This window comes from Tursiops truncatus, chromosome 5, assembly GCF_011762595.2.
Source record: "Tursiops truncatus isolate mTurTru1 chromosome 5, mTurTru1.mat.Y, whole genome shotgun sequence".
Lineage (NCBI taxonomy): Eukaryota > Metazoa > Chordata > Mammalia > Artiodactyla > Delphinidae > Tursiops > Tursiops truncatus.
In genome coordinates this window covers 34,552,452-34,624,540 of record NC_047038.1, presented here as the reverse complement: position 1 = coordinate 34,624,540, position 72,089 = coordinate 34,552,452, and the positions used below count along the sequence as shown (strand labels likewise).

At 37.7% G+C, this 72,089-nt stretch overlaps 1 long non-coding RNA gene across 2 annotated transcripts; it reads right to left on the bottom strand.

Annotated features, from left to right (window-relative positions):
- Nucleotides 1–29,125: 29,125 nt before the first annotated feature.
- On the bottom strand, nt 29,126–63,013 carry LOC141278679 (uncharacterized). 2 transcript variants are annotated; one of them, XR_012331718.1, is made up of 4 exons: nt 62,914–63,013; nt 50,715–50,752; nt 49,621–49,673; nt 29,126–29,188 (listed from the first exon to the last, which is right to left on the bottom strand). It is a non-coding gene; the product is annotated as an uncharacterized lncRNA (long non-coding RNA). The 2 variants fall into 2 exon arrangements; XR_012331717.1 differs by lacking the exon at nt 62,914–63,013 and having other exon boundaries at nt 49,621–49,717; nt 50,715–50,730.
- Nucleotides 63,014–72,089: the final 9,076 nt, after the last annotated feature.

The following is a 72,089-nucleotide window of genomic DNA, read 5'->3' as shown; positions in this document are numbered from 1 at the left end:
AGAACAATTTCTTTGAAGGAGAGGTTATTTGGACACACATAGAAATACCAAGGGCTCATGTTCACAAAGGGACATTTAGGTGAGGACACAGCAATAAGGTGGCCATTAGCAAGACAAAGAAAGAGGACTCAGAAGAAGAAAACCTGCTGGCATCTTGATCTTGGATTTCCAGCTTCCAGAACTGACCTCTCAATTCCCTCTCTTGAGTCTGCATGGATTTCTTCCCAGGGGATGTTCCCTTGAAAGCAGACCTCACCTACAGATACACCAGAAATACATCTACACGTGGAACAACCCCTAGAGAACACCTACTGAACGCTGGCAGAAGACCTCAGACCTCCCAAAAGGCAAGAAACTCCCCCACGTACCTGGGTAGGGCAAAAGAAAAAAGAATAAACAGAGACAAAAGAATAGGGACGGGACCTGCACCAGTGGGAGGGAGCTGTGAAGGAGGAAAGGTTTCCACACACTAGGAAGCCCCTTCAGGGGCGGAGACTGCAGGTGGCGGAGTGGGGAAGCTTCAGAGCCACGGAGGAGAGCACAGCAACAGGGGTGCAGAGGGCAAAGCAGGGAGATTCCTGCACAGAGGATCGGTGCCAACCGGCACTCACCAGCCCAGGAGGGTTGTTGGCTCTGCTGCCGGGGTGGGCGGGGCTGGGAGCTGAGGCTCGGGCTTCAGTCGGAGCGCCGGGAGAGGACTGGGGTTGGCGGCGTGAACACAGCCTGCAGGGGGTTAGTGCACCACGGCTAGCTGGGAGGGAGTCCGGGGAAAAGTCTGGACCTGCCTAAGAGGCAAGAGACATTTTCTTCCCTCTTTGTTTCCTGCTGCGCTAAGAGAGGGGATTAAGAGCGCTGCTTAAAGGAGCTCCAGAGATGGGCGCGAGCCACAGCTAACAGCGCGGATCCCAGAGACGGGCATGAGACGCTAAAACTGCTGCCGCTGCCACCAAGAAGCCTGTGTGCGAGCACAGGTCACTATCCACACCCCCCTTCCGGGGAGCCTGTGCAGCCCACCACTGCCAGGGTCCCGGTATACAGGGACAACTTCCCCGGGAGAATGCACGGCGGGCCTCAGGCAGGTGCAACGTCCTGCCGGCCTCTGCCGCCGCAGCCTCGCTGCGTATCCACACCCCTCCCTCCCCCCCGGCCTGAGTGAGCCAGAGCCCCTGAATCAGCTGCTCCTTTTTTTTTTTTTTTTTTGGTGGTATGCGGGCCTCTCACTGTTGGGCCTCTCCCGTTGCAGAGCACAGGCTCCGGACGAGCAGGCTCAGCGGCCATGGCTCACGGGCCCAGCCGCTCCACGGCATGTGGGATCCTCCCAGACCGGCGCACGAACCCGTGTCCACTGCATCGGCAGGCGGACTCTCAACCACTGCGCCACCAGGGAAGCCCTCAGCTGCTCCTTTAACCCCGTCCTGTCTGAGAGAAGAACAGACGCACTCCGGTGACCTACATGCAGAGGCGGGGCCAAATCCAAAGCTGAGCCCCGAGAGCTGTGCGAACAAAGAAGAGAAAGGGAAATCTCTCCCAGCAGCCTAGGAAGCAGTGGATTAAAGCTCCACAATCAACTTGATGTACCCTGCATCTGTGGAATACATGAATAGATAACGAATCATCCCAAATTGAGGAGGTGGGCTTCGAGAGCAAGATCTATGATTTTTTCCCCTTTTCCTCTTTTTGTGAATGTGTATGTGTATGCTTCTGTGTGAGATTTTTGTCTGCATAGCTTTGCTTCCACCATTTGTCCTAGGGTACTATTTGTCCATTTTTTTTTTGTTTGTTTGTTTTTTTTAATTTTTTAATAGTTATTTTTTATTTTAATAACTTTATTTTATCTTACTTTATGTTATGTTATTTTATTTTATCCACTTTATTTCTTTTTCTTTCTTTCTAATTTTTCTCCCTTTTATTCTGAGCCATGTGGATAAAAGCTTCTTGGTGATGCAGCCAGGAGTCAGTGCTGTGCCTCTGAGGTGGGAGAGCCAACTTCAGGACATTGGTCCACAGAGACCTCCCAGCTCCACATAATATCAAATGGCGAAAATCTCCCAGAGATCTCCATCTCAACACCAGCACCCAGCTTCACTCAACGACCAGCAAGCTACAGTGCTGGACACCCTATGCCAAACAACGAGCAAGACAGGAACACAACCCCACCCATTAGCAGAGAGGCTGCCTAAAATCATAATAAGTCCACAGACACCCCAAAACACATCACCAGACGTGGACCTGCCCACCAGAAAGACAAGATCCAGGCTCATCCACCAGAACACAGGCACTAGTTCCCTCCACCAGGAAGCCTACACAATCCACTGAACCAACTTTAGCCACTGGGGACAGACACCAAAAACATTGGAAACTATGAACCTGCAGCCTGCAGAAAGGAGACCCCAAACACAGCAAGATAAGCAAAATGAGAAGACAGAAAAACACACAGCAGATGAAGGAGCAAGATAAAAACCCACCTGACCTAACAAATGAAGAGGAAATAGGCAGTCTACCTGAAAAAGATTTCAGAATAATGATAGTAAAGATGATCCAAAACCTTAGAAATAGAATAGAGAAAATGCAAGGAACATTTAACAAGTACCTAGAAGAACTAAAGATGAAACAAGCAACGATGAACAACACAATAAATGAAACTAATAATACTCGAGATGGGACCAATAGCAGAATAACTGAGGCAGAAGAACGGATAAGTGACCTGGAAGATAAATTAGTGGAAATAACTACTGCAGAACAGAATAAAGAAAAAGAGTGAAAAGAACTGAGGACAGTCTCAGAGACCTCTGGGACAACATTAAACACACCAACACTCGAATTATAGGGGTCCCAGAAGAAGAAGAGTAAAAGAAAGGGACTGAGAAAATATTTGAAGAGATTATAGTTGAAAATTTCCCTAATATGGGAAAGGAAATAGTTAATCAAGTCCAGGAAGCACAGAGAGTCCCATACAGGATAAATCCAAGGAGAAACATGCCAAGACACATATTAATCAAACTGTCAAAAATTAAATACAAAGATAACATATTAAAAGCAGCAAGAGAAAAACAACAAATAACACACAAGGGAATCCCCAGAAGGTTAACAGCTGATCTTTCAGCAGAAACTCTGCAAGCCAGAAGGCAGTGGCAGGACATATTTAAAGTGATGAAGGAGAAAAACCTACAACCAAGATTACTCTACCCAGCAAGGATCTCACTCAGATTTGATGGAGAAATTAAAACATTAACAGACAAACAAAAGCTGAGAGAGTTCACCACCAAAGCAGCATTACAGCAAATGCTAAAGGAACTTATCTAGGCAGGAAACACAACAGAAGGAAAAGACCTACAATAACAAACCCAAAACAATTAAGAAAATGGGAAGAGGAACATACATATCGATAATTATCTTAAATGTAAATGGATTAAATGCTCCCACCAAAAGACACAGACAGGCTGAATGGATACAAAAACAAGACCCATATATACACTGTCTACAAGAGACCCACTTCAGACTTAGGGACACATACAGACAAAGTGAGGGGATGGAAAAAGATATTCCATGCAACTGGAAATCAAAAGAAACCTGGAGTAGCAATTCTCATATCAGACAAATAGACTTTAAAATAAAGATTATTGCAAGAGACAAAGAAGGACACTACATAATGATCAAGGGATCGATCCAAGAAGAAGATATAACAATTGTAAATATTTATGCACCCAACATAGGAGCACCTCAATACATAAGGCAAATACTAACAGCCATAAAAGGGGGAATCGACAGTAACACATTCAGAGTAGGGGATTTTAACACCCCACTTTCACCAACGGACAGATCATCCAAAATAAAAATAAATAAGGAAACACAAGCTTTAAAATTATACATTAAACAACATGGACTTAACTGATATTTATAGGACATTCCATCCAAAAACAACAGAATACACATTTTTCTCAAGTGCTCATAGAACATTCTCCAGGATAGATCATACCTTGGGTCACAAATTGAGCTTTGGTAAATTTAAGAAAATTGAAATTGTATTGAGTATCTTTTCGGACCACAATGCTATGAGACTAGGTATCAATTACAGGAAAAGATCTGTAAAAAATACAAACACATGGAGGCTGAACAATACACTACTTAATAAGGAAGTGATCACTGAAGAAATCAAAGAGGAAATCAAAAAATACCTACAAACAAATGACAATGGAGACATGACGAATCAAAACCTATGGGACTCAGCAAAAGCAGTTCTAAGAGGGAAATTTATAGCAATAAAATCCTACCTTAAGAAAAAGGAAACATCTCGAATAAAAAATCTAACCTTGCACCTCAAGCAATTAGAGAAAGAAGAACAAAAAAAAAAACCAAAGTTAGCAGAAGGAAAGAAATCATAAAAATCAGATCAGAAATAAATGAAAAAGAAATGAAGGAAACGATAGCAAAGATCAATAAAACTAAAAGCTGGCTCTTTAAGAAGTAAACATAATTGATAAACCATTAGCCAGACTCATCAAGAAAAAAAGAGAGAAGACTAAAATCAATAGAATCAGAAATGAAAATGAAGAAATAACAAGTGACACTCCAGAAATACAAAAGATAATGAGAGATTACTACAAGCAACTCTACGCCAATAAAATGCACAACCTGGAAGAAATAGACAAATTCTTAAAAATGTACAATTTGCCAAGAGTGAATCAGGAAGAAATAGTAAATATGAACAGACCAATCACAAGCACTGAAATTGAAACTGTGATTAAAAATCTTCCAACAAACAAAAGCCTAGGACCAGATGACTTCACAGGCAAATTCTATCAAACATTTAGAGAAGAGTTAACACCTATCCTTCTCAAACTCTTCCAAAATATAGCAGAGGGAGGAACACTCCCAAACTCATTCTATGAGGCCACCATCACCCTGATACCAAAACCAGACAAGGATGTCACAAAGGAAGAAAACTACAGGCCAATATCACTGATGAACATAGATGCAAAAATCCCCAACAAAATACTAGCAAACAGAATCCAACAGCACATTAAGTGGATCATACACCATGATCAAGTGGGGTTTATTCCAGGAATGCAAGGATTCTTCAATATACGCAACTCAATCAACGTGATAAACCATATTAACAAATTGAAGGAGAAAAACCATATGATCATCTCAAGAGATGCAGAGAAAGCTTTTGACAAAATTCAACACCCATTTGTGACAAAAACCCTGCAGAAAGTAGCCATACAGGGAACTTTCCTCAACATAATAAAGGCCATATATGACAAGCCCATAGCCAACATCGTCCTCAATGGTGAAAACAGAAACCATTTCCACTAATCTCAGGAACAAGACAAGGTTGCCCACTGTCACCACTCTTTTATTTTTAATAAATTTATTTATTCATTTATTTATTTTTGGCTGTGTTGGGTCTTCGTTTCTGTGCGAGGGCTTTCTCCAGTTGTGGCAAGCGGGGGCCACTCTACATCGCGGTGCGCGGGCCTCTCACTGTTGCGGCCTCTCTTGCTGCGGAGCACAGGCTCCATACGCACAGAGCTCAGTATTTGTGGCTCACGGGCCCAGTCGCTCCATGGCACGTGGGATCTTCCCAGACCAGGGCTCGAACCCGTGTCCCCTGCATTGGCAGGCAGACCCTCAACCACTGCGCCACCAGGGAAGCCCCTCACCACTCTTATTCAACATAGTTTTGGATATTTTAGCCACAGCAATCAGAGAAGAAAAGGAAATAAAAGGAATCCAAATCGGAAAAGAAGAACTAAAGCTGTCACTGTTTGCAGGTGACATGATACTATACATAGAGAATCCTACAGATGCTACCAGAAAACTACTAGAGCTCATCAATGAATTTGGTAAAGTAGCAGGATACAAAATTAATGCACAGAAATGTCTGGCATTCCTATACACTAATGATGAAAAATCTGAAAGTGAAATCCAGAAAACACTCCCATTTACCATTGCAACAAAAAGAATAAAATATCTAGGAATAAACCTACCTAAGGAGAGAAAAGACCTGTATGCAGAAAATTATAAGACACGGATGAAAGAAATTAAAGATGATACAAATAGATGGAGAGATATACCATGTTCTTAGATTGGAAGAATCAACATTGTGAAAATGACTCTACCACCCAAAGCAATCTACAGATTCAATGCAATCCCTATCAAACTACCACTGGCATTTTTCACAGAACTAGAACAAAAACATTTCACAATTTGTATGGAAACACAAAAGACCCCGAATAGCCAAAGCAATCTTGAGAATGAAAAATGGAGCTGGAGGAATCAGACTCCCTGACTTCAAACTATACTACAAAACTACAGTAATCAAGACAGTATGGTACTTGTGCAGAAACAGAAATATAGATCAATGGAACAGGATAGAAAGCCCAGAGATAAACCCCCACACATATGGTCACCTTATCTTTGATAAAGGAGGCAAGAATGTACAGTGGAGAAAGGACAGCCTCTTCAATAAGTGGTGCTTGGAAAACTGGAAAGGTACATGTAAAAGTATGAGATTAGATCACTCCCTAACACCATACACAAAAATAAGCTCAAAATGGATTAAAGACCTAAATGTAAGGCCAGACACTATCAAACTCTTACAGGAAAACATAAGCAGAACACTCTTTGACGAAAATCACAGAAAGATCCTTTTTGACCCACCTCCTAGAGAAATGGAAATAAAAACAAAAATAAACAAATGGGACCTAATGAAACTTCAAAGCTTTTGCACAGCAAAGGAAACCATAAACAAGACCAACAGACCCTCAGAATGGGAGAAAATATTTGCAAATGAAGCAACTGACAAAGGATTAATCTCCAAAATTTATAAGCAGCTCATGCAGCTCAATAACAAAAAAAAAGACAACCCAATCCAAAAATGGGCAGAAGATCTAAATAGACATTTCTCCAAAGAAGATATACAGACTGCCAAGAAACACATGAAAGAATGCTCAACATCATTAATCATTAGAGAAATGCAAATCAAAACTACAATGAGATATCATCTCACACCAGTCAGAATGGCCATCATCAAAAATCTACAAACAATAAATGCTGGAGAGGGTGTGGAGAAAAGGGAACACTCTTGCACTGCTGGTGGGCATGTGAATTGGTTCAGCCACTATGGAGAACAGTATGGAGGTTTCTTAAAAAACTACAAATAGAACTCCCATATGACCCAGCAATCCCACGACTGGGCATATACCCTGAGAAAACCATAATTCAAAAAGAGTCATGTACCAAAATGTTCGTTGCAGCTCTATTTACAATAGCCAGGAGATAGAAACAACCTAAGTGTCCATCATCGGATGAATGGATAAAGAAGAAGTGGCACATATATACAATGGAATATTACTCAGCCATAAAAAGAAACGAAATTGAGTTATTTGTAGTGAGGTGGATGGACCTAGAGTCTGTCATACAGAGTGAAGTAAGTCAAAAAGAGAAAGACAAATACCGTATGCTAACACATATATATGGCATCTAAGAAAAAAAAAATGTCATGAAGAACCTTGGGGTAAGACGGGAATAAAGACACAGACCTATTAGAGAATGGACTTGAGGATACGGGGAGGGGGAAGTGTAAGCTGTGACAAAGTGAGAGAGTGGCATGGACATATATACACTACGAAACGTAAAATAGATAGCTAGTGGGAAGCAGCCACATAGCATAGGGAGATCAGTTCGGTGCTTTGTGACCACCTGGATGGATGGTATAGGGAGTTTGGGAGGGAGGGAGACGCAAGAGGGAGGAGGTATGGGAACATATGTATATGTATAACTGATTCACTTTGTTATAAAGCAGAAACTAACACACCATTGTAAAGCAAGTATACTCCAATAAAGATGTAAAAAAAAATAATAAATAAACTATGACACAGATGAGCCTATCTACAAAACAGAATCAGACTCACTGTCATAGTGAACAGATATGTGGTTGCCAAGTGGGAGGGGGAGGGGGGAAGATTGGAGGGGGAGGGGGGAAGGTTGGAGGGGGAGGGGGGAAGTTTAGAGTGGGAGGTTGATGTTAGCAGATGTCAGCTACTATATACAGAATGGATTACAACATCCTACTGTATAGCACAGGGGACTATAATCAATATCCTATGATAAACCATAATGGAAAAGAATATTAAAAAAGAATGTAGATATACGTATAACTGAATTACTTTGCTGTACAGCAGAAATTAACACATTGTAAATCAACTATACTTCAATAAAAAAAAAAAGTGAAAATACCCACAAAGAACGCAGTGCTCTGGTGTGAGTGAGCACATCCCCTTGACCTCATGCACTCTGATCCCATAGATGAGGTCGGCAGAGAGGCAGGGTGAGGACCTCTAAGTGCAGGGCTCAGAGCTGGACCCAGTGTCCCAGGTCACAAGGTAATACTGGGGGGAAGCCTGATGGATACTATACATGTTAGAGAATAATCAATATTAGAAATAGGATTATTCCTAGTTATGCGGGACAACACTAGGCAGCCCATAGTTAATTATAAATGTGGAGTCAGAAAGGCAAATATGCGTTTCATAAGCAATCATAAGCTAAAGAAAAAAGAAATGAATGTAAAGAAAAAAATGTAATGACAGTCCAAGAAAAAATGTAATAAGAAAAAAATGTAATAAGACAGTTCAAGAAAAAAGTGATACTTTCATGACAATGAAGATGCTTTGAGAATTTTAAGCTAGTATTCACTCATTCTGTGAATATTTTGTAGGTTAACTATTATGTCTTAAATGCTGTACTAGGTGCTAGAGATAGAGCAATGAATGAATGTGACAAAGTTCCTGTCCTCATGCAGTTTTCATTCTAGTGGGAGAGACAAACATTAAAAATGTATTTAAAAAGCAATCATGTGTATTATTGAAGTAATTAGAAATATCGATAAGTTCAAAAAATAATCAGTGGAAGATGAGCATTCCAGGCAGGGACAAGTCAGTGCACAGGTTCTTTGGCGAGAAATGGCTTTTCATGAAACAGTAAGAGAGGAGGTTGGAGGCAAGTGTATTCAGTACCTTGGAGACTAAAGATGTGGGTTTTATTCCAAGAAGCCTATTTTAGGCAGGAAAGTTCCACCACGTGATTCACATTTTTGAAAAGATGGCTCAGGCTGTGAGGGGAGAGTGGCAGGGAGACTGGAGGCTGTAGTATCATCCTTGAGGAATGAGAGTCAAGCATGTCATCATAGAGAATAGAGCACAACAATTTATTCAAGAGTCTTACTAAGACAACATAGCATGTTTTGGGATGTTGCCATTTGAGTACCAGATATTAAAACTCCGCATTAGCGTTTCGGAATTGTGTTCGTGTGCTGTTTGTGCGCGTAGAATGTGCTTGTAGGAAGAAAGGCCAAGAACAAGTTAGCCTTCCTTCTCAGCCTCTGCCAATATGGCTTGTCAGCTGGAGAAGTGACAGGATTAGAGGGGTAGGATGGAGTGAGCTGAGTGGATTTAAACCAAGCCTCTATGTACAGAGTTTCTATGATCACACTTTCAAACCCACCTAAAATAGCTGCGTTGGGACACAGATTTCAGCCAAATAAACAGACAAAGCTAGGATGAGAAGAACAGAACACAAGGTCAAATGTGCAAATTGTTTCAGGTCTAGCTGATCCCAAGGTCCCTTAATTTTTTGCTCCAACACCTGTTCCTCCCACCATCTCTTTTTATTCATTTTCCTGCCATTTTTTTCTGAATCTGTGATGTTACCTGTTCTAGCTTGGTCCATCCTGGGTCACTGCTTCAATATCACTGGACTCCAGCTATTTGCAAAGCACTATAGTTTTTCCATGAAATCCCTACCTGGGCCTTCTCTTTTCCTTTTCTTCAATTTGAATGCAGACATTTCTGTTAAACTGTTTGTTAATTCATTTAGAGGTAGTGAAAGAAGCCCAGGGAACAAACTACAAGCTGCCTTGTTTCAGCAAAGTCTCCTAATAGCGTTCTCAACTCTAGAAAACTGTCAGCTTCAACTGAGGGTGTTACGACACGTACAAAAGAGTAACGCTAGAGCAGCTGAGAATGTGACAGTGAAAAAATACACTATTTCCAGTCACTGAGAAAAATAATTATTAACGTGTACCCCATAGCCACTGTCGACAGTATTATGCACTATGGAGGATGCAGCAGTAAATGATCTAGTGTCTGCTCTCATCCCATTTGCCCTGAGAACACAGCCTCATTAATTCCAGAAGGCCCCATTACAAAGGTGGCAATGCTCTGTAACCTTGTTTCCTCACCCATTAACCACAGTGCCCTGACCACAAGATGGCCTTTTTCATGTAGGATTACGTGACACCACTCTGACTTGCCCAAACATAGCTCGCGTAGTATAATAAGAAACTACTGGCTTTGGCCAAATGAGGCTTAGCTGTCTCTAGCCTGAGTGACACTCCTTGTCACTAGGGAATAATGATCTAGTTGGGGAACCAAAAAAAAAAAAGTACTTACATGAAATACTCACTGAACAATTCCAGGCAACATAAAAATAAGATTTCTTTGTCCATTAATTTAGGCTATGAGAAGGACGTCTCAAGTGAACTTTTATTCTTTCTAGACTCATCACACACTGCTAATCAAGTTGAAACAGTTCAAAGACTGTTTCATTCCTTAGGTCAAGTCCCCATTTTTTTCCCTTGAGGAAAGTCTAGAAAGATGCTGCTAGTAAAACTCTCAGGACAGCTGGAGACCAGACCTCCATTACTCATTGTACTGCTTTTCCAAACACAACCTTGATTCACCGTGGATAAGTGAACACAGAGGCAGCCAGCTTAGGGAGTGAAACTTTGAAATTAGATATGATCATTGCCAATAAATCTATTGTGGCAACTTAACCTCTAATATAACCCTCTCACAAAGACAGATGCTGTAGATAGAGATGTAAAGGGAGGCATAGAAACAGATGCATAGATATGGATTAGACACAGATATAGTGCCCACCACACGTACAAAGCTCTGAAGCGCTAACAGGGAATAGAAGAGGCATACTTCCTGCCCATTCTGTGAGGGGAAACAGGCATTAAGTAAATAAACATATAATTAAGTATATAATTACTATTATGTGCCTTGAAGAATACAGGTGCTTTGAAAATGTATAATGGTGTTTTGATCTAGTCTTGGGGACCTGAACTAGCTGTTAGGATTGAGTTTCTAACAGCTCAATTTATTGAGGCACCAGTGAATGAACTTCTCATCACTCACCTGGAATTCTTCTGCCTCTCTGCCTGGCGATGACTCCTCTAGCCTACACACTGGCTACAGAGGAGCTCTGCCAGGCTTCTGTAGGACTTTCACACACCATCTTCTGAGCAACTGGGGGAGACTTGTCACCAGAGGGAGTATAATCAGGCCTGTCAGCCTCATACCTCACCTTATCAGTTTACCTGACTCAGCAGAACCGGCCCAAATCGCACAAGTTATTCATCATTATAAGGACACTTGTCCCTATCTGGCTCTGTACATTCCCTACAATCTGACCCAGTCTTCCTCTCCTCTGCACCACCCTAAATCCTTGGCTGGTGCCTTCCAGAACTATGTCCCTTATCAGCTAAGCTCTGTATCTGCAGCCTCTGCTGAGCTTCCACACTTCTGCGCTCTCACTGAAACTCGACTCTCCCTAAGGTCACAGCTTCCTCTGAAGCTTTCTCAAGTGGCATCTCTTTTCTCTCCAACACCTCATGTCTTGCTGGGCCTTGCTCTTTATTGCTCATTCCTGGATGATCCCTGATAAAAACATGCTTACACGGTTACACACACACACACGCACGCACACACACACACACACACACTCTGAAAATCCCACCTCTCAGTTTATTCCACAAGCTAATAGCACTTATATATTGATTACTCTTTGCCAGGCATTGATCTGATTTAATCCTTACAACAAAGCTGTGAGTTATGTATATTGCTTTCCTTATTTTACAGATGCATTTGAGGTAACTGGGATGTTAAGTTAGCTGTCCACAGTCAAACAGCTAGAAAATGTTAGAGCCAGGATTTGAACACTGGCAGTTGGGCTCCAGAGTCCATTCTCTTAATAACTGTGTCCTTTGCCTCCCATCACTTGGTGTCATTATCTTCCATCTTTCCAGTCACTGCCTCTCATTCAGTGAAGATTTTAACTCCTAGCTCACTGGTTTTTTTTTTTTTTTCCTTGCATTATTAGTCCTGTTATCAGTCTTGGTGATTGCAATAGATATGGGGAAGATCCCTTCAGTACCAAGGCCTCACAGTTCCCTGATGCCATCCCCTCTACCATGTACCTCTTTGAGTGCCCACTAGATTTTGTCATTACCAGTAATTGTCCCATCTTCCCAATCTGTTTCAAATGTCCCACAGTGTAATCACTACCTCTCATCTTTCCATTTCAAAGTTCTAGGACCTCCACTCCCACAACTGTTCTACCACACCACTTCCCTACTTTCTTATTGTCTTGGATTCCATGCATTATTATTACAATTGCTCCCTTGAATACACCCTCTATTTCCTTGCCCCTTTCTTTCTCAGTCTTTCTTGCTTGACACAATTCTAATCCCAGTTGAATCTAGTTCTTCGCCTACACTTACAAGCCTGTGAAGCTGAACCTGAAGCAAATATGTAGTCGGGCTTCCTTTATATGAAAGCAAACCTCAGCACTGTCTAGTAGCTCTACATTTTACTAATCAGTTCTCTCTACCAGTTCAAGATAACGATTTCATTGACTTTCCTCCCTCCACAAATCTGAAATATCACCTGCTTCATCCTGCATAGGTGATAATCTTGCCTCGTTTCCTGAACGGTAAGAATCCATAAAAATAGACCATTCTCACCCTCCTACCTGCAAACCTCCAGCCTGCTTGCATCCCTGCACACTACTCTGCCTCCCAACCACATTTTTTTCTATTTCACAATATAATTAACTCTCAATATCATTTAGAAATCCTACTATATATCCTAAAAATTTAAACAAAATAAAACCAAATGAACCTATATCCAATGTTGTTGTTTTTTTTTAATTTTCAGCTCTTACTGTTTTCCTCTCAAGATCTATCCCAGTAGTTTTATTCTCCCCAAAGTAACTGTGCACCTATCAGCACAATTGATTGCAGAAATAAGTAATAGACATAACATCTTCACTTTCTTATTGGATTCCCATCATTAATTCTGCATTTCTCAGCATATTGAATTTTAAATTATTAATCATGTACGTAGTCCAAAACCACATCCATAACATACAACATATAATATAGAGAGAGCAAACTATACCCCGGTGTCCAATGTTCCTGGTGGCAAGACAAACCAGAAGAGGAAAGCCTGAGCTGTCTGCACATGTCACCCAAGATTAAAAGATGAAAAGAATATTTAAAAAGTAAGGGATCTTCTGCAAACTTTTATGCATATTTACCTTCTGGATAGTTTGCTATGATCAATAACAAATAATTTCTTTCATTTTTCCATCTCATTCTTATAAAAGGAAGCATTAGTTTAGTTCTAGAATGATGGCCCATGGCTACTTAAATTAATATTAACACCAGTGTGTGATCAGACCACCCAAGATGGCTTTTTACTTTCTCTCGGAACATCCCCTGCCCAACCTGCACCTACACCCCACTCACAGGACTGACCTCTCCCCTTAATTGTAGGGCCTAATCAGTTAATGCCTACATACTTGTCCCCAGTCCCAGCCAATGACTGTTTTAGTCTTTAGATCAGAATGATAGCTTAACAAAGGGATGACCTCCGCACCGTGAAGGCACTTAGCCTGAGGGGCTAGGAGGGCCGTGCCCCTCTGCTGGTTTCCCTGGTAACTAATGAGCCAACCTGAGGTAGTTCCCCGTATAACTGGAAATCTCCCCTTCCCTCTGGGAGGGAAGACTGCTGCTGAGTCCTGCCTGCCATCCGCCTGTCCAAGGTGGGTTGCCCCCTTTCGTGCCAGATGCGTGAGATCTCCTTTCTGTCTAATAAGGTCAGTATCCTCATAGCCATATGAAAATCTATGTTTTCTGAGCCTTCATAACTCTTTTTTTTCTCACCTAAGCAGCATTCTTCACCACTTCTGCCTCTTAAATTTCAGCCTGTCCTTCAAGGCCCAGCTAAGACCCACTATCTCCATGTTAGCTTCCTATTTGCATCCCTTGTTTCCCTCTCCTCTGTGCTCCTGTGACACCCATGGCCTGTACCACATAGATGAGCACATGTCCACCAAACTTATTCAAAAGCTCATTCAACAATTTTGGTTCCTCCAATTATCCATTCCTAAGAGGCAGGAACTATATTTTATACAGATTTCATAGCACCTGTTCAGTAATGAATACATAGCAGGAATTTATAGACGGACACCTAGGATGTTTATAAACCCTCTCTGTGCTGATTTATGTTTCCTAAAAAGTATACATTTAAATAAGTTAGTATAAAAACATTTATCTATTGTTTAATATAATTTCAGTATGTTATTACACATGAGTATGTAATATAAAACAAATTTATAGTCTTTATTTAAAGGATCTTTCTGGAACTCTCAAAAGAATCTAATAAGCACTTAAAGTGATAATTTCTCTTCTCTTTTTCTTTCTGTATTAAAAATCTTAGCAGTATCCTGGATTCAGTACTAAGAGCAAAAGCTAAGGGAGTTATTTATTATGTGGCCTCTAGATAACAGAAAATGTACTGCACTGAAAACTTATGATTTACTTTGCATCTTAGACAAAGCCAGACAGGTAAGATTTTCTCTATCATTGTGCCTAGCACAGGCCTGGGGGTGTAAGTGCTCAATAACTTCTTGTTAATTGATTGAATTTTTGATAATTCACTCAATAGAAGATTCCATTTCTGAAATATGCTCATAATATCTTCAGAAATTAGATCTAGGTGGTATTTCCCAAGGCAATCCCTCATTCTAACTTTGAGAAGTGATGTGACTAATGGGAAAGTGATATTCTAATTTCCCATTTTTAGATTTGACTTGAGAGGTAGCAGGTCAAGAGTCTTGCTGCCACACTTCCAGTAATTTTCCTTGGGTGGTAAAAAGTTTTAGAGCTGGAAGGAGTTTTAGAAACCATGTATTCTAACCTATTCACTCTTCGGATGAGGATGCAGACCCAGAGAAAACATAGGTCAGGTCATATAGAGAAGCCAAGGCAGGAATCAAGCTCTCTTAATCCAGCAACTACCTTACCTTCATATAAATAATGAAGGACGGCAAAATACCATCCAATCCTGGAACTGAATACAACTTACAGATGGTTCATTATTCTTTGCTTTAGCACTTCCAATAATTGGCAAACAGCTCTTTCTACAATGGAATGCCTCTAAAAATTAGAAATGTTCTTTGAAAGAGTAATTCTCAGTGTCTTATATTGAGTCAAAATTTGCCTTTCCACAACTCTGTGGCAACAGTCCTAGCCTTGCATTCTCAAACAGAAACAACAATCCACTCTCCCTTCCATGGGGCAGATGTTTCTAAACAGCACATGTGACTGAAGTTTCCCTCTTCTCGAGTTCTTCTAAACGTTCTTCCTATGGCATGGCCTTACTCTGCTCTGACAATAATCTTAGAATTTTGCCCTTGGATTTGTTAGAATGATTTCAGTTAAAGGTGATTAAAAAACAAACAAACAAAATACAACAACTCAATTTGGCTTAAAGAATAACTAAAAACTCCAGCCTCAGGGCAATTTAGGCATAGTTTGGTCAGAGCTCTGAGTCCATTTTCCATTGCTTTGCTCTTCTCTGCCTTTATCTCTGTGTTTATGAACTTTCTCCTCAGACTGATGACTTCCCTCATAGTTGTTGGATGCCTGCCAGTAGCAATTAGTGCTGCCTGATGCCTCATTCAGCAGGACGGGCAGGTTGCTTCCCGTTAACTGCTGGGAAAAAGAAAACACTGAGGTTTACATCAATTGGCCACCCCTGAACCAATCCCTAAAATCAGGCAAATGCCACACACTGATAAGCTTAGGCCTGGATTAATTAAACCAATTACAGTGCAAAGGAAGATGGAATTTTCCTGATTGGCCTTCGCTGGATATTGCCTACCCTTGAAGCTGGAGTGAGGTCAAGCCCACTCAAACTTTACTGCTGGTATCAACAGGGCAGGTGGAATGGACGTTGAGGAAATAGCCGTATCTTGCATCTGTAACTGTATGTGATACTCAAGATGAGTCTGACCAGAGTCCAAGTTCAGTGAAATATTCGAAATCAGTATTATTGCCACTCCCCTCATTTGGAAACTGTTCCTCTATTAATACAGTCTTAGCTTGAATTCCCTTTTGTTTAAGCAGGTACAACTGTTGGATTTTGTGGTTAACAAAAGGACCTAGAGTTTCATTTTGCTTTATATTGCTTTTGAGATGAACTTTAAAAATCTCTTAGGTAACTGATTTTCAAAACCAAAACTTTACCTGCATTTCTGTTGCCAAATCTCAAAGTCCAGATTTTTATGTGTTGTTCTAAGGCATTTTTGAATTCTGTTTCTATCAGTCAATATATGAACTTCCTCCTTCCAGACTGATGTCTCTTTAATCAGATTAGATTTTAAAATGAGACCAAGACAAGACCAAGGACAAAGCCATGAAACACAGCCTGAGAAATCTCCCTGCGAGCTAACCCCAAATTACTAATTACACGCAGTGTTCAACCAGCTACATATCCACCTACCCCTACTGACATATTTCTGTACCACTCCACAAGGACATCCTGAGTGATTTCATCAAAATCCTTAATTAGATACAAATAGTGCAACTTCCCAACCTCCTGAAATCTCCCAGGTAACTCAACCTATGGAAAACTAATGGATCCTACAGGTAGTTTCATTATTTTCTAAATACTCACAATTCCTTGTTAGAGTAATCCATTCTAGAATGCTATTAAAGATCAACACTGCTGATCTAATAGTTTCTAGAATCTACCGTTTTACCTTTGAGAGAATTGGTATGACATTCACTCAGATCACATCTCCTGGCAACACTCCCTTCCTCCATGATTTCTGTAGATTGCTGGCAATCATTCTGTGATTACATCTATAAGCCCTTTCAAAACTTTGGGATATAATTTATCTATGGCTACAAGCTAGAATTCATTTAAAATGTCTCGGTGACTTGATAATCTATTTTTTCTGGGACTGCAATTCACTTTTAATGGTGTTTTTCTTTTCATTCTAGTTTGATAATAACTTTTCCATAATGACAAGGACAGATGCAAAATAGGAGTGGAATGATTCTGCCTCCTGTCTGTATTTGTTAGCATCTCACCATCCTTTCTAAGCAGTGGGAAGATCTATTGTATATTCATAATTATGATTCCTAGCCTTTACATAAATCCTCTTCATTGGGAACACTCTTCTTGTTCTCAACCTTCTTGTTATCTTTTATTCATCCCTCAGACCTTAGAAATAATCTCCTTGAGAGGGCTTCATTGATCCTCCAAACCTAAACTAGGCACCTCTCCTACATCCTACATTCCCTCATGATAGCCTTCTGTGAAATTCAGCACACTGTACTGTAATTGCCTGTTATCATATCTGCATCCCCCATTTAACAATAAGACATTAGAAGGCAAGGCCTTTACCTAATTCTTTTTTTCTGCAGAGACTTTTAGTGCTTAGCACTTAAGAGGTACTTAATATTAACAATTATTAAATTAATTGAAAATGTAAAGGTCCTTGTGAATGTTAGCGTTTTTCCAATTCTTATATTTTTTCACAAGGTTTCTTTTATGGCCATGTCACCATGAACAAGATTCCTTGGTGATCAAAACTAAATCCAGTGTAACAATCTCTTCAGAGCTTTTCCCAATAAAAGGTATTTGTTGGGCCTCTAAGGTGTTTATCAAAATAATATTTCTTATGAAAAAAAAGGAAAAAATCTAGTATCCATACCTAGTCAATCAGAAAGCCATGACTCATTATAAATTCCTTTTTGAGGCATGTGAATTGTATCCTTACAAATGGGAACATATGAAAACAAAAGTGAGGTAACTATTTTTGCAAAGACAAAAATGAAACAAATCTCCTGGTTTAGAATTTTTTAAAACACTTTTCAGACATTAAGACAAATTTAATATTTGAAAGCTTGAAAAATACATTTTTTAATCAAATGCTCTTGGTAAATTTTACAGTCTTTAGTTTTCCTATTTTACCGAGCGTATTTCTTACTGATACACTTTTTTTTACAACAATAAACCTCCTTAGCTTATCCAATTTGTCAACTGTTCACTAACTTATAAAATTTTAAAGCTAGTGGTATAACAAACTCAAATAATGATATTTCATACTTATAAGTGCATCCTGGGATGAATAAATAATAAAAACACAGTCAGTTTCTATTAAAAGTGTAGGGTGTGAATGTTTAAGAAGTTATCTACCAACAGGAAGGTGGAATAGTCCTGATTTCATCTGATTTTAAAATTTAAGTAGACTTCAGCCAGATCGGTTCTCGAACAATTGACAAAAATATCCTGTTTGGTTACTTTTTTTTTTTTTTTTTTTTTTTACTGTTCAACACTGGCATACAGCAATTGTCTTGATCTACTGCCACAGATCACTTGCTGCAGTATCTCTTCAAACTATCTTGGGCTATGTCTACATGCTTGATGACAACTTGCCTGACTATACTAATCAGTCAAAGGCCATTTACAAGCAACTGCAATTGACTGAGACCCAGAAGTATGTTTCTCTGATTAGGGTTAAGAGAGAAAAATTGTTGCTGATTAGTACAATTGAAAGTTATTGTACAAACTATTCTGCAACAATTCTTTAGCCAAGTGTAATGACAGATCCCAAAAGAGAAGACAAAAAAGTTGTCTTTAATTTTTTAAGAATTTCTAATATATTTACAATTCATTTTGTACCTCGTGCTAATACAACCATGAATTATCTGGACAATCTGGGGCAAATCAACCTCTCTACGTCTCAATTTTTCCATATAAAACATTAGGCTCTCCAAAAGTTGCAATTTACAAACTTTGTAGTAGGGAGTCCTTGAGTAATTTTTAATATGTCAACAAGCTCTTAGGAACCTTGTACTTAACCACAATAGAGATTTACAAGCCCAGCATAGTTTCTGATACATTAAAACCACTCCATAATTAATGAATTCAGGAATGAATAGGAGAATGAATGAAAAAAGTAAATGAATGAATAAAAAAATTAGAACATTGGCTTTTGTCTACATCAACCCTGTAGTCTATTGTTAATTTTTTGCTGATCTGACGTCCAATTATATATGCCTTTGACTGTGGAAAAGTGAATTGAGTTCTTCTTAAGTTTGAGGAATAAAATATTTTTAATACCCAAAGTTGTGGGTATTAATAATAAAAAATGATCCTTGGTAGCACTAATATTAGAAACTACCGAAAGAGAGGAAATATTTCCACCTATACAAGTACTGTTAATCCTTTTCATTGTCTCTATTACACCTATGAATTCTTAAACCTTTCAACAGGGATCTTTGTCTATTACTTTCATCACCTTGTGACTTTGATCCTATTTGTAACTCCTGCTTAGCCTAAAATCTCAACTGATCCTTGAAGAAAATCAATTAAAAAATTATTTACATACTGGTCACAATTAATATAAGCTCAATGTTACTTCATTTAAAGCAACATTTTCCTCAACAGTTCATTCATTCATAATGATGGAATCCGAAAGCGAAGCATAATTCTTCCCTCCACGACGAGAGGATCTAATTAAGTGAGGAAAAGGTAGAAAGTTTTCTATCCCTCTTTTACTTAGGTCAAATTATTTGACGTTCTTTTTATGTAAAAGAAAAATTAAAACATTTTTCTCTTGTTCTTTGAAGTTATAAACTTTTAAAAGTTAGTGCTCTTTGTTCTAACTTGTCCCTAGATATGTTCCTGAATCCATAACTCTACACACTCTTTATTTTTATTATAGCTGAGTGGGTAATAGGCTCCAATTTTGTTGTAATTTACCTACATTCTCTGTCAAAGGCCTTCATTAAACTGTTTTCTGTTTTGTGTTTTATGACTCATAGAATTTATTTCCTCGTGTGCCTGATATTTTTACTACATTCTAGACATTGTATTTGAAAAATTATTTGGGAAATAGTTTGAAGACTACAATAATGGTACTTTCCTCCAAGGAGAGCTTGTGTTTGCTTTGGGGTACTGCCAGTTCAAGTCCAGAGATTGCATAAAAACTCATGACCTGGGCTGTGACTTACTACAGGCTGTGTTATTCCAATGAATCTTACCTTGGTGTGGCCCTTTGACACTTCAGCTCACTGTAGAGAGAGTCTCTTGTTTGACTCTGAATTTTATCAGAGATCTAAGCTTTGCTTTTGAGTGCTTTTTTTCCTAAGCATCTTATAACAAAGGTTTTCACATTCTGGGAAAATTTAAATGCAGTTGGATCAAAACACACTTCTATTAACAAGCTTTTGCACTAAATGAACAAATAGTACAATACCCATTGAGAAACAAAGGTTTTTGTATGTTATCTGATCCTAAGTAGATGTCTTTGGTGTATATTTGTACAAACTATAAACTGATTTTTTAATTTTTGTACAAGTGAATTGACTAGTATCCTAGTCAGTTCAGGCTGCTATAACAGGTTGTCTATGTACCATAGACTGGGTAGCTTATAAATAACAAATTTGTTTCTTACAGTTCTGGAGACTGGAGATCCAAGATCAAGTTGTCAGTATGGTCAGGTTCTGGTGAGAACCCCCTTGTAGATTGCAGACTGCTGACTTCTCCTTATATCCTCACATGGGCAAAAGAGAACTAGAAAGCTTTCAGGGGTCTCTTTCATAAGGAACTTATCCCATTCATGAGGGCTCCACTCTCATGCCCGTACTCCCCGCAAAGCCCCACCTCCCAATACCATCACATTGGGGGTTAGGATTTCAACATGTGAATTTGGGGGGGTACAAAAACGTTCAGTCCATAACACCTAGGATAGTGGTCCTGTTTTAAGAATCTGAGTGCCATGATATTTAAGCTCTGAGCAGTTCTAAATCCTGTTTAAAATAATGTAAAAAATTATTTGTGTTTAGAAATACATGCATTATAATAGACTAAAAAAAGACTATCCAACATAATCCTGTTTTCTTAGTTTATAATTAAAAGTGAGAATTTACTGTCCTGTCAAAAAATATTAATTTAGCCCTTAAAGTAAATCAAAATAGCATGAATGAGATTGACACAACCTTATCATCTATGTTTTCTATTGTCTAGCACTCCAAGCCAGATTGATCAGTGCACTGACCTCAGTTGTGAAACTTAAATCTTTGCAGGTCAATTTACCTTTAAGAGTGAAGTTGAAAAATACTAGCTTTCATTCATAATCTCAGAGTAGAAGCAGAGATAAAATTCAAGTACAAAAGAAAATCCAATCGATAATGAACATCAAGTCAACAAACTGTAAACACATGATAGGCAATATGGAGTTTTCATCCTAAAAATTATTTGGTTCCATTGCTTTTGTTTCATTCTTCTGATGGTGAAAGTAGAGTTGTAGAACAGTCCAGCAACAACTCAGATCCACAGTTTAGTCAATCTTCCTAAACAGTAGTATTAAATTCCTTCACTATGTGGCCCAAACTGAGAGTAGCCTTTGGAAAAATTCCAAAATAATAAAAGCCTTTCTACTAGAACCTAAGTAGCACATTTTCTGTGATAAGCAGCAATAGGGTGGACTCCTTCTAAACAGCTTAATGAGATAAAATTATACCATAATATTCACTCATTTAAAAAGTTCAATTTTTTTTAGTTTATTTACTGAGTTATGCAATCATCACTACAATCTAATTTTAGGAGATTTCCATTACCTCAAAAAGAAATCTATGTCCATTAGCATTCACTTCCCATTTGCCCTTATTCAACCTCCCCACTGCCAACCCCAGACAACCACTAATCTGCTTTTTGTCTTTATAGAATTGCCTAGTCTAGACATTTCATATAAATGGGATCATGCCCTCTACTGTCTTTTATGACTGGCTTTCTTTACTTCGCATACTGTTTTCAGGTTCATTCAATAGTAGCAGTTATCAGTACTCCATTCCTTTTCATTGCCTAATAACATTCCACTGAAGAGATATGCCACATTTTGTTTATTCCTTCAGCAACTGTTGGAAATTTGGGTTGTTTCCCCTTTTTGGCTATTATGCATAATGCTCCTGTGAACATCTGTGTACAACTTTTGATGTAGACATGTTTCTTATGAGTAAATACTTAAGAGTGGATTTGTAGATCATGTGGTAACTTTATATTTAATATTTTGAGGAACTGCCACACTGTTTTCCAATGTAGCTGCACCAGTTAACATTCCCACCAGCAATGTTTGAGGGTTTCAATTTCTTCACATCCTCACCAACTTTTTACTGTTTTTTTTCTACAGCTATTATAGTGAGTTGTGAAGTGATATCTCACTCTGACTTTGATTTGCATTCCTGTGATGATTAATAATGCTGAACATCTTTAATGTACTTATTAGATGTTCCTGTATCTTTATGAATATTTTCCAATCCTTTTTTGTTAATGAGTTTCATATATTCTGGATACAGTTCTCATGGAAAACAGGATTTGCAAATATTTTCTCTTTTCAATTTTTTGATGATGTCATTTGAAGCACAAAAATCTAAAATTTTGATGCTATTCAGTTAATCATTTTTTCATTTTTTTGCTTGTGCTTTTCATCTCATAGCTAAAAAAAAAATCTTTGTATAATCCAAAGTCACAAAGATTTATTCATGTGTTTTCTTCTACAAACTTTATAATTTTGGCTCTTACATTTAGGTCTTTGGCCCATTTTGCATTAAATTTTGTGTATGATGTGAATTAAGCGTCCAGATTCAATATTTTGCATCTTGATATCTAGTTGTTCCACCATTATTGATTGAAAAGACTACTCCTTCCCCATTGAATTGCCTTGGCATCTTTGTTAGAATCAGTTGACCACAGATGTAAGTGTTAGTTTCTGGACCCTCATTTCTATTTCATTGATGTATATGTCTATGATAGTACCACACCTTTTGATTACTGTAGCTTTGTAAGTAAGTTTTAGAACTGAGTTCTACAACTTTTTTCTTCCATTTCAAGATTGCTTTGGTTATTTTTGGTCTCTTGAATTTACATGTGGATTTCAGAATCAGCTGATGGACTCCTTTAGAGCAACATTTATGTGTTAGCTCACATAAATTCAATTTCAGTGCCATACCTTTTTCAAAATATTTTCTAATCAAATGTTTCATTTATTCAACCTCCACCTTTCCATTGGCCTCTTCTTATTCTCCTAACTGCCATAACTAATCATGCTTAGTTATCCCCATTCTTGAAAAAAGATCATTTCTTGACATTGTCTCACTCTTCACAGTCCAAATTCTTCAAAGAGCAGTCTCTAGTTTTACTTTTAAGTCTCTCTTAAAGCTGTACGAAGAAAAGTTATCGACGACATTCTAATTGCCATGCAGAACAGCACATTTTCAATCCTTATTGCAACATTTTATAGCAACAACCCTATATTTTCCACCCTTTTCTCATTTGTTTTTATGATACTACCGTAGTCTCCTCTTATCTAGTGCTATTTCCTCTTGGCTATGTCTATTTTGCTCAACTCTTGCTTCTACTCCTTACATGTTGTTTTTACCCAGGATTTTCCCCTCAGCTTTCACGTTTTCTCATTTTATAAAATTTTACCAATCTCTAAACTCTAATTACAGACTCCCTTTTACAGGTTTTATTTATCTTCACATGGTTATTCAATATGTATCTCAAAAATGCAAAGTTGAACTCAATATCTTTCTTGTCAAAACTTGTTCCTCATTTTTCCTTCCATATATCAATAAATAAGCTACCTAAATTAAAAAATGAAGGATTTTGAAGTCATTTCTAACTCTTCCCCCTGCCCTTTCTCACATGTAAATGGTAAACTTGTCTTGTAAATTGTATCACTAAAATTTGTCTCTCATTCATCCACTCCTCTTTAGTCTCTGACTCAGCTCAATTCCTCATCATTTTTTCTTTGGACTCCAATAAAAACTTGCATGCTATCTTTCATGGTTCCAACAATTTTGCTGTAAAATATAGAACTTATCACATCACTCCTATTCTTAAAAAGCCTTCACTGACTTCTCATTACCTGGAGAATAACTGAATCTACTTAGTTTAGTGTTAATGATGCTGCAAAACTCAGTCCCAGCTTAATTTTTCAATCTTATGCCCAGTGACACAATTGTTCCTTTAACAATCCCTACCTTCTCTCTGTTTTCTCATTTCCCAAATATACCACCAAATACACACACAGCTGTTTTAGGCATAAAAGACTTGCTCACTGTAAACCTCACACATTGCTCATATGTTTATATGAAAGGGAAGCAGGAGAGGGAAGAGAAGAAAGCCAAGCAGGAGTATAATCTCAAAGACCTGTAGAGCATAGCTTCAGCCTGATCCTACGGAGGAACTCTGAAGTTACACGTCTCAGATATCTAAGGCAAGGAAACTAAGCTGTCATACTCCTGTATCTGCCAGCCACTGGGCAAGGGCTGTACAAAAAGGGACTATATTCCCAGAGACTTCTAGATTTCTGCATGTGTGGACAAAGAACCTCAGTAGAAAAGTGGAGTTCCTAAAGTAGAGGCATATTTCAAACTTGCCAGATTTTAGTCAAAATAGCTTTTGTACTTGCTTACTTCTCTTGGTTCTTATTTTCCCTTCAATTTTGGCTTGTTCTTATCAACTCTTCTGGGAATATAAAAATAATTTTAATATTTAATGCGTTTGTTAGTTGCCTACAATGAGAGGCTTGGTTCTAATAACCTAATACATTTTTTTTTTGTAATTTTAAGCCCCATTTTTATTCTCAATTTTCACTATCTTTTATTTGAAGTGTTTCTTTTATATTTTGTATATTGTTGGATGATGTTTTTCTAATTCATTCTAAAGATCTGTTTTGTCAGTGAATTTAACACATTTACATTTATTACAACTGTTGCTAGCACTCATTTCTATCTTCATATTTTATTGATTTCTTTCTATTACATATTTTCTATACATTAATTCTCCTTTCATACCTTCCATTGGACATATCAAGTTTCTTTTTCTTTTTCTTTTATTTTATTTTTTAATTTTTTGCGGTATGCGGGCCTCTCACTGTCGTGGCCTCTCCTGTTGCAGAGCACAGGCTCCGGATGTGCAGGCTCAGCAGCCATGGCTCACGGGCCTAGCCGCTCTGCGGCATGTGGGATCTTCCCAGACTGGTGCACGAACCCATGTCCCTTGAATCACCAGGCGGACTCTCAACCACTGCACCACCAGGGAAGCCCTGTTTGTATTTTTTGTTGTCCTAAAGCTGTGGTACTATGAAACTTGTCAATGTTTACTGTGAAACTTGTCAATGTTTCTCTCTCTTTAATTCTTAGAAATTCTAGGTCATTATTTCTTCAAATATATCCTCCCTGCCATTTCTTTTTCCAATTGGTTTTCTGGAAAACCTTTAATGTGGAAGTTAACACTTGCACACCCTTCCTTCACTTCCCTAATTTGTTTTACTATTCTTTTTCTTTGTCCCTTCCTGATAACTTTTTTGAATTCCTCAACTTAATCTTTAAAGTCACTAATTTGTTAACCAGTTGTACTCATTCTCATGTTTTAATGAGAATTAAACTTCTACTGAGTACTTTATTTTTTTCTTTAAAATGTTATTCTGCTTCTCTTTTCCAATATTCTCCTTTATGTCTTGGAGAATGCTGATTATGCTTGCCTTATACTTAACTTTTTGTTTATATTAAGTTTTTGGTCCACTAACTCTCCATTCTGTGGTATTAGGTGGAGGGATTCACCTCAAGTTTGAGATTTTCTAACTTTACAATCTGAGCTGAACCACTCTTTGCATATCTCTCCCCACAGTCAGCAACTCTACTCTTGGGGGATCCTCCTTTCCTCCTGTCTGGTCCTGGCAGGGATAGTGGGGAAGAGGGGATTCTCAGGAGTCAGTCAAAATGCCTGAAAATCTGTTGTTATTTACCTTCTACCCCAGCTAAGCACGAATTCCATTCTGCTATTTTCCCACCATCTGTCACTGGTGCTGGGCTGGTGGTACTATTTTTTTTTTCTTACTGTAGACAATAATCCATGCAGCACAATGTGAGTAAAGGTAGGAATTACAACTTAAAATTCCTCCTCAAAATTCTGTTGTCCTTCTACCCAGCTCTTTTCATATCTAGGTTGTCTTTCCATAAGCTGAAAAATAATCAGCTTATGCCCATTTTTTTATAGGCAAAATAAACAATGTTTTGTATTTAGTAGGTATTCAGTTAGTGTAGATCAATTGTAAAAATGGCTACAGTAATGTTTTATTACCACAAGAGGGGATAAGCCAGTGGATTTAATTATTGAGATTGCAAAACTTCAATTTTATACTGATAATTCTCTTTTACTAAATGTTCAATTCAAAATGACTCCATTAGGAGCTGTTACCTGATGCTGTTATTCAGAATTGTGGAACTGAGACTGAAATGTAAATTTCATATTTTTCCTAATAAGGTCTTAATAGGGTTAAGGGTTGATAAATATTAGATCTCACAATAATGCACCATTCCACAATGTAGAATATTCAGCAGTATCCATAACAACCATGATTCTTGAAAAATATTTTAATTGCAACATTCTTTGGAATTGTTGATGGTTTATTGTGACAAAATGAAGACAACTTAAGGAAGACTATTTATTGATAAATGGGCTTCTAACCAAGATGATGGAGAATAAGCTTTATATTCTGCTTTTCTGACAAAGCAATGGTTGTATCTGAAAGGAAAAAGATGTAAGATACTGCTTCTATGCTATCTATTTGAGGAAAAGAATTATGTCACGCATATGAAATGAAAAGAATGTCACCTTCATGCCCCAAACAATTGAATCTAGGAAACCTTAAATTTAAATATACATATATTGATCAATCAGCCAGAAAACAAAACACTATAAAAAATCAAAATCATTTCAGATTAGAATTTTAGCACTGGTTTCTTTTGTTGGTTAACATGGCATTGCACAACACAACTGAATGTGGCAGAAATTACTCCCATATTCAAAACAACAATATTGTTTTTCTGTGCATGACAGAATGTATATAGATCATCTAATTAACAGTAATTAAAGTTCTATTTTTTTAATATACTCTGAATCATTGGGTAAGTGTAACTGATAGACAAGTCACAAAAGTACTGGGAATAGGGATATAGCTTAAGGAAAAGATGCTAAGCAGTCTACTGGAAGCCTTAAAAAAATTCATAAAGAAAGAATAAGATAGTAGAAACAGGGGAAAATACTCTGTTTAGGGGTATGGATGAAGGATGAGTAGAAAGGAGACGGAAAAATCAAGTATGAGGAGTAATTCAGGATACCACGATGAATGAAGTTAGAAGATAAAATAAATACAGTTTATTGTTTGTTTTCTTATGTGAAACTAAGAACAAAAACTGTAAAAAGGTGACTGACATCTGTGTACAAAATAATATCATGTAAAAATCCAGACTCTCCTACTGAGCCTTTTGTTATAATGTGTATCTCTACCAATATGAAAACACTTCCTCCTAGACATTGCCAGTGTTGTTGGCAGTCACCTTACATCAATGTGCCTGAGATCTAAAATTCCATGGTAAAGAATTCATGAAAAAATTTACTTTGGGAAGAATATCACCAAAATCTGTGCTAAATGTCATCACCTGATGTAAACTTTATCAACATTTTTCCCTGATCAATAAGAATTCCCCCAAACTATCTTGGTAAATTATTTTTATTTCTATATAAAAATTTATTTTCAGTTTCTAGGAAGTAAATTTGCTTCAGACAATTTCATTATTATTGGTGCAGGCATAAGATAGAAACTTCATTTTGTGTGGTCCCTTGAGTATTCATTTTAGCATATAGTTCACGTTTCACCCTTTGTGGCCGACTGGCTAGACGTTATCAGTCTTGCTTCCTCCCCTGGCACATAGGAAGACTCTGTTGCCCAAAGTCCCTTGCGTTCAGGGTAGGGTTGTGCTCCTGCCTCCTGTTGGAAGAACATGAGTGGAAGTATTCTATACCTCTTCCAGGGCTGACCAAGAGCTCCACTCACTCACTCTTTGCTTGTTGCCAGTTCAAAGCAGAGAAACCTATGGAGAACTTTGAAGAAGGCCTAGAGGACAGCAGTGCCACAGATGGAAAGGGCTAGGATCCTTTAATCATCATGCAAAAGGCCACACATCAAATATCCAAACTGTGATATAATCCAGAAATAAACACTTACTTTACTAAGTTACTGAGATTTGGGGGTTCTTATGGCAGCTAGCATTGATCATCCCTGAATAACAAACCTGCCCTTAAAAGTTTTTCTGTTGACATTACTGATTTTGTGTTTTAAGTGTTGTTAGGTTTGGTAGTTCGAGGAGCATTTTGTGCCGATTGTTCTCTGCAGGAATTTAGGAGATTTTATTATTGAGTTCAAAAGAAATAAATAAAATAATAAATGGGTTGCTCACACCATATTATTAACTGAACTACCTTGTAATCAGCCAAAGACTCTGCATATTTATTCCTCCTGAATATCAGTTCTCTAAACTACCTCAAGACTTGAATATTCTGAAATATGTTGCTTCATTCAGTTCACAGCTAAGTGATGCTAATACTCACTAGTGCTTTGATTACTCATCAAAGTCAGCAGCTTTACGGAATAGAGAGAACTGCTTTCCTTTTTTTTTTTTTTTTCAGATGGTCAAATACTGTATAAAAGAACTGTAGATAATTTTGGAATTGGAGTGAACCTTAAAGACTATAGAATTATGACACTTTTCAGATGAGTAAACTGTGCTTTATGAAAGGTTAAGAGATTTGAATAAGGACTCCGAGCCGGTCGGCAGCAGAGCTGAGATTAGGACTATCATCTCCTGAATGCTCAATTACATTCTACCTGCAACTGTTTTTTTTGACAGCAGTGTCAATCACAGGACTTCCAACACCCACAATCCATTCTAAGGGATACCCGCCAGCCCACAGACAAATCTTGTTCAATTTGACTCACTGGCACTACACTCCTTTCCTATTCGTCCCAGCTGAGTAGTCAAAGGGTGGACCCCAACACAAGAACAGCCAATCTATATATTGACCAGCAATTTATTTAGATTGAGATCTGGTATATAAAGATGAAGTGGGCCATGGTCTTTGGAATCTGAATAGGCAAACATGGAGAGCTTCAGTCAGCAAATGTGAACAGTCTATATAAAGAGAGAGAGAATGAAGTAAGTGGAGGTCATGTGGGATCATGACGAGGCCAAGTTATAGGGGGGAATTTATACTTGGAGATACTTGAAATTCCACCAGAGGGAGATGCTTAGAACCAGCAGATTGCCAGAGCTCCCTACATTCCTGATATCTCCCCTGACCCATTCTAGTACCAGTCAATAAACCCTCTGTATCTCATGGTGACCTAGATGAGAAACTGTCTTTACAACTGGAAAAAAAAAAGTTATATATGAATGAGAAACACTTAAATACATCCTTCAACTAAATGCTTGTGAAAAAATATATAATTCTGTGTGGAAATAAATCACAAAATAAAATATCAAAATAAACATGTACATTTTTAAATTTAATGCATAGCAAAAATATAAATAAAATTTAAGGGCATAAAAATTGAGTATGAATATTTACTAAAATCATATCACAAAAAAGGTAAATAACTTCCCTGTGTAAAGAGAACATACATATGGATAAGAAAAATACTAATGCTGCAATGAGATAATATGAAAAGATAATGGACTAATAGTTCATAAAGATATAGAAAAAGCTGACTAGCATATGAAAATATGCTTTAACCTCACTAATAAGGAGATGAGAAATAAGTCAATTAGGAAATATTTTTACTTATAAAATTATCAAATATTTATCAAATGTTAATAATATGCTAATAGTGGTTTGGTGAGAAATGTGATCTTAACACACTCCCAATGCATTCGTGAATTGAGAGAATCATTCTGGAAAACCATTAGGCAGCACACAGCTAAAGTCTTCAAAATGTTTTTTCACACTGACCCAATAATACGTGATTAGAAATGTAAACATAGATTTATATCAATATTATGTTAGCATTTATCATACTTTAGTGTACTTGTTTGTGTTTATAGGCTATCCTCCTCATTTATTCACTTTGGTACCTCCAAAGCCCAGCACAGTGCCTGGCATAAGGTACCTGACACATAAAATGCGTTTGATAACAATTTGTTGAAAGAACAAATAAAGAGGAGGGAAGACAGTTGCCACAGTACTATTTGAAACAATAAAGAATTAGGAAAAAAATAGTATCCTATGAATGGTTCAATAATTTATAGTACACAAAATATATAAGCATCAAAATTACGTTTTATGAAGTTCTTAATACAAGAAATTATTTAAAAGTAAAGGGTAATGAAAAAGTAAAATATAGCATTTTATGTATCATATGCTCTCAACTATGCTAAAACGTGCATGTTTATATGAAGAGGAATAGAAATGTACTAATATATAAATAGTGGTCAAATTTTGGTCAAATATTATAAATAATGGTCAAATATAGGTGAGAGTCTTCTGGATGACTTTTACTTTCTTCTTTATGCTTCTCAGTATTTTCCAGTTTTTTATACTATTATATATTACTTTCTTAATTAGAACATAGCTATAAAATTTATTTTTAAACTGCCTGTAAGGCAGTGCCAGCCCTATTCAACCAATTTAACAGAATGTTCACACTCGTACTTTTTCTGTGAATATTTGGTAAGTGCTAATTAGTGATGATGGTCATTAAATATTTTTGGGGGGGGGGTATGTTCAAAATGACAGACTTTAAAATTGCAGGGACTTTCAGCACAGCTTAAAGGGCAGAGAAGACATTATCAGGTGATACTTCAGAGCAGCTTTCAGACTAGTGTAGGAATAAAGGGTTAAAATGGCTTTTTTATGTATTAAGATAGAATATGTAGAATACATGACAAAGTGTAGCACACAGCATACATTTAACACATATCAGTCCTGTTTCCTTATTTGCCCTCTTGCTAATCAATTTAGTTCCAGCTTGATCCAGGACTCTCACTGGTCTCATTGACCTCTTCCCCATACCTCCCACCCTTTTATCTCCCAGATACCAAGTCTTGCACAAAGATATGTGTATAAGGCAGTGCCACATCTATTCAACCAATTTAACAGAATGCCCAGAATTGTACTCTTTCTGTGACTTATTGATTATGCTAATTGATAATGATATTAAAATGGCCTTTTCTTGGTATGTATGTCAGAATGCTCAAAATGAGAGACAAAAATATTCCACGGACTTTCAGCACAGAGGGATATAATATATCCCTCCAGAACCGGGCACTGGAAACTCTGGAAGATGATTGATTATAATCATGGTGCTCAGATTTGGATTGCGGATATTATCTTTCAACATGGTACCTCTGTAGGAACCTGCGTTTCCCTTACCATTATGTGTGCGTCCTTTTGCAAATTAGCTGCTACCCATAGTGTTCAGCTTTTTAGCTATGTAGGTGTGATACCTCACTCCAACTATCCCACCCCTGTATATTTGACTACATTTCTTCTGCATAACCTGTTACTTTGTTTCCAAGGCATCTAACTTCATCTACTCACAGATTTATACTTAGTTGAATGTACCATTACTTTTATCCTGTTGTGTGTCAGATATTCCATGTGAATGTCTATAAATAATCTCTGTTCGATAGACTTCTTTTAGAAAGAAAATGTCTTATTTCTTCCTAATGCATTAATGGAAAAAATAATCATGATTAATGACACAGATGTCCCAAATATTCAACATGTCAGTGGTATCTGATGCCATCTGTGTCTATTCACCCAACTTAAAGCATGTAACCATGACCAGTTGCCTTACCTTCATCATTCTAGCTTGCACCCTTGATTGAAATTCAGTACAAAATGACTGTTGTTTTATCAATATGGGAAAAAACACAAATAAGCACTTGAATACTATTCATCATGGATGACATTGTCATCATGCCACCTCTATCTACTTCCCATTCTATCTGCCCAGCCCCATAAATTTGACTGTTCATGTTGTCACTTGTATACATTTGCACTGTTTAGCGTACCAAATTTCTTTCCTTCTTACAATATTTCAGCTATGGTATACTGTCTTCTTGGTAAATGGTAAGTGTTATTATTTTGAAATCATGATAAAAGTCTACAAATTTCTTCTCCGGGCTTTGTGTACAGCATAGCCTTTATCCTTTTGTTTCTCTCTCTCTGAGTTCCCTCCATTCCCTTCCATTACCACATCTTTTATTACCTGGCTTGAGAAGTTGAAGTGACATCACTGAGATCCTAGGCTTAGAAGAAATGGCAGTACCCATTGCATACTTCTTCATTAGTACAAGGAAGAAGGGTATATGTGCCCCTAGAGGAAGGCCATCATCACCAACTCACAGAACACTTCAATTCCTTAACCCTAATCCTGTAACCCCAGTTAATTATATCCCAAATGCTTGCCACTGTTCAAAATAAAGATACTCCAAAGGGAGTGTATAGACAAGGGAGAAATGCCTATGTAGCCAAGAAGGAGGGAAAAATCCTCCTAGAGTCCTATCATCAAGAGCTTCCTGTCTATCAAGAGTGGTAGGTGTCACTGCCAGAATCCCTCACATACAAAGGAAACTTCCACATGTAGTTGGATCATCACATATGCAATATAGCCTACTAGGAAAATTGTAAATCATGGTTCATGAGTATCCTCAACATAAAACTCCTACTTAGTCAAAGCTTAAATAACCCATCAATAGGCATATTCGGCTCTCCCTGAAGCATTTCTCAGCTGTTGTTATGACTCCTTGAGCATGAGAAGAATTGTTTCCTCTAGGTTGAGTTCTGGGAGGGTTAAGTATCTATCCACTGATTTATTGTGGCTTATATCAGAAGACTGAACTTTTGGTAGATTATATTCAAGTAGACACTGCCTGCTGAAAATTCAACAGCCAAGTAATAGATTGGTCTGTGGTCAAGGCCTTAGAAAAGTGAGTGGTGGCCTTGTAGAGATGCAAGCCACTTAATCAATAAATAAATCTCCAGAAAGCCAAACAGGAGACAGCTGGCACCTTGACATTCTATTCTGATAGTAGTTTCATTAAATTTTGGAAAATGCATACTTGACTTAAGCATTAGTTGTTGAGAGTTGAATGAAAGAGTCAAACACACTATGTTTGCTGTGTGCTAAAAAAGTATGTCTGGTGAAATACCTGATTCTGTAATAATAACCACAGTGTACACCCAGATGTGAAAATGAGTAGTTAGGTTTATAGGTTAATGATAAATATGTGCAGAGAAATTAGGAGCTTAGTTAGATACTCAGCCCACACATCATTTTCTTTTAACTAACAGGGCACTTGTTGAAACTACTGCAAGCATGTTTCCTTGAGTTCCTATTGAAAATAATTTGGTTCATTTTCTAATTTACTTTTCTCACAAGTCAAAGGAAATTTACCTTGCTAAGGAAATCATAGTTACCATGCTAAAAAAATACAATGTACAGGATAAGCTGAATAATCACCTATTCTTTAGTAAAGGAGAGAGCTTTACTAAATAGGATGGAACCAATGTACTTTTCAACAAAACATTATATTTATAATATTAAGAATATGAATATGCATGAAATCTATAGGTAGCTAGAGATTGTCCACAGTTGCTAATATGTGTTGACAGGACTATAAGTTTGCTATTCCTTGACAAGAGTTAGGACTATAAGTTTGCTATTCCTTGACAAGAGCCTAACTCTTGGCTGTGGGTTGGCTACTTAATATGTTGTACAAAGAAAAATAGAAAGCAGAACAATCTCATTGATGAAAAAGCATAGATTAAACGTATTTAGTCCTTAGAAATGAGCTAGTTCTCAAAAACACTTTAAAAAACTGAAAATAGAGCTAATTCTAATTATTCATATGAATGAAGAAGAATTAATAGTTAAGGTAAATTGTAACAGTTAGTAGATATGCATAATTATGTATGTCTTGTATTGACTTCTATATGCTCTTATGAATGCAGACAAGAACATGCAGGGTTCATTTCTCTTGCTAAATAACGTTGATTACGTAGTTACTGGTATTTTTAAATTATCTCACTTTCATATTAAAAATCAGTGTATTTTTCCTTTTTTATCATAAAAATAACACATACAAGTGAAAGTAGTTAGAATATATATATACAATATGAGTACAGTTGTTTATCATCACGCTAAAATCTTATTTTTGCACCAGGATCTCTTAGAATGAGAATATTCCTGAGTTACATAAGGGTTAAAAGATGGAAATACTCTTAACAAATCTCTCTTTTTTTCCCCCCTCTTTCTCTCTGAAGTAATCAGAAAACTTATCACCTGTCAAAATAAACATGTAAGGTTAGAAAGGATGGCATTGACAAGTGGTATACATTTCTTTTTCTGGACTGAACAACTTTAAAGACATACTTAAATTCTTGGCCATTATTCAATTCACCTTGGTACTGACTTATTCTCATATAAAAGGACCTACTTGACAGGTGCACAATTGTGTAAAAACATTAAAACTGCTACTACCACGAATAGCTAATATTTGAAAATGTAGCTTATGTCACATACTGTGTTACGTACTCTACATATGTCTTGTTTACTTAGTCAAACACACTATGAGGTGGCACTTTTATTATCCCCAATTTGTATATGAAAATATTTAAAATATAGAGTCTAAATAACTATTGCAATGTTACTCGACAGAATCTAGTTAGAACCTAGTCTTGGAAATTCACACAGTCCAAGGGACTCCAGGATCACACTTTCAACTACTGTGCTATCATGTGGTAGATAAAATATGCTGCAGATACAATATTTAAATGTAAATAAGCATTCACTTAAGGAATAAGCTGCACTGAAGTTGTTTTCAGATATGATGAAATTAAGAATGATGAGACCTAGGACTTCCCTGGTGGTCCAGTGGTTAAGACTCTGTACTTCCACTGCAGGGAGCACAGGTTCAATCCCTGGTCAGGGAACTAGGATCCCACATGCTGCGCAGCAAGGCCAAAAAAAAAAAAAAAGCAATAATGAGACCTCAAATCATGGAATCTTAGAGTATTAGGGGCTGGAGAGGTAACCAAGACCAACAAAGTTTTACTGATCCTCTGTCATGGGTCAGACATTGTCCTAGGAGTGGTAGTGATTAAAACAAAGTTCTGCTCTCATGAATCTAATACTGTATAGTTAGAAGACAAGTAAGTAGAATGGATGATTTCAGGGAGTGATCATGGTTATGGGGAAAAGTAAAATAAAGATAAATTACAACGACAAGGGAGAGTTCCTTTGGCTTGAGTAAGGTCTCTGTTAGAAGGTGACATTTAAGTTGATGCTAAATAACAATCAGGAGTCAGCAGTGGGAGCATTAGGGGCCACAGCCAGCGCAAAGGTCTGAAATTGGGAAGGAGTCTGGCATATTCCTAGAGAAGAATAATGGCCAGTATGGTGGAAACAACAGGGAAGAAGAGGGCAAAAGGTAGTGGGCAGGGACTGTGTCATTTAGGGCCTTGGAGGCAATGGAAAAGAACTTGAATTGTATACTTTCATACTAAGTAAGAAGATACTAGAATGGGTTTAGGCAGAAAATGCACAACATGATTTTGTTTTTAAAAATCTCTCTCTGGGGCTCCCCTGGTGGCGCAGTGGTTGAGAGTCCGCCTGCCGATGCAGGGGACACGGGTTCGTGCCCCGGTCTGGGAAGATCCCACATACCGCGGAGCTGCTGGGCCCATGAGCCATGCCGCTGAGCCTGCACATCCGGAGCCTGTGCTCTGCAGCGGGAAAGGCCACAGCAGCGAGAGGCCCGCATACTGCAAAAAAAAAAAAGAAAAAAAAAAGAAAAAGAAAAAAAAAATCTCTCTCTGGCTGCTCTTTAGATGGTGGATTAGAGTGACAAAAAGAGTAGAAGCAGAAACACCAGACCAGGAAGTTTACTGATGCAGTTGGTGTGAGTGATGGTGGTGTCTTGGCCTGGGGAAGGGAAGTGGAAAGAGCAGAATATGCAGTAAAGTTGAGTCAATAGGATTTACTTCCTTAAATTGAGTTACAACGGTCTCCACATAATCTTCACCCACTGACTCGGTCTGGACCTCTAAGGAAATGCAGAATAGATTTAATCCCTTCAAGTATGGAAAAGCAGTACACATGACCTTCCTGAAATCTCCTTTCCGTATTGAAGAGCCCTCCAACTATCTTCTGATATCTTTTTAATACTCCTGAGTAACCTGAACACTGGTTACTTCGTGTTTGACTGGTTACTTCGTGTTTGACAATGTCCCCTTTTAAAAGTGGTGCCAGCACTGACTGAAGCACTTCTTTTGGGTGTTCCCTGATCACTGTAGAGGACAGTAAGGCTACTTCTTCCCGATGTACTGCATTTCTTTTAACAGGTCCTAATGCGCATGAATTGCATGCATAGTGAAGAAAAGAGGTGAGGGATATAGCTTGAAGGGTCAGAATCAGGACCATCACTTGTCACCCTGTTGTTGCAGAATACCTGTGAAAGTGATTCCCGTAGGTAAAGGGAACAGAGCTGGGGAGATGATGGTTTTCTCAGCAGATGATCATCTTACGAGAAGGTGCTAAACTGATAATTAAATGAAGCTGATGTTAAAAAGATCTGCTGGGTGTGGGGTACAGTGAGGAGAGCAGATAGGATAGGAAAGAGAGCAAAGCAAGGTTAATCATGAGAAAGCATTCTGAGGTTTTCTGTTCAAGGAATAGGGTGAGTGAAGTGGAAATTTCAGGTGAACAGAGAACAATGTTTTTAAGTTGGAAGCAATGGTAAACATGATTTTTGGAGTAAAGTTCTCTGGGCTCTTTAATGACCTTAATTGGTTTGACTCCTTGTTTTGCATCAGTCACAAATAATATAAGGTGAACCAAATTTTAATCAATCACTACAAAGGAGGTGTCTTAACTCTGTTTCAGCTAACTTGTTTCCTTATCAGTTCTTTCTGTACCAGGGTGCCACAGGACATGCAATAAGTCTATTAACTTTGCAGCCGTCTTAGAATGTGAGAATTTGTGCCACATTAGAACTGTCTCCCAAATGCCAGATCTGATTTTCCATCTTTGTTACATTTCATTTTTGTTATTCCATGCAGAATATTGTCCTATTCTGTGAATGAGTATCTGAAATTAGGGGAACACCATGAGATGGTGGAGAGGGACATTTTGAAGAGGAAATTAACTTAATTCTTAAGAGGAAATGTGCCATATTCAATGAATGAAAATACGTCATTCCATTTATCCTCCTCATTCAGGAAGGAGGGCATTATGCACATAATTCTCTTCTCAGTAAGAAAAGGGATGAGAAGGAAAAATAAAATCATAACAGTTAATATTAAACTCTCGTATTTCTTATAATTCATGTTGAGAATGTTGAGTTGGAGGTAGAAATAAATAGGAAGGCCACGAACAGGGCTTCCAAAACAGTCCTCTTTTGAGACCAAATAATCCTTTTGATATTCACAAATGGTTAAAAAAGTAAAATCAAAGAGCAAATATTATTTTACCCATTTATAAAGTAAGACCTATCCTTTACTGAAATGGTATACAAGGCAATAAGTAACTATTGTTCTACTGAAAATAAAGTCAGTGTGTTACTTGGAAGTAGGATATGTGGTTTCCAGTCCTGGCTCAATTGCTTATTCTTTTACTCAATAAATCATTCATTTAGTCATTCATTCAAAGCAAGATTTATTAAGTATTTATTATGAGTCAGATACTCTGCTGGGTATAAGGAAGTGATGTGTAGATGATGAAATTACAGTCCCTAAATTGAAAGATCTCATAATCTAATAGGGGAGATACACAAAATAGCAAACAATTATAGTGATATATTAAGTGATTAAACATAAATTTATGGAGCAAAAGTAATGTACAAGATGAAATTATTTCAGATGAGGGTAGGAAAGGTTTTGCTAGTAGTTCAGTGTGGTCAAAATTTAAGGTGGAAGCAGACTGGAATAGTCTTGATAAAACTGACATAAAGCAGGGAAGAGCTGGATTATGAACAACCTACTGTGCTAGGCTAAAGTGTTTGCTTATTCTAACAACTGTAATGCAAGCAAAAATCAGAAAAATTTAAGGAGAGATGGGTGAAAGGCAATTGTTAAATTTATGTTTCAAATAGATCAATAATGTTATGGAGACTAAATTGGATGAAATTGAAGTCTGGAGACAGGAAATATTAGGATACTACTGAAAAATCAGGGTAAGAAATAAGAAAGACTGTTTATGGTGATGAAGAGAAAATTGGTGGATTTGATGACCTATTGGAATGGGAGATAAGTAAGGAAAGAGTCAAGGATGAACCACATATTTCTGGATTGGGCAACTGGGTAGATAATGAAAATAATACTCATCAAAATAAGAAGAGTAGATTTGTTATAAATAATTTGGAGACCTATTAAATTTGAAGAGTCTTTGTGACTTCCAAGAAAAGAAGTGCAATAAATATTTGAGTGTACACAAAAGCCTGGACAAAAAATAGGTATCTATCCTGCAGAGATACAGTTCTCAAAATGTATATGATAGTTGTAGCCAGGAGTCTGCATAAGAATGAGAATAGAAGATTGTCTGGTGATGGAACCTTGAGAGTCCTCAACACTCTACCAACAATAGCACCATAATATAGATATAAATGTGTTTATACACACATTTTTCAATTCCACATTGGAAATTCATACAAAGTATGTTCTCAGATCATTATGGAACTAAAGAAGCAGTCAATAACAGAAAGATACATAGAAAATTCTAAAGTATTTGGAAATTAAACAATATAATTCTATGTAACACATGGGTCAAAGAAGAAATCTCAAGAGAAATTAGAATATATTTTGAACTGACTGAAAATGAAAACACAACATAGCAAAATTTGCAGGATGCAGCTAAAACAGTACTTACAGGGAACTTTATAGTATTAAATGCTATATTAGAAAAGTAGAAAGTTCTCAGTCAGTAATCTAGGTTTCCACTTTAAGAAAGTAGAAAAAAGAGGAGCATGCTAACCACAAATTAAGCAGAAGGAAGTAAATATTAAAGTTAATAGCAGAAATCAATGAAATTTAAAAAAATAGAAAAAAGAACAATGAAAACAAAAATTAATACTGTAAAAATCAATAAAACTGATAAACCTGTAACCAGACTTTTAAAGGGAAAAAAGAGAGAGAAAATAAAAATTACAAATATCAGAAGTAAAGAGGTGATATTATTATAGACTCCATAGACCTTAAAAGAGAATACTAGAAAAATCTATATGCACACATTCAAAAACATAGATAAAATAGGCCAATTTCTGTAAGACACCAACTATCAAAACTCACTTGAGAAGAAATAGATAACCTTTTCTACTGAAGTTTAAAATCTTAAGAAAAAGAAAAGAGCAAGATCCAGAACATGCTTTCACCACTGAATTCTACTAAGGACAAATAATTACAATTCTGTACAATCTCTTCCAGAAAATAGAAGATAACAACTCACGACTCATTTTGTGAGGCACGCATACCCTAATTCCTGAACCAAACAGGCATAACAGGAAAAGAAGACTGTAGACCAATAAACCTTATAAATACAGGCATTAGCAAATTAAATCCACTAATATATAAAAAGGATAATATATCATGGCCAAGTAGGTGCTTTTTCCAGGAATGTAAACCTGGTACAATATTTAAAAATCAAGCACCATAATTCACCGTATTAAGAGACTAAAGGAAAAAATACATATGATCATCTTTATACATGGAGAAAAAGGTTTTAATAAATTTCAACATCCATTTGTGATAAAAGTCTCAGCTAACTAGGAATAGAGGGAACATTCTTAACCTGAAAAAGGCTATCTCAAAAAAAAAAAGTTACCATGATACATATGAAAAACAATGTATTCTTCTTAAGATCTGGAACAAGGTAAGGATGTCTTCTCTCATCACGCCTATTCAATGACACACTGGAAGTCTTAGCCAGTACAAAAAGGCAAGGAAAAGAAACAAAAGATATCCAGCCTGAAAAGATGAAATAAAATCTGTCTCTTTTTGTAGATAACTTCTCAAAGAATCTATACAAAAGCTCCTAGTAAATGAGCTTAGAAAAACTGCAGGACACAAGTTCAATATACAAAAATCAACTTTATTTCTGTATGCTTGCAATGAATTTGAAATTTTTCAAAATACCATTTACAGTAGCACTGAAAAAATAAAATTTTAGATAGAAATCTAAAAACAATCTCAAGTTCTGTATGATAAAAATTATAAACACTGATGAAAGAAATCATAGACCTAAGTAAGTGGAGAAATATACTGTATTCATGTGTTAGAACACTGAATACTATTCTATTTAATTTAATCCACAGACTTAACACAATACAAATGAAAACTGTAGTAGACTTTTTGTAGATACCAACAAGTTGATTCTAAAGAAACTAGAATAGCTAAACAATTCTGGAAAAGAAGAACTAAATTCTGGGAATCACACTGTCCAATTTCAGGACTTACTATAAAGTTACATTAATCAAGAAAGTATGGTATTGGTGAAGGATAGTCATATAAATCAATGGAACAAAATAGAGAGCCCAGAAATAGGCCCTCACAAATAGTTAATTGATTTGTGACAAATATGTAAAGGCAATTCAATTGAGAAAGATTAGTTTTTTCAATAAATGGTGCTAGAATAATTGGATATCAACAGGAAATCCATACCTCGCATCTTACACAAAAGTTAATGCAAAACATATCATTGGCCTAAATGTAAATATAAAACTTTAAAACTTCTGAAAGAAAATATAAGAGAAGATCTGAATGACCTTGGTTTTGTTGATAGAGCTTTTAGATATGCCACTAATAGCACAGTTTGTAAATGAGAATATTGATAAATTGAGTTTTATCTAATTAAAATCTTTTGCTCTGCTAAATATACTGTTAAAAGAATGAAAGGGAGAGAACATTTGCAAATCACATTTCTGATAAAGAACTTGTGTTTATACTATAAAACAAATTCTCCAAACACAACAGTAATAAAACAACAGCCCAATAAAACAAATTGGCAAAAGATCTGAACAGACACCTCACCAAAGAGAATATGTGAATGGCAAATAAGCAGTTAATTAAGGAAATGCAAATTAAAACTATGTGATACCACCCATTCTTATTAAAAAGGAAAATAGCACTACCAAGTTCCAGCAAAGATGTATAACAACTGGAGTGCTCCTACATTGCTGGTGGAAATTTAAAATGTACTATCACTTTAAAAGACAGTGTGGCAATTTTCTTATAAAGTTAAACATATATATACCATATGACCCAGCAATCTCACTTCTAGGTATTAACTTAAAAGAAATAGAAACTGTTTCACACAAAAACCTGTATATAGATATTTTTAGCAGCTTTTTGCATTATAGCAGCTTTTGAAAGACATAATCATCCATATATCTTTCAAATGGCAAATGGATAAACAAAATGTGGTACATCCATACAATGGAATACTGCTCAGCAATAAAAGGGAACAAACATGCAACATAGATGAATCATAAGTTCATTTTACCAAGTGAAAGATACCAGACCCCGAAGACTATAAACTGAATGATTCCATTTATACGACACACTGGATAAAGCAAAAATACAGATACAGAAAAGAAGTAAGTTGGGAATGGGGAAGGTACTGCATATTAGTTACAAAGAGGCAACAAGAGAATTTGGGGGTGATGGAACTCTTCTGTAAGAAAACGTTGTGTCAGATACCTGACTCTATGTCACACAGGGAACTCTACTCATTACTCTGTAATGACTTATGTGGGAAAAGAATCTTAAAAAGAGTAGACATATGTATATGTATAGCTGATTCACTTTGTTGTACAGCAGAAACTAACACAGCATTGTAAATCAACTATACTCCAATAAAAATTAATTAAAAGAAAAAGAAATGGAGAACAGTAGCATGAACACTGGAGTGCTGGAGTCATAGCCGTCAGTGTGGACTCCTGGATTTTATTTAAGATAGATACATAAAGAAGCATATATTAGATAGATGATTGATAAATAGATAAACAGTGATATATGTTTATGCCTGGATTTGTATACATATACACATTTCCTAGCTCTATTGACAAGAATTATTAGAAGCAAGGACATCCCTGCGGCCGTGAGAACAACTAGTATCAGATGTTTTGGTTTCTAAATATTATTCTACAATAAAAGCAACCAGAGATTCTTGATGAAGTGGTTGTTTCCAGGGGTAAGGCAGGGAAGACACAAGAGGAACCTGAAGCATCTTGTGGTACCAGGAGGAAAAAAAAGTATGCAAAAATATTTTTTTTTTAGAATGAGGGTAATATCCTCCCTTTGGCTCCTTATTGCTGAGATAAAAACTTGAGTAAGGAAATAAACAACAGGGGCTTCCCTGGTGGCACAGTGGTTTAGAATCTGCCTGCTAATTCAGGGGACACAGGTTCGAGCCCTGGTCTGGGAAGATCTCACATGCCGCGGAGCAACTAGGCCCGTGAGCCACAACTACTGAACCTGCGCGTCTGGAGCCAGTGCTCCGCAACAGGAAGGGCCGCGAGAGTGAGAGGCCCGCACACCGCGATGAAGAGCGGCCCCCGCTTGCCACAACTGGAGAAGGCCCTCGTACAGAAACAAAGACCCAACACAGCAAAAATAAAATTAATTAATTAATAAAGTTATGAAGGCTACCAATATAAGAATAAATATAGTAATAAAAAAAGAAAAGAAACAATAGTACTGGATTCTAACTCATAAAATAAAAGAAATATCCATGAGTTCATACTAATATAAATAAAAATGTGAATAAGTGAGATAAAAGGTATGATGCTTCCTTGTAAAAATTACAAGTAATAAATGAGGAAAATTCAAAATCACCATTAGAAGAGCACGGTACTAATTATGCAGGCAGGATTCACCTATGGATGTGAAAAGTCATGGTGAAAATTTAAACAGGGTATTTGCAGATTCTCAAAGCATCTTCCTCCATATGTTTATTCATCAAAAAGGGGAAAACAATAAGCTTACAATGAAGAAACTGACACACACTTTAACCAAATGGTCAAAGTTATCATCAAGATGAATGTATTTCAACATCATTAACCTGATTTGATGCCCTGAGAAGGGAACATCATCCCTGCAGCTTTCTTCCCAAGAATGCATAACCTTGATCTAATTATGAAGACATATTTGAGAAACACAAATAAAAGGATATTCTACATTCAAATCCACCAGTACCTTTTAAATATGAAGATCATGAAAGACAAGGTCACCAAGTAAAGGAGAAACTAAGGAGACATGACATCTAAGTGTATTGTGGGACCTTGGATTGGATCCTGGAACACAAAAGGGACATTAATAGAAGGACTAGTAAGGACTAGTGAAATCTGAGTAAAATGGGTAGTTTAATTACTAGTATTATACCAAAGTTCATTTTTTACTTTGATAAATACATTATGATTTTGTATGATGTTTACTAAAGGGGAATCTAGGCAATAGATAACAGGAACCTCTGTCATACTTTTGCAACTCTTGTGTAAGTCTAAGATTATCTCAAAAGTAAAAGTTAGAAAGAATTGAGGATATTGAGCAACTCATACACTGATGTTCATCATCAGTATAAAATATAAATTGTTACAAATACTTTGAAAAACCACTTAGCCTCTTCTCAAAATAATCCTATACATGCCCTATCTTGTAATAAGTCCACTTCTAGGGATATATCATACAGAGATGTATACATATGTGCTCCCAAAATATATACGATAATGTGCTTGGTAACATTATTTAAAATAGCAAAAAGCTGGAGAAAGGCCCAATGTCTATCAATAGTAGAATGGATACATTTTCATACATTCATACAGTGAAATACTACACTGCAATGAAACTGAACAGACTACTGTTAAATTAAACAACATGGATGAATCTCATATGGGTAATGTTGAGTGAAAGAAGCTAAACACAAAAGAATGTGTACTGCATGATTTCATTTTACATGAAATTCAAAACTAGACAAACTAATCTATGGTGTTCCAGGTCAGGATAGTGGCTCCCATAGGGGAGAACAAAGGGTCTCAGGATTGGGAGGGGATACAAAGGATGCTTCTAGGATGCTGGTAATCTTCCAATTCTAGATCTGGATGGTTGTATGAACGTATTCATTTTGTAAAATTCATCAAGCTGTACATGTGAGGTCTCTGTATTTTTCTACATGCATATTATAAATTTTAATACAAGTAAAGTTTGGTTTTTTTAAGACAAATGATTCCTTGACTGCTCTACTGTGAATTGACCTGAAGGATGCCAGAACGGAAGCAGGGTGATCAGTTAGACAATTCCACATTATAAAATATTAAAATATTTCATTTACAATGCTTTTATAAAAAGGAGAAAGACAAAATACTGGATCACAATAGCATATAAGTAATGAGAGATGATCTGAATGTGTTCTGAAGTCCTAATGTTCTTTGGGAGTAGATTAAGATTGATTAACCTTTGTTAAGCATGGATGTTAAAATTTCAAGAATAATTCCTAAAGGAATAAAAATAGATTTTATCCTTCTAAAGAAGTAGAGAAAATGGAATGAGAAAACAAACAATCCTCAATCAATCAAGAAAAGAATGCATAGAAAAGTGAGACAATTAGGAAACACAAAGTAAGGTGGTAGAAACAAATCCATATATCAGCAACCATAGCTGAATGAACGGACTTCCTTTCACACAGGAGAAGATTTTCAGCTTGGGAAGATTTTCAGCTTGGGAATAAATCCAACCTTACACTGTTTTCAAAGAGACACACCTAAAATACAAGCTGTTAAAAGGTTGAAAGTAAAAGGATGCAAAGAAATATTCTAAGCAAAGATCAAGTAAAATAAAGCAAGGGTATCTATAGTAATTTTATATCAAAGGAAGAATTAGTGGAATTAAAAAAGGGGGGCTCACAATTTAATGATAAAAGTTTTAACACAGAAGATTAATGTACTCAAAACTTGTAGCACCTTATAAAACAGCTTAAAAATTACAAAACAAAAACATACCAGAACTACAGAGAGAAGTAGATACCCCACTATCATAGTGGGAGGTTTCAACACACCTCTCCACATTATTCCAAGGTAAAGTAGATGGAAAACTTGGTGAAGATAAAGAATACAACAGTCTTGATCTAGAGGACTTATATAGAACCCTAGGTCTAATAGCTAAAGAATTTCCATCCTTCTTGGATACACATGAGTCACATTTTAAAAGTGGGGCAGGGGCAAATACTAGGCAATCCTCTACTAAATTTCAAAGAATATGTGTCATCAGAATATCTACTCTGACTACAATGAAACTTTCCAAAGCAAAACAGATATATTTTAAAACATATATTTAAAATTTTTTTTTAAAAGTTCTAAAAATTCATTGATCAAAATGAAATCATAACTGAAATGATAATTTTGAACTGAACAATAATGAAAGTACTTCATATCAAAACTTAGAGATGCAGTGCAAGTAGAAATTTGGGGGAATTTTTGTCTTAAATGCTCTAAATGCACGAGGCTAAAATTAATTAGCAAAAAAAAAAAAAAAAAAAAACTATTCGAAAAAATAAGAACAACAGAATACAACCAGATCAGTTATGAGCAGAAGTAGGTGGTGAGAGAGAAAGGAGTCTCAATAAAGATAGATTTTGCTATTATTTTTATTATTTGTTAAAAAAAAATGCTGAGTATCTATAGAATTGCCAGTTACTGAAGAGAAGTCAAAGATATGAAAACCTGCTCCCTGACTTCAAGGAAGATTATACAAATCACAGTGAAAAATAAAGATTAGCCAGCAGGAGCAGAGATTTGTGACAAAGCCTGAGAGTAGCAGCTCAGTTGGGGTTTTGGGGGCTGATGAGACAGGGCAGCCCTCACCAGCAGCTCTTCAGGCTGAGATCAACTCCTGGCCTCCAGAGATGGGTGCAGGAGAAAGGTGTGTGTCCTTAAGGGAGATTCCGGCTTCAGATAAAGAAGAAAGTGGAAGGAGCTTTCTAAGAAGAGACTGAGGGTGTGGGAAGCTTTGTTTACCGTGTTACAGAGGTACCAGAGGAAGGGAAGAAGGAGGGAGTAAAGAAGTGGGAGAATGAGTCTGGGAAGAACCACATGACAGTCCTAGAATGAGTAGGCGTCAGAGGAACAGGCAACAGAGACTTTCATAATGACTTTGGACAAGAAAAAGAGAATGTGAGGCGTGAGGCATTTTCCCTTCTGAAGATTCTAAATGAAACTCGGGAGGAATGTTGTATTAGTGCTTCTGCAGGCTAAAGCTTCTAAATTGCTGTAAGCTTGGTGATTCTGGCAAAATGTAGCCTTTGGCCAAAGTTCTAATGACACACTTTTAAGAAATGATTAATGCCTTTCTGAAGTTCTTCTGGCAAAGAGCAGCAAGTCATAGGAGGCCAGTGACAGTTAAAATTAGACACATCAGAAATAATCCACTGTGCTGCATGGCTAATGGTTAAATTGGTTTCTAGGAACCTTTCCCGGTGTGGATCTCTGGCAACAGTTGATTCTGGTCTCATTTAATGGAGCCAGGTTGGATTAATTTAACAGTTGTGTGGCCCAAGTTGAAGTAGTTCTTGAACTTCCTTAGTTGTTGTTTTTTTTTAAACTCCCTATATATAAAATTGTGAAAATGATACAGGGATCTTGAGATGATTACTGATAATGTAAAAAACTGCCTAGCACAGTAGGCATCTGCCACATCGTAGGTAGTTCATAAATGGTATCTCATCATTATTACTGTCACTTATTCCAGATCACCACTGTATCTACAAGTTACAAGCATACCTAAGTGCTTTTAAAATCACCAGTCCTTTATCACACAGGTACATGACAACCTCTACCTCCTGGCCAGAGTCCACCAGATCAGTGATTTTACTTGCTTTGCTGCCTCCTGTTGACCAGTTCCAGCTTCCTCTTCAAAGTTGCCTCATGTTGTCCACACTGATACTGCCTACCATCTCCCCCAGGGGACGTGGGTAGGGATAGTAGGAGAGCAGAAAGCCTTTCATGCTGTCCTTTATATGCTTGCTCTCATTCTTTAATGCTGCTCTCTGCTTTCCTCTCTTTTATCCTGCTCTTGATTCATTCATTTATCAAACGTTTACTGAGTGTCTAGGTACTAGGTTGGACACTAGCGATACAAAGTTGACAAAGGCACAGTCATGCCCTGAAGGATATGACAATCCAGTGGGAGAAACAGATGTGAGCAGATACCCACAGTGTAATTAGATAAATGGTAATGGGAGGGTTTCCATGGCACTCTGGGAGCACGACTGATGAGGCAACTAATTCTTCTGGGACAGATGAAGTTTCACAGAGGTATCTGAGCATCTTTTAAAAAGATGATTAAGGGTCCACCAGTCCATAAGGTGGTAGTGAGGATGGGGAAGGAGGAGAGAGAGGAAGAGAGAGGGTCACTACAGACCAAGGGGTTGGGTGTGTGTGTGGTGGAGCAGGGCGGGGGGTGGATTCCAGCAAAGAAAACCTGGGTATTAGCTTAGCTGCAAGATTTTAAGGGAAGGCTTAGGAAAAACAAAATGAAATTCAGGGGAAAATGAAATAATATTTCTCAAAGATGGTTTTGCATGGACTAAAGAAAAAACATTTTTTTTCCACAAATCCCTAAGATTGCTCAAGGCAAGAGCATATGCTGTCCCTGTAATTCCTACTGAAAAGATGAAATCTTTGAGATTCATGTCATACTTTATAGAGACATTGCAGTAAACAAAATGATCAAGACACCTTTAAGCATCATCCAGGGAAGAAGGATTAGTTTAGTTTGAAGTGATCACACTTTCTCTTGTCTTTCATCCACCTTCTTGTGGTGCAGTTCAGAAGGCATCACTGCCCTCTCCTCTCCTCGTAAGAGTGACCTTGCAATAGGAAGAAAGGACGATGATGGCTACAGCAAACCAGTGTCTGCATTTGCATCTAGAACGCCCTTACATCCATTCCCAGACTGGGAAAAGATTAAAATAAAAAAAGCTCTCAGCACCTCTTCTGCCTCAACAAAAAGTAACAGTATAGCAAAGCAAGCCCAACCCAGTGAAGACAACCAGCAAAAATGCAACCTTTTGACTTCGGCTTGAACTCACCATCCCAAGACCAATGGGTTATACAGGAGGTACTGTCAGGAAAATCTTCCCTCAAGAGTTATTAGGAGCATAACCATGTTTTAGGATAAAGTAGAGAAAAAAATGTTCTGGGAGTGTGTAAGTGCAGGAGGAGTAGGTTAACTGAGATGAAAAATGGACAAACCAAGTACATTTTTGACAACTCTTCCAGGCTCCTTCCTTGACCCTAGGTTCTCCCTCCAGCTCGTAAAACATACATATTTCCTAACAGTTTCTATCATTTCCTCATTCCTGAGGGAACAGATCTAGAAGGGGTGGACTTTTCCTTAAGTCCCAAAACTCTTTAGAGCACCTTGGTAAGTCAGACCAAATAGGAGAGGAAGGCAGAATGCATTTGTTTATGATGTTCTCACAAATATTTACAGGTCAAACACTCTAATACTGCTGAGGGGTATCTTGTGTGGGCATAGATAGTTTGGATTTGTTTCATCTTAGGTAAAGACTGGTGTCAGCAATTTTAGTGAATATCAGAAATGTGTCAAATTAGCACAACACTGTAAATCAACTGTACTTCAGTATAAGATAAAAATTAAAAAAAAAGAAATGTGTCTGTTTCTAGATATGGTACAGGCCATACACATAGCACATCTCCTTGTCCTGTGGAGCTTTATTCTTTTTTTTAAATTGACGTGTAATTGACATGCAACATTGTATTAGTTTAAGGTGTATGACATATTGATTTGATATTTGCATATATTGCGAAATGATCACCACAATAAGTCTAGTTAACATCTAGTTAACCTATGTTACAGGCCATGCACACACCACATCTCCCTGTCCTGTGGCATTTTATTCTAACACTGATGTTGAGACAGTCACCAATTTAAAATTTAAATTTTAAAGAGTTAGGACAACAAGGTACCAAAGATAACTATCTAATGAGCAAAAGCCCTCACTTCTATGTTGAAATGGAAATTAAGAGAGGTTGAACTATTTGGTTACCTTAACTTGGTATCTCATATCAAGGAACAGTGAATGGTTTAATGTTAATGCTGTGTGAATTAGAAGAGTTTCAGAACATTAAAGAGAGGAGAAGAGGACATTTTAATTACTGTGAAGTTACTCATGAACACAAAACAAATATTTTCTTACTCTTTTGTAAATAACACTGAACCCTTTTTATCTCCATCAGCCCCAACCACTGTGGTACCATTCTGCATGCAGACCAGTCAGGCTGAGGAGCATTAAATTTAATTTGTGCAAAAGTTGAATGTGGAAGAGCGTGAAATTAACTTGACACATTGTTACGGCATTTTCTATCTCTAGTTTCCCTCAGCCTTTCCAATCCAGAACGATTTGGTTGGCTGTGTCAGGATCTCCTCATCCCTGGAGCTTCCCTCTCCTCTCTATTCTTCGAGATTTGAGGGCATCTGTGTATGTGTAGCTTATTCTTCCTCAGTCCACAGGCAACCCAGCTGAAGGAAATGCTGATTTAGTTGGCTTGTTATTTACCTTGGCAGAGCTTCAGTCTGTGCTCAGGGTTCACTCATCTTGGTGACTCATCTCTTTCAGGAGTACGTATGTGTGAAAACAGCCAAAGATGAGTCAACTCATTCAAGAAATCATTCAGCATGGCCCAAATGGTTTGCAAACATTTTGAAAGGAAATGAAAACTTTTATAAGACTGTATAGTACATAGCAACTTAGCAATCAGTTGCTAGTATAACACTTATAAACTCTAGAGGTTATTACAGACACACCTCAACCGATGGGGATAAAGCTGCGATATCTCATATTGTATCAGTAAAGGAAGCACTTCTACATGACTTTAAAAACACATAGAATAAGAACTAACTGAAGACAATTATGTTTAGAAAGAGAGAGGCAGATGGAAATGAGATTGTGGGTAGCCTACTGTAGATTTCATTTAGTGACTAATTGTTACAAGAAATGCCTGCACCATGCAGTATAAGCACTCCTCTCATTATTAAGAATCTAGGAAGATGTTCTATCAATTCTGTTCAACTCCTGACGTGAACATTCAAATAGTACATATTATTCAAATAACATGGTTGTGCAGAGATTCTGAAGTTTTATCAGGAGAGTTTTGTGAAGGAATGTATTTGCAAATTACAAATGAAGATGGATAATACAAACAAAAAAGAAATGTATAAATACCACAGATTGCAAATTCTACCTTATTCCATTATGCCCTTATTATTTAAAAGGTGATAATCAAAGCATATTTTGTGCATATTTATAGAAATAACCATGTAGTAATTTTTTAAAGGTGCCTATTTAAAATTTCTTCTGCTCATGAAAATGTGCCTTTTCCAGAGCTGGCCCATTATCCTTAATAGAACCTCTTCTACCACATTAAATAATTTATCTCTTTTTCAAGAGAAACTAGGTGTTTCCCACCCCACACAGGACTTGTACTTCATTTGCTAATATCCAACACAAAACCAGATCATCTACATTAATTAATTCTGTCCACTATACATGGATATTTCCGTGGGTGCTGGGCTCTGATGGTGCAGGTTTTATGAAGCATAACACATTTATATTTGATAAATAGAAACACAAAAATGCACATTGACTCATACCTTGATCCTATGAAATATAAACAAAAGTCTTCTTATTTCTGAAAGGAATATAGAAAGAAATAATTAAAATGATTCAGAGGATTTCAAGGAAAGGTGACAAATAATAAACCCATAATTTAGGAAAATATAATTAGCTTTCCTTTTATTTGAAACAATAAAAATACCAAAGAGATGGAGAGAAAAAGTGGAAGTGAGAGAACCTTTATGTGTTGGGAAAGAAGGCGTAGATTTGTTTTTCCTTTCCAAAAATGTTTTAATACTCACAGAAACCCATAAGATAGGGATTTTCATCCTCATTGCACAAATGAGAAAACTGAAGATCTGAGAAACTGTTACTTGATGAAAGTTATACCAACAGGAAGTAATGGAGCTAAGATTGAACCCGGTTGTAACAAACTCAGAGCTTAATTCTTGTAAGTTTAACCAAAGTATTTCAGAGAAGGTGATGTCTGTGCTGAATTCTGAAGAAAGAATTGAGCCTGTTTTATGAACAGGTGAACATTGGAGAAAGAATATTTTAGACAAAGGGTGAGTAATCATAATAACAGCTATCATTTAAAGCATTTACTATGTGTTAGATTCTTAATGTACAAGTACATAACTATCAAAGTAACATAACTTATATGGTTCTCATAATGATCTAATGAAGTAGGTGATACTACATTCATCCTAAAGAAGAAAAGATGGAGCCCAGGAAAGTTTTGAGTAACCTACCAAATGTCTGACATGTCACAGCCTGGTTTGAAACTAAGATCCAAGCATCTCTAAAGTCTCTGTTCTTTCCAAAGTCTTAGGATCACTGGTGCAGCTGGATCAGAGTCAGGGGGGAAGGAAAGTGGTGGGATTGAGCCTGGTGAATTGAACAGACACAGGTCACAAAAAGCTGTGTAAGCCAAGTGAGAGTGTTTACACCTTATTCTCAGTTGACAAGAAGCCTTTGAAAGATATTAAATGAGGAAATGACATGATCATATTGTAGCTTTAAGGTCATTCTGGGTAAGGGGTAAAGTGTAGAAGGAGAAAGTGTAAGGGGAAGCAGAGAGACCAATAAGTAAACTAGCTAAATAAACCAAAGCAATATATAATGTCCATCTGGTTAACTAACCATGGAATTGGAGTAGACAAGGATGATTCTAGACATATCAAAAAGGTGAAAATGACAAGATATAGAGACCAATAGATTTCCTTGCTAAGAACAGAGTCTATAATGACTCCCAGGTCTCTGATTAGGTTACTTAATAAATCAAAGACATACTAGGAACTAACTCTACAGTCATGGGGAGGCAAATAAACAACATCTAACAAAGATCCAGTTATCAGGCTAGGTTTAAAATTCATAGTAAAGTTTTGTTGTGATAAAGATTAGAAAATGCTACCATTAGAATAAATTTGAAGAGCACATGAAAAAGCGATTTGGAGTTTAAACTATGCGATGGGTGATTTCTGTATTGAAAGCATTTTATTTGTTTTCATGTTTAATTTTGCCTACCCCACATTCCTAAAATGTAAACTTGTTGAGGGCAGGGATTTTATAATTCTTGTTACCACTCTAAATCCCACACATGGAATAGTCCCCAGTACAGCGTAAGGGCTCAATAAATATGTATGCACTGGATGACAGCCCAGTGAATATGACTGAGATCCTGATTACAGGAACCTTCATAGTTTACATAGCATCTTCAGCTAAGTATTCCTGTGATACTTTGCTTCCTGCCCTGTCAAATCAATGAAGTTGGGGTCATTTCTGACATTCTGAGAGGACAGAAATGAGAAATGTAATGACAAAACTCCCTGAACTCTGACTCTACCTTCTTCCTCAAAATAATGAGCACCAAATTAATTTTCAGATTAGACACTCTTAAAATTCCTTAGAAAATCAATAATGCAAAGTGATAAGACTAAGTTTAGATGATTCATTTATCCATTGATTTTTCTTTTAATATTTCTGGCAAGAGATGGTCACTTCAAGGCCAGCGATGACTACCTCAACTCTTACTCCTTCCCCTAACCTTCAGTCTCCTCATTGCTGCATTTAACCTTGAGGACTACCCAGTATTGCTACAGAAAGGTCTCAAACCTTCCAGTGCAGTCATCTCTAATGGGGGAGAACTGAGGGTAAAGGTAAGGTCAGAAACACTGAGTCTAGGATATGCCTGCAAGGAAGAAGAGTCAGTGAACAGGAACAAGCTCAGAGACAGAAAATCCAAACAAGGTTATCAACCCAAAGTCAGAACAGCGTAGAGAGAATCAGATGTTGGTTCAGAGGCAAGAATTACAAGAGAGAAGCAGATCTTGGAAGGAAAGGGAGGATTACATTCACCTGACTCAGAGCCTTCCCCTTTCTTTTACTCAGGTCCATTTCCATAGGAAACTTCTGGAAAAGCTTTTCATTCTGTGCATGCCCTTTCTCTTTTTTTATTCTGTGGTCTTCCTTATTCCATGCCTGATCTTTGATAGTCCTCTAAGGTTTCTTCTCACCCCTTGCACGTCCCCCTGGAAAACCTTATACTCTTAACAGTTTTAGGCATTCTCATAATGTTAATAACATTAAAGTGCCTCTTTCTCTCTGTTTTTGTTGTTGTTGTTGTTTTGTGGTTTTTTTGGCCGTGCCATGAGACATGCTGGATCTTAGTTCCCCGACGAGGGATCCAACACATGCCCCGTGCCTTGGGAGCACAGAGTCTTAACCACTGGCCCGCCAGGGAAGTCCCTCTTTCTCTCTTGAATCCCTGTTTCATAGTATTAACTGCATACAAAACATCTCCATTTGAAACACTTCAAATTCACCAATATATTTAAAAAAATATTTTCCACCTCTGTTTTTAAACACATCCCCATCATTACTCCCTGCATCTGAGTGGTCCTCACCTTGGGTTCGGATGACTGCCATGCATTCTCATCTGGAAATTCTTCCTTCAATCTCTTCCACTTCAAAATCCAACTTATACCTAACTTCGAATTTAAAAGAACTCAAATTCCATTTTTATCACATTATTCCTCTGACTTAAAAGGAAAAAGCTTAATTACCTTTCCAATATAACAAAGTTTCTTAACCTATCTTGTACAGGAACTCTTGTTTTTCTGAGATCTCAAAAGCACTAACTAGGAGACTGTATCATCACTAGACCCATTCCTGGGTCCTGCACTTCAAGATCCCACTTGGCCCTCCTCTGACTATGTCTTCCTAGCAATTCCCCGCCCTCTACCCCCAATAAGAAATCCATAGGGCAGGACAGTTACCCGTGGAGAGCTTTTCATTCCCTAATCTGAACTATGCTCCAGATACCTGTGACCCTGATGGTTCCCTCCCAAATAGCCTAGGGCTTGCTTCTGGGGCCTGTGTGGCCCTCTTCCCTGAATCTGTCCTCCTGATGGAGTCATGAAGCAAATTTGTCCAAGTCTAGGTCCAAAGAGTGGCCAAGGAATAGGTGTTTACAGAGGGTGTGGATGAAGTTGAAACATGTATGCTCAAGTGCCCCAGGTTTCACAGTGACGGGTGGAGCTAGGGGTAGGAAGAGAAAGGGTATGAGCTCTAGATCCACTACTCTCCTGTTCTGAGGGAAAACACTAAGGGTGTTGTAGTAGTTTTCAATTGTTGCATAAGCCAATTACCACAAACTTACTAAGTTAAAACAACACCAATTTATTATCTCACGGTTCTGCAGGTCAGAAGTCCAAGTGGACTCAGATGGATTCTCTGCTTAGGGTTTCCTAAGGCCAAAGCTATGGTGTTGGCTGGGCTAGGGTGTTACAGAGGATCTGGGGAAGGATATGCTTCCAAGCTCACTCAGGTTTTAGCAGAATTCAGTTCACAATGGTTGTAGGACTGAGGTCCCAATTCTTTTCTGACTGTCATTCAGGGGTCTTTCAGCTCCTTAAGGCCCTCTGCATTCCTCCTCACATGGCCCCTCCATCTTCAGACCAGCAACAGCTCATGGAGTTTTCATCTCTCTGACTTTCTTTTCAGCCAGCAGATCGAGAAAGTTCTGTGCCTTTAATGGCTGTGATTTCTTTGGCCCACCAAGAAAGTCCAGGATAATAGCCCTATTTTAAGGTCATCTGTGCCCTACAAACTTACATGACGAGTGACATCTCATCATATTTACAGGTTATGGGGATCAGGGCCAGACACATTTGGGAGCTATATTAGTGCCCAGGCTGCTGTAGCAAAGTACCACAGACTGGGGACTTAAACAATAGAAATGTATTTTCTCATAATTCTGGAGGCAGAAAGTCTGAGGTCAAGGTGTCAGCAGGGTTGGTTTCTTTGAAGGCCTCTCTCAGTGATCTGGAGATGATTGTCCTCTGCCTGTGTCTTCACATAATCTTCTCTGCATACATGTCTGTGTCCTAATTGCCTCTTCTCACAAAAACACCAATCATACTGGATTAAGGTCCACCCATATGACCTCATTTTAACTTAATTAACTCTTTAAAGATACCACCTCCAAGTACAGTTACATTCTGAGATACTGGGGGTTAGGACTTCAACACATGAATTTTGGGGGGACACAATTCAGCTCATACTAGGGACTACTTTAAGAAATCTGCCTACCACAAGAATTAGAAATGTGAACCCAGCCTTGAAGGTTTCTATGAAGCCATATTTGTCAATGTAGGAACATAGAGCATATTCTATTTAACAGTTTTCCAACTTTACTATTTTAAGTACTTAGATATATGGTATGTAGGTCTTCAATTGTATTCCTGCTCCAACTTTGCAGATCTGGTGGATGTGCCTGGACAGAGAGGTGAGGAATCTGAGAGGAAATGAACAGAGCTGGAGGCTGCCCTTCAATGAAAAATAACTGGTGGCAGCAGCCACATTGGAGTCTATGAGGTGAAGTCTAAGGCTCTACTGATGTGGCTAAGCCTATGATCAGGGAATAAAGCTTATTTTCCTTAACCTGTCATTACTATGCATATAGATGGTCCATCAGGCATTCTTTGCTCATCCTTGTAAGATGCAATACCATGCTCCATGCCTCCTTCCCCAGCCTCTACTCCATACCACGCCCTCACACACTCTGACTGCTTTGTTCCTTCCTGCATAGCCCGAGACTGTCCAACTGACTTAGTCCATTCGGGCTGCTATAATGGGTGGTTTATAAACCATGAAGACTGGGTGGCTTATCAACAACAAACTTTATTTCTCATATGTCTAGAGGCTGGAAAGTCCAAAATCAAGGTGCTGGCAGATTCAGTGTTTGTTGAGGGGCTGCTTTCTAGCTAATAGACAGCTATCTTTTCTATGTCATACCTGGCAGAAGAGGCCAGAGAGCTCTCTGGGGGTGTTTTAAACAGGTACTAATTGCATCCATGAGGGCTCTGCCTTCCAAAGGTACCTCCACCAAGCACCATCACATTGGAGGTTAGGTTTCAACGTGTATTTGGGAGACACAAACAATTCAAAGATGACACCAAAAATCTACTTCCTGTACTACTCCTCTCAACTTCCAAGGCATGTGCTTGCCTGTCTCAGTCATTTGGAACTTAGCATTTATAATTTTATACAACTTTTTAAACTTTTTAATGTCATGAACAAATACAAGATCTCTTCTAGCTTGTGATCTTGTTGAATTCAAGTACCATGGCTTACATATCTCCCCAAGTGTAGAGGGAATGCACCAAACTTGGTAAATACACAGATGAAATGAATTAAGATTATTTTCCTAGTGTTTATTCCTTATGGATGCTGCATGACAAATAATTTGGTGTTAAAATAAGTTTGGACAGATTTTACAAGGTTAAAACATGTTTCTTAAAGACATCTCAGAGTCTTTAATATACTACTGCATATGGTTAATATCTAAAGGAGAGACAGTCATGAAGACTTTACCAAACTTATTGACCTTTTATTTCAAGAGCATGTTAGGCAACTGGTGTTCCTGAATATATACTTTTTAAAAGGCTGGCTTAAGAATTATTCCTCACCCAACTCTCTTTCTAAATATATAACATTATTTATAAGCAGCATATAAAAGAATTCCACATATCTATATGTATTCAAAAGTCTTTATCCTGACCATCCCCACATCAACTACAGGCAATTGTTCAGGTTATATGAAAACTCCTATCTGATATGAAAATTTCCTGCTCACTTAAGGTCTTCAGGGACATAAGTTCAGGTCTTTCCCAAAAAGTTTAGTGATGAGCTGAAGTGCATGTCCTTTGAGGAAAGATCCAGAGTAAGCAGCTTTATATCAAAATATAAAATATTAAGATTCCAGTTATTAACTGGAATGTGTTAAGGAGGGAGAACATGGAATCTTTGACTCTGGAGAGCACTTAACATTTCATTACTATAAATGGTTTTGACATCTGTGAGGTTGAACTTATCAGGATCTCTTAGGTTGTAAGCACTGTTCAGATGGACACAGTAGCTTTCTTAAGTTTCACAGAGTTTCTTAAGAGTATATTGTCTAAAAATGTTGATGACAGCAATGAACAAGGATGATATTCCCTCACAGACATGCTGTGAAAATTAATAACAGTCTAATAAATACTTTGAGCTCCTTTGGGGAAACCCGAATAAAAATTAAAGTACTTTCATATAATAATGCCTTTGTCAACATACCTAAGCACTTGTATATTAGATGATTTTAAAACATAGGGAGGCATTAACCTCTTTGAAATGCAGATGGATAAAGTTTAGGATCAGCATGAATGTCTGAACATTATGAAGCTGGGTCCAGTGGGTAAACCCTTGACTAAATAGTCCTGATTTTCATTGTTTACAAATATCAAAGGGATCAAAATTTTAGGATGTAACCTCTAGAGTCAAAGAGAACTGGCAATCCCAAAACCATTCCCCTACTATCTTAGTTGACCTGCATGGAACTATGTTGTGGAAAACTTTATCTAATTTGTAATAATGCTGTGGGACTGAATTTTCCATTAGTACTCTCATATATTCTATTTTCCTCAAATACTTTCACTTTTTTTTCTAATTGAATTTCTCGCTTTTGAAGCCAGAGTTTCTTTTATCAATACTGTTATTAACATTTGCATTCCTATTTTTAACTCCCATTTCAAGGCACGCCTTGAAAACATTTTGTTGAAAGCAGTTATTTGCCATGTTTAGAGCGCTGTAGTTCAGCAAAATTGAAAAATACCTCTACTGCATTAGTAACATAAGAACAAAAATGTATTTTATCACTTTGAGTATGTAAACACACAGAGAACAGCAAATCAAATAATGGAACTAAGAGGAGACATAGTCTAATGGACTCAGCAGAGACTTAAGAGCCAAAAATATCTGAGCTCCAACCTTGGCTCCAATACAGGGTCCTATGTCCTTGGGTATGTTCCTTTGTCTTCATGGAATAAAAAAGAACTTAAAAAAAAAAGCAAAAAATAGAAAAACAGAAAACCTCACTGTAGTAGAAATAAGGGAAAGTGGTCAGAAACATGACAGTTGTTTCAGTACTATCTAAAGCAAGATTTTCACCTTAGCCATGACTGTTTTATTTCCATCAGTTTCTGTCACAAATGTGATACTGTTTATGCCACTTTAATTCTAATTGTTTTGTCTCTGTACCCTTTGAACTTGGATACTTCCCGGCCATAAGTAAGTCATTTGAAAGCCCTAAATCAAACAGCCTTACCCTTCATTCTTGTTACAAGGGTATGCAGTTATATAAGTCTTTAAAGACACAACTAGATCAGGAACCAGAGTATGCATACTTTGTGGTCTCAAGTTTCCCTAAGGGTTTAACCAGGTTGAACATATTCTATTACATGCAATCACCATCTGTGCTGTTTGGCCAGGAAATAGAACGCATGGCACCTCACCAGCAACTTGTATCAACTTGTCATTTTAATTAGTCAGAGACCATTTGTGTGAGGGCTTACACATCACCTCATGAAAAACAGTGATCTCCTCACATCAGCAAACATCCCAAAACACAACCTGAATGCAATACCACGTGCTGCTCCTCTGAGTTTTCCAGCATCTTACAAAGTATTTGATATATAAAGGGCCAAATAAGTGTTTGTTAAATTGACCTGAATGAGTTGAAGTTTCTCTTCTTAACTGTACAAGTAATAATATTTCCCTCAGGTACCACTTAGGGAAAAATGAATGGGTAAGAACCAGGATTCAGTTCCTTTGCTGTCCATTTTCATCACTGCAGCTGTTGCTGGTACATCCCATCATCCCTGCAACCACGGATGGACTGGACCACAGCCTGGATTCTACCCCAGGGGAGTCCTTCTCCAGATGCTGTATCTTGGTGTCCTAGACAAACTGCAATGGGAGTCACCTCTTCTTCTAACTCTTCCCACTCCTCCTCAAGGCCTGACCTACACAGGAAGGGCTCCGTCTCTCTTCCCACAGTGGGCTTCTCAGAATTTCTTTGGGCAGCAGTGGAAATCTTCCCTCAACTACCCCAACCTTTCTCTACCTTGTGAGCTAACACTACCAACACTTCACCATCCCCCACGCTAAATGGCCAGACTTCCCCCTCCACCAGAGTCCTCCTGCAGCCACTTCGATCCTCTTTGCTGTGAGGCTCACTGCCGTGTGAAAGATATACTTTCAGTAAGCCACTCAGCTACTGCCCTGAAAGTATCCTCTTATCTGAGTTTTTGCGTAAAGTCACCACCACATCTCTGGAAGATAAAATATGTTCATACTTCCAAATTAAATTCTTTTTAAAATTCATGAGGTTCTTGAGGTTCTATATATAAACTGGAACTATTAGGGAATAGACTTTCTTCCCAGAATATTCCTTTGTTGGACCTCTTTCCTTCCCTGCGTCACCCAAATGAGACAAAGGCAAAATGTAGCTGTCTCCCACAAAGCTTAATTTTATCAAATGTGCAAGTGGAAAGCCCCACATAAACTTCCTTTCCCAGACAGAAAGGTGAGTGTGATACACAGTACTTTTAACAGGAAGTAAGTCTGTTTGGGGGTTAACTGCTGTGCACAGAAAATGAAAAAGTGAGGGTTCTCCAGCCAGAACAATTCCTTAGCCTTTGGCCCAGTCTATCTCTCAGTGTATGTAAGGTATGGAGAGATGGGAGAGAGGTTGCCATTTGGCACAGAAATTTTCCCCATCTAGCTCTGCAATTAGGTGCTGGCTTGGGTGATCATAAGTTGAAGGTAGAGGAAACAAGAGCAGACAGGACCTGTAAGCTTAGTAGGTAAAGGGGAATGAATTAAGAGAGACAGCATTTCACTTGGAAAAACATTGATATGATGGACTTCATAAATCCAATTTGGAGGAGCTTTGACATTTTTCCTTACACTCCACTCTTTGACAAGTGAAGTCCTGTTTTAGTTTCAGGCTGGGACCTCAGAAGAAAATAAAGCCTGCAATGCTCACAAGCTGTTAAGCTCATGTTGTGGACTGAATGTCTGCGTGGCCCCAAAATTCATATGTTGAGATTCTAACCTCCCAATATAATGGTATTAGGAGGTGGAGCCTATGGAAGGTGATGAGGTCAGGTGGAGCCCTCATGAATGGGATTAGTGCCCTGATAAAAGAATCCCAAGAGAGCTCTCCCACTCCTTCTGCCATGTGAGGACACAGTAAAAAGACTATGAATAGGAACTGAGCTCTCACCAGATACAGACTCTGCCGGCATCTTGCTCTTGGACTCCTCAGCCTCCAGAACTGTGAGAAATAAATGCTGTTGTTTAAACCACTCAGTCTGTGGTGTTTTTGTTATAGCAGCCCAAACATACTAAGCCAGTATATATGGACCAAGAGAAAGATCTAGAGCCAAAAGGAAGTAGAAATTTGAAACCACTTACTCAGTGCCATGTAAAGCATTCAAAACAAAGAGTGACATAAAACTAGAGATCTGACAAAAATTAGCAACGGACACTAATCACAGTAGGATAGGGCACTGAAATACTGTGCAAGGTTTCAAGTAGATTACAAGAAAGTATATCAGAGACTTGGGAAAGCACAGAAATGGCAAGAAAATGATAAATAGTATCAATGTTTATAACTGCAAAGGAGGGGGAATTAGCTTTATGTTCATTAGAAAAAAAGAGATGAGAAGGGATAATTACTGAGGTGTCTAAAACTCTGCTGCGTATTGAGAAGGGAGAGACAGGAAATGGCTCAAAAGCAAAAGAGGACATGAGCAGAAAGGAACAAAGAACTGTGCATTAAAGGGAATTCAGAAGCAATGTATTTATAGAGTAATTATTTCCGCCTGCAGAAAAGGCTACCGATATCAGACAGGCAGTACCCTAACCCTGGGTGTATTTTTACAGTGAGTTAAATGAGTGCTTTTCGGTGGGGGTGGGGGGAGGGGGAGAGGGGCTCTACAAGGCGCACGACCTGCGCGGAGGGATTGAGTTTGTCAGGCCAACGCGGCTGCTTTCCTTCCTGAAATGCGAGCTGCTCTCTCTCATTAAGTTAACACACTGATCTGGCAGAGCCACATCCTGGAATCCTAAAAACATCAGCTTCCATCTAAACTTCTCATTTCTTATGTGCTTAATTTGGCTTAGTCAGCTTGATGGCAAGTTTGCAATATTATAAATATGCATATGGCCTGGTATCTGCCACCCGCCGTCTGATCCTGACTTATTTGCCTGTGGGAAGAAGCATAAGCCAGATAGGATGTGCAGCTGGGCAAACCTCCAGGTCTGGAATTCGGGTTCAGTCTTGCTAAACATCAGATAATGTTGAGTGCTTATCTAAACTGTTCAGTCCCATAGAGCCTCTGACCTTCTTCCAATCACCTGACTAGTTCTTATCCTCTGGAGGGAGGATAAAAATTCAAAAAAAAATGACCTATACAAATCAGTTTTACCATGCTTTGGTCTATTATTGTTATGAAATATTTGGACACCCAACTGTCTCATGGTTTAGGGGCAAACCAATATTTGTTCTTCATTATGGGGATGTATATGCTCTAGGTTACACTCTCCCTGAACACTGAAAGGTGTTAAATCCAGAAAACAGCCTTAACACAGTGGATGATTGAGCCACCTTGGTCCATACACTGAGTGGAAGTTCAGTCTCATGGAAAGAATTTTTCTGCCTCCTTCCAAACAAATTCAACCTTTGTGCTTCCTTAAGACGTTGCTCTGTTAAATCTCTCCTCCCTTCTAAAACATCAATCTCTTTCTTTCCCTTCAACCTGTAAGTATGCTCAAATATCTCCCCACCAAAAATGTCCTCTCTAGTTACAACTGTATGCCATCCCTTTATAAATTCTCTCTGGGGGCGGGGGGAAGAAATAAAAGGCACAGACTCATGGGCAATGCTTCTCCACAGCCCCCAGACCCCATTAACTCCCAAGCCTCAGCAAGTTGGCTTCTGGCCTCACCATTACAGTAAAACTGCTTCGTTAAAGGTCACTAATGGCTTCCTGATAGTCAAACACAAAGAGCATTTTCAGTGTGGAGTTTACACTCTGCTTCAAACTCTTGTCTTTGGCTTCAAAGACATCAGGGCCTCCTCAATGTCCTTCCAACTGCTCTGTTTGCTCCTCTTTTTTTTTGTTTTCTTTCCCCCCGTGGATTCCTCTCGCTCTATGTACTCTTTCAAGTTGGTGTTTCCAAGATGATCTCATTATTTTTGTTTCTTTTCACTCTATTATTTACCCTGAACTTCCCTATCTATCACCCACATTCTGAACCTCCCAAATCTGTATTTCCATTCCAAATCTTTGCTTGAGTTCTAAAACCTTATACGAAACTGTCTACAAACCTTATATGAAACTGTCTAAAACCTTATATGAAACTGTCTACAAATACATTGTCTGACTGTCCCTCACATACCCCAAGCTTATTACATGCATGACTGTAACTCATTGACCTTCAATCCCTTTGCCTATCGGCCAACCTCCTCCTCTTCCCATTTTACCTCTGTGAATGAAAACCCATAAATGGAGAGATCATCTTAGATTTTTTTTCTTCAACATCCACATCCAATTGGTCAACAGTTTTATACATTCTACTTCAAAAAAAAAAAAAGGTTTTTTTTTTTAGATTCAGTTTCCATCTCTCAGCTTCATAGCCTTAGTTCCTGCTTCAAGAATATTTCACTCAGCCTACTGAAATAGCAACCTCATTGATATTTCAGACTCCAATCTATCCATTAGCAAAGTTTTCTATAAATCAAATCTGATTACATTACTGTCCTGCTTAAACTGGGCCATTTACTGTATCACCCCCAGAAAAAGTGCTCTAAAGTCTGCTTCCGTATTCAGTCTCATCCCCTGCCATTACCTCTTGTGCTCCATCCAACCTGTCCTGAGCCTTTTAATGTCCTTGAGGACAATACATTCTCTTGTGCTTGATGACACTGCAAAGGTCCTCCTCTGCTTAAAAATACCTTTTCTCCCACTCCAATTATTTACTTGGAAAACCTTCCCTTATACTTCAAGGCTTGGTTTAAGCATCATCTGTGGCCCATCTTCTTTGATCCTCCCCAGCCAGCACCAAAGTTAGGCATACTTTGAACTACCACACCCCAAAAGCACTTTGTAAAAGTCTCTATTACAGCACAATAATTGCTCAGTGACACCAACAGACAGTTTTGTTAACTGTTTCCCAGGAGTGGGATGTTCAAGTTCTCATGGTGCCAGTGGTTGGGAAAGAACTTAGGTGGTTTCTTCTACCATGAAAAGTCAAGAAGAAGGTGGGAGTGGATGACTTTGTCCAAGCTAGCTGGAAAAATTCCCATGAATTCAAGCCACTAGAAAAAAGTTTTTAATCTACTCTCCCCCTCTGAAAAGTGCAAAGAATTCAAGTTTTTGAGCAAATGCTTACTAACCAACCCCAGAAGGTAGTTTAGAGGTGTCTAGATCTGAATTTTCTCAGAGAAGTTTAATAGTAGCAACACATGTGGTATATGTAGCATTTTTTTCTAAATGTTTCCATCTTTATCTTGGCATATATTTTCAAAAATCTAGCCAGCAGATATGAGAATATACTGAGATTTCATTTAGCATATGAAGAAACCAAGGACTCAAGATGTTAGGCAATTTTCTCAGAATTATACAGTGTGTCACCGATTGATATCCAATCTCCCCAATCTATGTTTCATGTTCTAGAAACCTGAACGTGTTGTGTTCTCTCTAAAGGGTCTTCCTTTCTCATGTCATTTCTTTCATTAATGCATATATTCATTTTTTACACAAAGATTTTATTAAGAGCTATGATAAAATAGAAGTAATAATCAATTTAGAGTCAGGAGGCCTGATCTTGAGTTCCTCTTAGACTCACGTAAATATTCAAAGACAGCAGAGCATAATGAAACGAGGACTTGGATTTGGAAGATCTGGGCTTGATCTTAGCCTGACTACTTTCCAGCTAGGTGAGCTGGAGCAAGCCACCTCGCTTCTCTGAACCTCAACTCCTTAATCAACAAAGCTGGAATAACAATACTTATGCGGATCACTCTTATGAGACACAGCACATGAAACCACTTTGTAAAGTAAAAATGCTATGCAGTGATACTCCCACCATTTTACTGAGTGTTTACTATGTGCAATGTGATGCTCTGAGTATTTTACTAAGATGGGCTCATTTGAATTTTCACAATGATTCTATGAAGTAGACACTATTGTTATTCATACTTTATAGACGAGAAATGAAAGGCATGCAGGAGTTAAGTAACTTTTCCAAAATCACACAAATAAGAAATGGAGCTAGGATTGAACCCAGACAGTGAAATGCCCAAGCTCATCTCCAAACCACTTAATGATGCTGGCTCTCCAGCTAACACACTGAGTACTTTCATGTTTTAGGATCTTAGTGCATATGAACGCAATTGCCCTTTATATGTATTATCTCCCTCAGTTCCCTCTACAACCTTATAATTTTATCCAGAGGAGGTAAATAGATATAATAAAGGTCCATGCATGCTCCTCGAGTCTATTCTGAACACATCAGCCAGAGTGAGCCCTCTTTGTTCAAAACCCACTAGTGCTTCCCAGTTCATACAATGTACAGTCCAAAATCTTTGCTATGTCCGAGAAGACCCTGTAAAGTTCAGCCTTTGATGATGCTCCTACCACTCCCCTCATTCCTCCCTTCCAGCCAAACTGCTCTCTTTGCTGTTGCTGAAAAATGTTAGATGTGCTCCTGACTCAGGGCCATCGTCTCGACTGTTTCCTCTGCTTGGAATATTCTTACCCAGATAATCACAAGGCTCATTTCCTCACTTTATTCAGGTCTCTGCTCAAAAAAATAACCTATGAGAGGCTCCTTGGACTATTCTAAGATGGGAGCTGCCAGCCCCTTCAGTCACTCTCAAACTCATTACCCTGGTTTTATTTTTCTTTATGGCACCCATCATCAGTGGCATCCTCTTATGCCTCCTAATAGATTTTATATATATATATTTTTTTTATTATCTCTTTCCCTCCTGCCATATACACATAAACACCCTTAAATTCTCCCTCAACAAACACACCCATACACACACACAGTGGAATACTAGCTGCTTACCAAAAGTTCAGGTTTTGTTTTCTGCTATTACCCCCCAGTACCTAGAACTGTGCCTGACATCTAGCAAAAGCCTCAAAACCCATAAGTTTTGTCAACAAGAGTGAATAAGTGATTCTATGAAAAGGCAAAAGAGTCTTATTAAAGACTCCTCAGAAACAGCTGATAGTGACAAGAAAATCTTGGATATTTTTCATTCTATTTCTTTAGAACCTTTTGGAGCTGCAAACACAGTCTTCTGTTATAAAATAAGGTTGAGTAAATATTACAAAATAAATATATAAATTTAGTTCCCTTCCACGGAAGTGCCTCCCTTTTGGTTCCAGCCAGATAATGGCTTCCTTTACTGTCAGTGGCAAATAAAGGATTAAAATTCACCTGATCCTAGCCAATTGTGGACTAGGATGTAAAGCTGAGTCAAGTGCAAAAGGATTTTTTTTTCATTTCTGCTCTATTTTATGAGAAGTTTTTGTTTAATGAGAAATTACAATGCAGTCATGTTACCAAAATACCTCATGCATCATTTTTAATCCAGGAGAAGGTAAGCCCTAATTGACCTATTATGTTTTCCCTCCTTTTTCTCTGATACCATTTATCTACCTGGCTGTTTCATAGTGCCACGCAGCAAGTGAGGTGGGAAAGTAGGTGTGTCAAGAAAATTCTAGCAAAGCAAAGCATGGGTGGAGGGGAGAGGAAATCTCTTGAGAGGAAGTGTTTATACAAGTTTTAGAAGGACTGTGAATAGGACAGAGGTAGAGATGTTAAGTTTTTTACTGGTTCTGGTTACCAGTGTCCACTATATTCGACAACCCTGAAACGAAATATAGTGATGTTATCACCACTACATCAAAGAATTGCTCAGAAACCAGGGAACTGGAACATAAATCTCCATCGTTCCATGGTTAGGTCGTGTACCTCAATTTCTTTTTTTCTATGAGGCATTAGGAGTCAGTGGAAAAAGTGTGGGCTTTAGAATCAGACAAAATTCGTTTCAAATTTTGGATCTACTACATATTAGCTGTGTGGTGTCAGTATGTTACCTAACCTTCCTGAGCCTGTTTCTGCCCATCTAAAATTGCATTTATAATACCTACTCACTAGGACTTGTGTGAAAATTCAGTTAAATTACTGTGTAGTAGCACACCCAAGTGGTCTTGGGGCATGAAAGTTTATTACTACCTCTCTTTGTCTTAATAGAAAAACACAAAAAATACTTGTAGCTAATTCTTATAAAGTATCCAATGATAAAAATATCATTTATCATTTGCTTTTTGAAGTGAAGATTTCAAATATTTCTCCAGAAATGTCTAGGGATTTGAGGATCCAGGGACTCTAATAAAAAGGCCTAAGGGCCAAACAAGAAGGTTAGGGATGAATGGAAACTCCTGCATTTACTTTCTATACATCGAGTAAAGCATTTAAGATCCGATGGACGATGGATGTCCTTGCAGCGTCCATCCCTTAAATCTCGTCAGAAAAGAAGAGCTGCTCAAATTTTAGCTTGTAGGAGGAGATATAAGATAAAATGCAAGAAGACCTTTGGTATAAAGAGGAGCCGAAAACAGGATTTGCCCCTAGGGAACGTCAGCTCTCCTCTGACTCTCTTCACTCACACACACAAAAAAAACGCTGAGAAATTTCAAAGTCACTGGGTTAAAAGAAAACTTTAAAACATCCGGGGTACCTACAAAGCAATCCCTATTCTGCCCTGAGTTATGTAGAGAGCAGCTTGGATCTTCGCATACCTAATACAGGGTCAGAGCCCAGCCAGTCCCCGGATTGTCATGAATCTTTCATGAAGGCTAAGCGTGGCTTCAGTCCACTGCCATTTGGGGGTAGGAGCTGGAACCCCAAATTTAGCCCTGTGTCTTGATCATGTCTCAAGGGTGTGGGAGCACTTGAATGAGTTCCTTTGATTGCCCAGGTTGATATTCACAGAATTCAGTAGTGTAATTGGTACCAAGAGCTAGCAAAAATAGAAACTCTGACTCTATGAGAAAAAAAAAAAAAAATGGACGTAATTATACAAGGAAGAACAACAACATACTATGAAGCTGTATGAAATGTTTTCTTAAAAATCATGCCATGGTCCTTTTGGAAGGGAAATAGAGCTAAATATTAGTAACATGTTTAGCTTTTTGTTGAATTTATTTAATTTAAAATGTTTGAAGCCACCAAAATAAAGTTGGGGGCTGATTTTAAAGAAATTTATGTATTTTTAATTTTCTATTTTAAATATCTATTTCTCCACACTGCTTACTGTCTGTAATTTAAGGGCTTGATTTATGAAAATCACTTAACTCTACAAGTACCCAAAGTATTAATGATATCATGGAGGTATCTTAAGAATGCATCCAGCAGGATGAATGCTAATGTACCCTAAAAGATTTTTTAAAAGCTTAGTGAGTTTCTGTATATCAAGTGTATCTGAGCAACTTCTATCTTCACAAAGAATGAAGTTAGGATTTGAGGTTACATTAGGCAAGAATAAGACATTACAATAATTATAATAATATTTTACTATCATACAGTATCCAGCTCATTTGAATATTTTTTTTACACACAGTTCATTTTATTGTTTCTATATACCAACAACACTGTGAAGTGAAATTCTCTTTTATACAGATGAGGAAATAGGAGCTCGGAGAACTGAAGGTTCTTTGCCAAGGAACCTGGCTGGAAGAAAGTAAAGCTGGGGCCAGAAGCCAATTCCTCTCGGCTCTGAGAGTAGTGCTCTAAACCAGTGGACAATGGAGATGGACCCAGTACCCAATCTACATTATCCAAAAGATTTTTTTTGAGATCCGAGAATTTTTCCTTCTTGCTTTCTACTATAAAAGTAACGTACTTTTCAAATGTAATTTTGCAATTCAGGGAGAAAAGTAAAAGTGTTTACTGGCAGGGAATTTGATAAGATGGTTTTAAGATCATTATGTAAACATCTTATAGCATGTAACATGTTTAGTTTTATTGGACTTTTATATTTAAAATAACTTAATAACTATTTTATGCAATACTTTAAAAATATACATTCAGTATATTTGTACACAGAGGGTAGGTATTTTCTGTTTTTTAAAGGTTACCCCTGAGTCCAGAATGAAAAGTTCTACAACTTTTCTCAAGGTCACTTTTTATGCTAGAAAGGGCCTTAATTTTTTTTTTTTCATTTCATTCTAAATAAACAGAATAGTAAAATACAAGAAATTTCATTTTTTAGTTTGTGTTAACTGGGGAAGGGACATCTGTTTGTCTTGTAGCCTTGTGCTTTAGGAATCAAAATTATAAACGTGCAGACTTTTTTCCAGAACTTATAAATTTCCTTCATCTTTTGCAGAAGCCTACTCATATGCAGATAAACAAAATCAGATTTTACCTAACTAGAAAACCAAGTATTCCATAAAGAATTAGAAAATGTACAGTCTGTAGGATCCAGGCCTGCCATCTGTTTTCCTTTCAACTTTTTGGTAACTAGGAAGCAGGGGGATTTTAAGAAGTAATATTTCCTTTCAGATATTTAATTTGGGGGGTGGGGGGCACATACAGCTGACCTCCATCACTGCACCCAGGGTCCACACAAAGTGATTTGTATAAATGTTAACCTCCCCTTCTTGACCTCTCCTGTATAGGAAATTAGAGCGGTCAGAAGTGGTAAGTCAGAGCTCCAGGGCTGTTATCAAGAAGGAAAACTCTACTGAAAAATGAAGAAGGAAAGGAAAAAAATCACTAGAAAACTATGTGAGGATCTATTTCAAAATACTGTACTAGATAAAGATCAGGACTCAAAATTAGAAGGAGGTAATCTCAACACTACCACTCAAGAACTTTTTAATAAATAGTATATTGGCTGTCTTGATAATTAGTGAACATCCTAGGTTTTCACCCACTCTTGGAGTGCCTGCTATGAGTCCAGCACTCTGCCAGGTGCTGACAATGAGATGGCTCCCTGTCTTTCCTCAAGAAGCTGACAGTCCATATGCAATATTATAAGTGCTGTGCTAGAGACTGGATGGAGGAAGGGCTCTTAATCCAGCCTCAGGAGAGAGGGAAGATTTATCATTGGATTACTAGCTCCATATCAACTAAGGCCGTGTCTCCATAACTTCTAAACCCTCACTCAAAAGCAACCACTATACTTACCCCTAATAGATTCCCAATGAATTTGATGACAATCTCTGCTGAGACTTATAGAATGAGCAAGAGTCATACAGGTTATGAGAAAAGAAATGACTTTGCCAGCATGTCCAAGAGCAGAGGCTCTAGGGTAACAGAAGTTCTAAGAATTGTAAGGCAAGTTTTAGATATGGCTGAAAAACTAAGTGTTGGTGGATGACGATGAGCCATGAGACCAGACGGATATGCAAGAGCATACCTTGAAGATTTTTGTAGGCTATGTTAAAAAAATATAAATATTTAACAGAGGAACATCAAAGTTCTTATTTTAAGAGGTTAAATAAACCAACAATCACAGTAAAATATATGCTTCGGTTACTGCTACAAGAGCGCAGAGGAGAGGCCATATGATCAAAGTGGGCTGTCCAAGAGGCCTTGCCAAAAATGTCACGCTTGAGCTTTGGATGAGCAAAGTGAAGAGAGATCATATTCTAGGGGGAAAAAAATGCACATCTGAAGACATGGAGGTGTAAAGTAGCATGGTGCTTAAACAAACCAATATGCCTAGAGTTATGGGTGATGAAACTAGAGGAATGAAAGCGACCAGACCATGCTGGTTTCTGTGTGCTAAGCTAAATTGTTGAACTTGACCCTGAAAGGAATGGAGAAACACTGAAAGACTTGAAGCGAGAGAATTACATGAGTAGATTTCCATTTTACTAAGATCTATACATGATGTGGCTGAAAAGTAAAAATAACAGTGAAAATGGTTCTCAGAGGGAAATTACCACCCTAGAAGGCAGTTTGAAAATTTGGGGAAGTTTTTGTTGTCACAGTATTAGGAGGCATTATGAGCATTTAGAAGACAAAAGGACAGGGATGCTGGAGGTCTCCCAATGCCAGCAGCTCTGAACAAGGAAGATTGTTCCTGTACCAAACACTACTTCCTAATGTCCCACTGGACAATCACGTATGTGAAAAATCTTTTCCTAATATCTGAATTAGAATCTAACACCATTTTACATATTAAAACAAAGTGGTTTTCACTGTTGTAATTTATAGTGAATTTTGCATGAAGGCGGGTATCATATAAACTGAGGTAAAATTTTATTTTGTTTTCTTTGGGACTTTATCAAGAGTTGTTCACCATTTCAGAGGAAAAAAAAAATGCATCATGGAAACACTGTCTGTTACCGATGTAGCACACCTGAATTATAGCAGTTGTAGTGACTATGCTTCCACAGGCCCAAGCTTCCAGACCTGAGCTTTGACATCTTTTCTCTGACAACAGCCTTCTCTATGGCCCAGCCCCAGTTCCAGCCACAAGTCCTGCTAATGGTACCTCACCAGGCTCCAACCCTCCTGTAAGAAGAGGTCTTAAAGAAGATCTAGAAGTCATGAGAGACAATGTAATAGTTGAATTGGAAAGAAAGTTGGATTTGAACAGTGGCTCTCCAACTCCAGTGTAGTTGTACGTGAGGATGAGAATTACCCTGGGAGGTGAATTTAAAAGGCAGATTCTCAAGCCCTACCCTCTGAGAATCTGGGTCTGCTTAAGGAGTAAGGCCAAGGAGTTTGAATTTTTAACAAGGTCCCCAGGGGACGCTTGCAGACGTTAAGACCTTAGAACACCTTGGAGAACCACTACACGGGATGATGTCTAAGATCTCCTCTAAGCCTAATGTTCTCTGACCTGCTGAAGACTGTGGCAATGGGAATGAGGGGCTTCTATCCATTCCATGACTAGGAACACCAAAACTCTAAGCACCACCATCCTGACCTTGGCTCCAACATAAGTGACCACGAGTCACATGTGTGTTAGTGACCACCTAACGTATGCTCTAAGCAACTGACAAAGTAACCACCTTGTCATTATGTACACAAAGTACCACCTTTAGTATTCACACACATCTATGAAAAGGTGAGTGTTTAAAAAAGACTCAAAATGTGTAATGTACATCATAGCAGGTGTATAAGAAATAAAGTTTTGCCAAACTGTACTAAAATTTACTCCAAAACAACAGCAGTGCATTTTCTCCACGGCTGCCATAGATTTCATGGATCCTGAGAAACCCAGCCATTTTTAGAAATCCCGTGAAATTTACCTTTTCACTCAAATCCACATGAAATCAAAATTTTTCCCTACGAGTCCCCATAAAATTGGCACATTTCCTCAGAAGACCCCATGAAATTATAAAGAATATTGCAGATTCTTTGCTCCTGGCCCTTGTTGTGCATATTAAAGAGACAGGTTAGATTACAGAATTATTTCATTTTTCTGATAAAAAGATGAAGTTGCCCCAATTTTTTCCTTAAATAATCATTGTTACCCATTTTTCTAATCATTCTTTAAAAATAGAATGTATCTTTACTTTGAAGGAGTAAGCGTTTCTGGAAAATCACCTGAAGTTAGGAAGTTATGAATTAAGGGACTATTCCAGTTGTTTTCACATTCACAAACTATGCAATATTCAAGTCAAAATAATATTTTCCCCAAAGCAAAAAGTCTCATCTCATTGTAATATACAAATTTACAATGGCAAACAACACCTTTCATAAAGTTCTACTTCATCGGATATTGTGAGAATCAAATGAGATCATGAACGTACAAGTACAGATGGTAATGTGCTTTAGAAATATAGAATGGTAAGGTGGGATAGTTTTAGAATTAATGAGAAAAAATTGATTATAATAAATGAAAATATAGACATTTCTGCTAAAAGTAGCACATGTATTCCAATTAATACAAAATGAATATTCAGCCTTTTTTGTTCACAAAGAAAAATTGAATGCGAAAAAAATAAAAAGGGGATCACGGCAACACAAAGCAAAATTGCAACAGA